The sequence below is a fragment of the Astatotilapia calliptera genome, chromosome 17 (genome assembly GCF_964374335.1).
Source record: "Astatotilapia calliptera chromosome 17, fAstCal68.1, whole genome shotgun sequence".
Lineage (NCBI taxonomy): Eukaryota > Metazoa > Chordata > Actinopteri > Cichliformes > Cichlidae > Astatotilapia > Astatotilapia calliptera.
In genome coordinates, this window is record NC_137438.1 from 257,896 (window position 1) to 329,984 (window position 72,089).

At 42.3% G+C, this 72,089-nt stretch overlaps 1 long non-coding RNA gene across 1 annotated transcript; it reads right to left on the reverse strand.

The window, feature by feature from the left end:
• Positions 1–13,191: 13,191 nt before the first annotated feature.
• On the reverse strand, positions 13,192–14,921 carry LOC145421508 (uncharacterized). Its single transcript, XR_013902887.1, has 2 exons — positions 14,458–14,921; positions 13,192–14,196 (listed from the first exon to the last, which is right to left on the reverse strand). It is a non-coding gene; the product is annotated as an uncharacterized LOC145421508 (long non-coding RNA).
• Between the last annotated feature and the right edge of the window lie 57,168 nt (positions 14,922–72,089).

The window sequence follows — 72,089 nt, forward strand, 5'->3', positions numbered from 1 at the left end:
ATGTACTTGTAATGTGCTCAGATAATTTCAATAAGTGCTTACAGAAAGACAATTAATGTAGCCTCTAACTGCAATTGATTTACATCGGACAAACAGACCAAGCACTATGGCTCATAATACAATTACACCTCACCTGTTTGGACTATATTTTTATATTTCATTTTTACTTGCTGCCAGGAACGTTTGGGGCCTGTTGGGTTGCACCTGCGCTCACATCACATCACAAAATAAAATGTATAAAATATAAAATAAAATATAATAAATAACGTGTTAAATGGGTGGAAATCCCTAGATCAATGTTTAAATTAACACTCACGCATTTAGTTTTTTAATGTTGGTTAAACAAAACTGAAAAAATAAAGAACTAAATAGAGACCTTTTGAACTCTTAGAATTTCTAATAGATATAAACATTCTTTTTTTGTCACTGAATTTATCTGAAGCTTATTTTATCAGCTGAATAACAAATTCTTTGCACCCACCTGTTCTGTTGATGAACAGCAATTTCATTCGAATGCTATTTTTGCAAAACTCACCACTTCTGAAAGGATGATATGTGTTGTTGAACTACCGGACAAATAAACTGAAATCTAATCAATTTCTAATTATTTTTGGACTATGTAGTACAGACAACTAAAAAATTGCAAATGACAAAAGCATATCGACAACATCTGTGTATTGACTGCCTGTGTTCCCAGGCACTTTAATTTCAGAGAAGGGTAGACAGAAGTGCATAATCTGTCAAAAATGTAGCAATACTTTATAATTAACCATATATACTATTTAATCTAATTAGAAATCCTGGCCTACAATCTTGTTTATCCTAGAAACTGTTAAATCTGATTATCATTGCTTGTTAATTTGTAATTATATAAGACAGTATAAAGAATTGTGAATCATCTGTATGTCACATTATGGCAAAGTCCTTTCAAAAAAAAACAAACTTGTGATGGCAATATGATTTTTAACAAAACAACTAGTAAACATTTTGGAAGCTAATCAAGGGAAAATAGGACTTATTGTTACAAGATGTTTATAGGCCACATCAGCTTTAAGAATTTGTAAACAGGGTCTTATCATTAACTTTCAATAACTTCTTTCGCAACCATAGTGACATTCTTTACTAATATTAATGGACTTTTCACCCTAAAATCAAATTTACAAATTTTTCTGTTCGCTAGCTGTAGTATTCCTTAATCCACACTGTTTTAGTGTGAGTTGCCCAATTTTAGAGATATTGACTGTACAAGCCTACCCCTCTCTTGTTTCACATGGTACTTAATGCTTAGTAGCAAAGTCCTTATGTAGCTTCATGTTGTTTTTCAACAAGGAAGAGATCTCTACAGCTAATATCTCCCAAAACTAGGCAACTCACGACAAAACATTCTAGATGGATAAACAGCAAGCCAATGTGTGTCACTGCGGGGTATGCAGGTGTGTTGAGAGAACGTACCCAAAAGCAGACAAGGAGAGAGAGAGGACAATCAACTTAAAACAAAAGCGAGCCTTCATTCTGGCTGATGGCTGGAGTAAAAGAAAATAATGACAATGTGTACAGCAAATTTTGATGTGATCTGTCCCTCTAACGCTAAACACAAACCTTGTTTTCAACAGAAGTTAAAGATGTGGTCATTTTCAAAGAATTTTAAACAATAAAGAGTCCTTGTGAAATCTGACCTAACATACAACTAAACCATCAGAAAATTAAATTTGTGACTGCTTGTTATACGGCTGAATATATCAAATGCTTCAATGACAAAATGAAACAAGACAGAATTTATGAACTCAAGGATAATCATACAAATAAAAATTACAGCTCTAACCATTAGTACACTCATCAAGTTCAAATGATGTCCATTTCAAAGTAATTGCTGGAAAGGACATTGTCGAACTCTGTGCGAAATTCAGGATAAGAACTGTAAGTGCATGGCACTTCAAGGGTAGCTCCACAGGTGTGAGCAACAGGCCTTCTGTTGAGCCCAGTTTCAGCATTAAAGCACACCAAAATTTTGTCAACACATATCACGGAAGATCCTGTGCAGAAGCGCAGGATTTTTTCAGCTTTGGTTTCATCAGCGTTTTTAACATAACGCTGAAGATGGTTAAACGTTGTTTGTTCTCCGTGAGACAGCATGATTTTTGTTGCTTCAAATAGCTGCACTAGTCTTTTGCCTGTGGCCTTCTTTGTCTCATACAGAGATAACACACTTTCCTTGTCTGCCAGTTTCAGCTGCAGATGTGCCATGGGTGTGGAGCAGCAATCCATTATATACTTTGGCTCTTGGAGAATGGCCTTATGAGCCATTGTTTCAATGGCAGGCTGCATGTTGTTCTTAGGTGGTAGGAAGTGGGAACCCATCCTTGTAAAAAGGTCAAGCAGGTCCTCTTCATCATTTTCATCCATTGTGCCTTGGAGAGCCTTCTCAACAGCTGATCTCTCAACAGGAGGCAGATAGTTGAGAAACGATGCAATCAGAATGTCTACATCAACTGAGTCCATTCCGTGGATGCAGGCTAAAATGAAAGCCCTTGACAGCCTCACTGGAAAGACACCATGGTCTAGTAAGCCTTTCACCCATATCTGCCCAACTGCTTGCCATTCAGCCTCACTAAAGTCTGGCCTCAGCCTTGGAACTCGTTCATTTTCACCTTCACACTGTTCCAAAAATTGCTCCCAAAATGCAGTGTAAACCTCCCTTGACACCCCAGCATCATCAACAGCATTTTCATTTACAAAGTTCATCTTTAAAGTCACATTCAGAATGCGACTGTCTATAAATACAGCCAAAAGATCATCAACAACTTTTATCCTGCGAATTGATACATGTAGGGGGCTCTGTGGGTCTCCTGAATTTGATGGGGAAAGTTGGTTGTTTGAATCTAAACGCAAACCTTGTGCAATGAAATTCAGTCCATGGTCCTGAGTAAAAGACAAAACATGCACATTCCATAAGAAATGCAAATGAATTGTACAGATTACACAATATCAATGTTCTGAAAAAGTTTGAAATTTATTTGTCTAATTTTAGTGGGCTGTACATTCCCAAACCATGGTTGCACTGACAATTTATATATAACATTAACATTGTGGCCTGATGGATGTCCTTGTATGCCTCACAGAAAATTATACAAGTGTTCTTTACATGTATGAGAAGACTCACTTATGTGCAAAATAGGAAGAGAACACAATAGTGACACCAAAACAATGTCTCACTGCTGTGTTATGTAAATAACTTGATTTCAAGACTAAATTTCCTGTTTAATCTTATGTTAATGTAAAACACTGGAATTGTCTCTCAACTGACAATATCCTTTTAATTCAAATAGACCCACAAACTGCCATATCCTCAGAAAATAGCATGACATTTTTGGCATCTCTACAGTATGTAAAGGTAGGTGTTTATGGTTGCCTGAATTGATCCATCTTACCTGTGCAATCTGGGGTGCTTCCTCTTGTATTGACTGCATATGGGGTGTGGGCAAGCCATTAGCTGAAGACAATGGTAGCAGGAAACCATCCATAGGTAATCCATTTGTGTCGGCATTCTGAGAAGGAAGTATTGCATTAATTGACAACAATTCAATTCAATTCAATTTTATTTATATAGCGCCAAATCACAACAAAAGTCGCCTCAAGGCGCTTCATAGATACAGAGAAAAACCCAACAATCATATGACCCCCTATGAGCAAGCACTTTGGCGACAGTGGGAAGGAAAAACTCCCTTTTAACAGGAAGAAACCTCCGGCAGAACCAGGCTCAGGGAGGGGCGGCCATCTGCTGCGACCGGTTGGGGTGAGAGAAGGAAGACAGGATAAAGACATGCTGTGGAAGAGAGACAGAGGTTAATAACAGATATGATTCAATGCAGAGAGGTCTATTAATACATAGTGAGTGAGAAAGGTGACTGGAAAGGAAAAACTCAATGCATCATGGGAATCCCCCGGCAGCCTACATCTATTGCAGCATAACAAAGGGAGGATTCAGGGTCACCTGGTCCAGCCCTAACTATATGCTTTAGAAAAAAGGAAAGTTTTAAGCCTAATCTTAAAAGTAGAGATAGTGTCTGTCTCCCGAATCCAAACTGGAAGCTGGTTCCACAGAAGAGGGGCCTGAAAACTGAAGGCTCTCCCTCCCATTCTACTTTTAAATACTCTAGGAACAACAAGTAGGCCTGCAGAGCGAGAGCGGAGCGCTCTAATAGGGTGATATGGTACTACAAGGTCATTAAGATAAGATGGGGCCTGATTATTTAAGACCTTGTATGTGAGGAGCAGGATTTTGAATTCTGGATTTAACAGGAAGCCAAAACAGGAGAAATATGCTCTCTCTTTCTAGTCCCTGTCAGGACTCTTGCTGCAGCATTTTGGATTAGCTGAAGGCTTTTCAGTGAGTTTTTAGGACTTCCTGATAATAATGAATTACAGTCGTCCAGCCTGGAAGTAATAAATGCATGAACTAGTTTTTCCGCGTCACTCTGAGACAGGATATTTCTAATTTTAGAGATGTTGCACAAATGGAAGAAAGCAGTCTTACATATTTGTTTAATATGTGCATTGAAGGACATGTCCTGGTCAAAAATGACTCCAAGGTTCCTCACCGCGTTACTGGAGGCCAAGGTAATGCCATCCAGAGTAAGAATCTGATTAGATACCATATTTCTAAGATTTTCAGGGCCGAGTACAATAACCTCAGTTTTATCTGAATTAAGAAGCAGAAAGTTAGCGGCCATCCAGGTCTTTATGTCTTTAAGACATTCCTGCAGTTTAACTAATTGGTGTGTGTTATCTGGCTTCATGGACAGATAGAGCTGGGTGTCATCTGCATAGCAGTGAAAATGTATGCTATGTCTTCTAATGATACTGCCTAAGGGAAGCATGTATAATGTAAACAGAATTGGTCCTAGCACTGAACCCTGTGGAACTCCATAATTAACCTCAGTGTGTGAAGAGGACTCTCCATTTACATGCACGAATTGGAGTCTATTAGATAGATATGATACAAACCACTGCAGCGCAGTACTTGTAATACCTACAGCAAGTTCTAATCGCTCTAATAGGATATTATGATCAACAGTATCGAACGCTGCACTGAGGTCTAGCAGGACAAGCACAGAGATGAGTCCACTGTCAGAGGCCATAAGAAGATCATTTGTAACCTTCACTAAAGCTGTTTCTGTGCTGTGCTGAGCTCTGAAACCTGACTGAAACTCTTCAAATAAACCATTCCTCTGCAGATGATCTGTTAGCTGTTTGACAACTACTCTTTCAAGGATTTTTGATATGAAAGGAAGGTTGGAGATTGGCCTATAATTAGCTAAGACTGCTGGGTCTAGAGATGGCTTTTTGAGTAAAGGTTTAACTACAGCCAGCTTGAAGGCCTGTGGTACAAAGCCGATTATTAGAGATAGGTTGATCATATTTAAGATCGAAGAATTAATTAATGGCAGGACTTCTTTGAGCAGTTTTGTAGGAATGGGGTCTAAAAGACACCTTAACCCTTCAAGATTAGAAGACTCTTCTTCAATCTTCTACCTTGGCCTATTCTAAGTCATGAATGTTCTTAAAAAGTCTGCAAAATATGTCAATAGGTATTAAGAAATAGAACAAAAATACACCACTTTATTTTCAGCCTACATGTCTCACTTACAAGAGTAAAAAGACATATTACAGTGGAATCCCACAGGTTTTTATCAGATCTTGATGTACTTATTGCTACTTAAAATGTTGTATTACTGCTGCAAAAAAAATCAAGTTTTAAACAAACAAGAGATGAATTCTGATTAATAGAAATTGAGCAATTCTTTCACAGTACTGTGAGTTATTTCTTTTAAGATCCAAAAGAATATTACAGAAAATAACACACATGCTTAAATTTTGTCCAAGCAGGAATGCATGATCAGCTTTTTTAAAATCAGAACTATGCAAGTTACTGAATTTGATTATTAATAAATTTCCATATTTTGTCACACTTGAACCATATCAACCCCAACTGTCCATGGTCTTACCTGTCTGAGATCCTCACTGTTGACATAATTCAGGGTTATCACGACTGTGTCATCACCATCTGCTCTGACAAGATCCTCTTCAGGATTCCATACAACCGTATCCGCTTCGTCTATGTGTGGAAAACGACATTCCAAATCTTCTGGAAGTTTGTCCCAGGACTCTAGTTTGAAGGATTTGTTAGGAACTATACTGGTCAGATCAATAATTTCAGAGCAGTGGTCAGGGAAATCATGATCACTTGAGTCAGTCTGCTGCCGCTGTCCCACGACAGTGTTTTTAATGTCTGTTGGGGTTGAATGCATATGATGGGATTTTTCTGGACTTTGTGTTGTCACTGCCTCACAGAGTGATTTCAGTTTTTTTGGATTGGGTTCCATCTGGAAATTGTGAATCTGTGAACCAGAAAACAAGCGCAAGACACAAACGAAAATAATTCAATTATTTTTTCAGCAGCCAGTCATTTTGTACATGTTAATGAATAAAAAGCTGTAAGTCTTTCACAGATGTATTAAATGTACCTTACCACACAAGTCAACAACAAATTCCTGGAATAATTTCATCCTTCAGAAGTGCAAATATTCGTAGATGTACATAAAGCACTTGAATAAGACAACTCTTTATTGCAGTTGCACAGTCAAACCTAGTACAATAGTACAATAGTACAACAAAATTAGAAAATGTCGCATGTTACCACCGAGCACTACTAAACACAACAAAATACAGTAACTTTAAAGTGATCATTATTTTTAATAATAACTTTCTTATTTTAACAAACCTGTTTGCCAGTGTCACTGTCAGATGAATCCCCATGTTCAAGTAGATCTGGGACAAAATCATCTGTCTCACTGTCAAATCCAAGTAATGTCACCGGTGAATCTTCTTCAGTTATGCTGACAGAAAAATCCTCTTCAGATGAGGACTGAACTGTTAACAATGTTTCATCTTTCGTGCAAATGTAAAATCTCAGGAGCTTCAATTTGGTTTGTTCATAAAGTTTGCCAACAGTGTCATCTAAAGCAATCGGATTTCTTTTAAAATCACAGATATCAATGACAAAGTCTTCAACTCTCCCTTTTGGCGAGTACCCATCTGGAAAAAACAGGTCCTTTCCCATTTCCAAAATCTTAGCTACAGTTGTAGTTTTTTCCACAGTTGCATGTCTTGTTCCTCCACCATTTCTGGTTCTCACTTGACGGTATTCATTACTGCTTAAATGAAGCCATCCGATTTCTATTTTTCTGCAGGTCTTCTCTGCTGCAGTATTTCTCTGTCTTGCCATCCCTTCACTTTGCTTTTGGAACACACCTGATGAACCACACAGCACTCCTTTGGTTTTTGATCTTACTTTCCGTGCCGCAATTTTATCTCTTAGGTTCTGCAGAACAGTCTCTTTATCCGTGCTTTACTTAGTTTGTTGACAGAAGGACTGGACAGCTAGTCTGTCACCATATGTCCTTATGTATTTTGCCATTTGTCCATCAGTCATGACGGACAGCACTGCCTTATCCACCTGCAGACATAAAACATTAGAGAAATGGTATTAATATACTTTTACTCTAGGAAGCCACACTAGCACACATGGAATACTAACTGTATTAGAATAGAGTTCTCAATCACTGTTCATGATCATTATCAAAAGTTACTCTGTCAACTTCTGTCTTATTACTTTACTGTTGCTGTGTTAGTATTAGTATAGTAATAGTAGTAGATATTTATATATGTTGGGAGAAAACCCTGCAAAATAAACCCAGGAGGAATAGAGACACAATGAGACAAAGTTACTTTTTTATGCTTAACGTGTACACGGGTGAGCTGCTGGAAACAACCCACAACCATGGACAGTGGCTTGGCATTTTTATTGGCACAAATCACAGAGACAGTGAGAACAGGATAAGAAAATAATAAACAGATAAAATAAACAACTCCATATATGGTGCTAGTCTCGTCAGCTGAGAGCTGGGAGAGATAAAACAATATGTCCCCGAAACAATATGTCTTTGCTGGGAAAGTCTAAAAAGACACTTCTAAACTAATCTAACCACAGACAAAGGACATCTTTGTACATTTAAAAGAAGGTAAAGAAACATAGAATCATTTTTCCTGTAGCAATATACTACGTTACTAAAAAATATTTTGCTAGTAAGGTATAAGTAAGGTAAGTTCCACCAAGTATTTTGTGCCATGCTGTCCATGTTACCATGGTAATGGCACAGCCAGATAACAACATCCAAATTCATGGGCTGCAACCTCTTTTTTTTTTTTTAAACTGTATTTATCACATTGTCCAAATTCATGGGCTGCATCCTCCTGAGGACGCTTTTGTAGACCGATTATGTCACAGCGATGCACCGAAGGCTATCCAATTTCGTAGACTCCTCTTTTTTTATTTGCACAGAAATGTACAACAATTCTGGCAATCTCTACAAAGATTCTATTTTAAATTCGTAAACTCCTCCGAATGCAGCAGACAAATGCGTCCTCCTTTTCACCTATTTTTTTTTTTAATTATTGAACTTTATTAAGAAACAGTATACAGAACATGTATACAACCAGAACAAAATTAACATATGCCAGGGGGTGTAATACAAAGAATTACATTCACTTTTCACCGAATTTGAAGGATGGGTCCGGTGTGTGCTTCGTGGCCCATATCCCAGAATTCAAAGTGCGGCCCAGCCAAACTCCAGTTTCCGGTAATGGCGGCCGTTAATAAGTTTTAAAATGACCGTTATTAATCTTTCTGGGTCACAAAATTTTTTTAAACATATTTCAGGGGAGAACGTGGGTGTATAAACTTGAAATATCTTCTCGGTTTATCAAGATATCGCATATTTGCAAAAGTGCTTCGACGTTTTCCTTGATGTCTGTTACCCACCAGCTCGATAGGTAGCCGAGAGCTCAAGGGTCACTAAAGCCGCCAAGAACGGCACAACTCCCAGCATATTATTTTCAGATCACCGCAGACTTTAGCTACTCAGACTAAACTTAATATATAAAACACTTAGACAACCTAAAAATGTTAATGTTTGGCTTTTTTCAGTGTTTCATTTGTTCGTGAGTAAAACGGTTTGGCTGAGATTAAAGTTATTAGATTAAATTCGATAAAATAAAACTTTATTAATCCCCCGGGTGGGTTCCACATTGGTTTTACAGCGCTTAATCAACGTCACACAGAAAACTGATTAAACAGAAGTGCGAGATGGTCGAGAATTTACTCCAGTGTCGTCTTATATTTTAGATAGAAAGGAGCAGACGGACGAGCTTATTACACTCCACCGAGACAGCGGTGACGCTAATCAGAAGGCTAGACGTCCAATTTCCCCAGCCGTTCTGAGAACCCGGCCCACGTAGACCATGAAGCCCGAGTCCTCGGGAGGATGCAGCCCATGAATTTGGACACGATTTGAAATTTCAAAACATATGTGCACTTAACGAGTTATGTTTAATGAACCTGAACATATTTACAAGAATTAACATTAAAGGCCTGCATATACGACCTCGGTTTTTCAACAAGTTACTCGCCTTTTGAACCGCGGTGTTTAATGCTTTGTTGTTTATACGTACTTTGTCTTGTTGCATGTGCATGATGTCGTCGTGTGGGACCTCTCTTGACCGCAAGAAATGTTCTAAATCCTCCTCCATGTCCGCACCGTATGGAGCCCCGTACCGTAGCACCGCACCCTTCAACTGAAACGCTATCAAAAAGCAGCGGGATCTTTTGCGAGATCTCGCAATACTTTTGCGAGCGCTCGCAATACTTTTGCGAGATCTCGCAAAAGTCCGTCTTAATTTTTTTTTTTCTCCCTAATTTTTTTTTTTCCCCTCCCTAATTTTTTTTTCTCCCATGTCCCCTGGGGGGCTCCGTAATAACTTAATAAATGTAGAATTTGAAAAATAACAAACCTAAAAAGAAACACTAGGTACGAGATACATGAGGACCTGTGATACGGTGATACTTCTGGTAAACAACCATTTGACTAACATGTGTGTCTCACCTGCTCTTGTTCATCTCTGTTCTGTCCTCATTCTCCATCTCCCTCTCTGTTCCTCTCTCTCCCTCTTTGTGCTGACAATCATTAAATATACAGTTGAAACCACATATTAATGTACTCTTCAGATCAAAACACAAACACTTTTTTAATTGTAACATCAAATCAGACTAAATGTTTATTTTTTAGATAAATATAAAAACATATTTGTTAACTTTAAAGTAAAGAGAGAAACTATCTGTATTTCTTAATTGTAAATGGCACCAAATTGTATTCAAACTGAGCCACACTTATGGAGCTCCACAGTTCTGTTCCTGGTGTTTTGGTTGACATCTCTTGATGTTCCCATGTCACAGAAACAGGCTCTGTGTTTTGTCTTATATGCATCCACAGCTGTGACATCAGTTTACTCACATGGACTCTACGAACCTATCAGAAGCTTCTTCAGCTCAGAATGGAATCGTCTGGAGTTTCTTATTAATTAACAAACTTAGTGTATATGTACTCCTAAATTTGATGAAAGTGATAAAAAATAGAAGCTCTGTCTCTCTTTATTCTGACATTTAACTAATTCAAAAGATATTTCAATATTCATCTAAAACAAAAGTTTACTCTAAATTGATGTTGTACAGTAAAAATGTTTTCTCCCTAAAGTGTAAATATCTGGTTACAAATGTGAATATCCTGCTGTGTACCCTCTTGTTTTGCATAGAAATATACTGAACAACATACAAAGCATAATATATAAAATAACATTTACCTGAGTTTTTTCTTTGAAAGAAGCCTCGAATGTCCATTCTTATATTTCAGTACATAACTGAAACCGATTTAGTCGGGGAGGGTAAGAACTGAAAATATGAAATAAACACACGTAAGCTAAGACTCTAAAAAAATAGCATTTGTTCGGCTTTTCATTTCGCCATTTGTTGATTCACTTGAAGAGCGAGTAAAATAATATTGGTCAAGTGATCAGTTTGATATCAATCTTTCATGATTCACCGTCATTTGTACGGTACGAATGATTTGCTTTGGTACCTGGTCAAACTTAAGCTCTCCTTAGTATGGCTGGCTACGTTTCTCCAACAGCGCACTCACAGGCACAAGAGCACCTGGCTGCAGCCCCGCCCCCTCGCTCAGTCGCTTAGTGCCGGAGCTTGGATCATACCAATATCAGGGGGGATTCACGCACAGTCGTAAATTCCCACAGTGTGCATTATGTGCTTCGAATATTGTGTGTAGTTTTTGTTTTATACAGTTGTCAGCCAGGCATCTAACTATGAAAAAATTACACTCCAAAAGACCCCGGGCTTCTGACAAAACAACCCGGGCTTAAGCCCAGTAAGCCACCCCCACGCTCCGCCCCTGGTTGACATTTTGTGAGGTTTAACCTGAGATTCTGGCGTTTTGGGCAAAATAAATTTATATTAAAAAATCGATTCAGGATTTTAATGAATCGATATCACGTTATCCAAGCCAGAATTGATTTTAATTGATAAATCGATAATCAAAACCCACCCCTAGTCACAACCTGTGGTGACTATGCTCATAGACGAAACCAGCATACCTCACGTTATTCTTCCAGAAGAAGAGTTACTCTTTCAAACAGCCCCAGCAACAAATGTCAACTCAGTCATTGTCTGGGATCAGCCTAAGCCAAACCCTTTGCTATTAGAATAACCTTTGGTTTTAAATGATTATTCTCCAGAGTCTTGGCAATCAGGGAACAAAGAAAATAATCATCCTTTGTCACACGCAGAGACGGATCACAGTGTGTGTGTGAACAGCGATGAGCTGTTTGGCTCAAAGAATGTGAGCAGATAGATAAAGAAAAGCAGCTGCTCCTTTCCTGATGGGAGCCCCAATGCCTTTTTTTTGATGCTCCTCAACAAAAACATTTAAATATTAATCACAGTTTGGCTAAATAGAAGGAGCCGCCTTGCATCAGTCACATGATGAGCATTAACCAATACTCACCCTTGACAGCAGAGAGCGCTGGTTACGAGCTTGCAAAGAGAACGCACATTTTTTGCCACCTGGGGAAAAAATGTGTGGGAAACACAAAAAGTAACTGGGAGATGCAGACTGATGCAAAGGAAACCAGTCAGTTTACAGCGTACACTGTACGCTACAGCACACTCTACACTCTAAGAACTAAAACTGATAATTACTTAAATATTTTGGTGCAACACTTTTACACTCAAAAATAATGAGTAAATGCAAAAACAATCACATCTCTTAAATACACCTTATTAATTGAGTAAATCCAACTAAAATGGAATAAGTTGTTATGAACAATTAAAGATGTTACAGTAACATACAAAATTGAGTAAGTACAATTGAAAATGTAAGTTAAAACTGTCATGGTCCTGGGCCATGTTGGCCCAGTATTCTTAGTTTTCTTGTATGTTTGTATTTTGTTCCCTATTTAGGCCATGTTTCCTGAGTTGCCCTGTTGTGTTGTTCCCTAAGTGTTTTCCCTTCGTGGCTTTTATCCCCTGTGTGCCCCTTTGTGTATCTGTGAACCCTCGTCTCTCCTTATGTTCTATTCCATGTTTCCCCAGCCCGTATGTCTGTGTTTTCCCCGTGCTCTCCCTCCTCCTGTCTGAACCTCTGTACTTCCTGTTTGACTCTGCCCGTCTCCCGTCAGTGTTATGTTCACCCCGCCCTGTCTCGTTATGGTTATCTGTGTCAGCTGTGTTCCCCGTGTGTTCCCACTTTCCTCGTTAACCCTCTGTGTATTTCTGTCTGCGTCTCCCTCTGTTCGGCGTCGCGTTCTCCCTCATGCTGTGTGTGGTTCTCCCCGTGTCTTCTGGTATATGTTACAATTAGCTTTTCCCAGTGTAGTTTAGTTTTGTATTGCTTTGGTATCACTGCTTTCGTTTGTCACCTGTCAGCAATAAAGCTGCATTTTGAGTTTATCCCCTGAGTCCGTGAGTTTGCATTTTGGGTCCTCATCCTGCCTGCCACACAGCGACCATGACAAAAACAACAGTAACCAAAAGTTCAAACTACATAAAATATTAATTAGGAAATGCTGAAATGCTTGGCACATTTAACCTACACCATTACAATTATTTGTTTTTAAATAATGGTTCAATTTACTTAATATTTTTAAGTTAACTTAAGCAAAAACGTTAATTACAATTAAGTGGTTATTTTATTTATACACACACACAGGAAAAAAGAACCACGTCAGTTCAACATTGTTCACAATGATTTATTTTAAACAGCTTTTTTGTGAATCACACATTTAGCAGATTCCTTCTCTGAACACAGTGAGCTGAAATCTGTTCTACATTCAGTGGATAAAACTTGGATAAAATTTCAGTCACAACAGCCTTATTTAATAAAATTGCATCCAAATTGGCATGCTTGATAAAACTCTGTAAAACTGGCATATTGATGCTAACAACAAGAAAAATGTACCTGCCATACAAAGAATAAAAGTGGCTCAAGTGAACGCAGTGCTTTACCTTTTCAGAAAAGGTCAAATGACAAAAATAAAATTAAGATCCCAAAAAAATATAAATCCTGAAAAAAAACAAAACATTTGCACTGTGACATAGTTTTTGAACATCTTATTTTGATTCCAAAAAATTGGGAAGATTATAACTAAAGAGTGACCAAAAAACATCCATAATTTAAATAAAAAGGTTTCAAAAAGGATTGCACTAAAAAAAAAAAAAAAAACCATACAGAAGATACTCTCCCATTTACACCTTAATGTGAATCTGGAAAGTTAATACAAAAACAGTTTATGGTACAAACATTATTTATGAACAGGAATGTCAACACAATGTAATGCCGCAACTGAACCTTTTGATGAGCATTACATGTCACTTAACAAGTCTAGCACTTTAAGAACAGCCCTGTGAAATTTTGTCTACAATGAACAGAGGTCATTTTTCAGTCTTTGAACCTTGACAGAAAGGTTTCCTGGATCCAGCTCCATGAACACTTTTTGAAATGCTTCAAATGTGCATTTGAAATTCTTGGGGTATTTCAGATCCAGAGCATAGCACAGTCCCAAAAGATAGCAACAGGCTTCGCTCAGATTCCCAAGTTTGCCCAGAACAGTAACGCCTTCAATAACAATACCCACATCAGTAGGTTCGCCTGACCTGTCTTGATTCTGCAGCAGGTAAATCTTCATCACCTCCTCAGCCAAAGCCTCTTCAACAAAGACAGCATCAGCACCGTCCTTTAAAAAGAGAAACAACTGTTTTAAGCGCACATATTTCCAAACATTGAAACAAAAAGTTTCATTTGTATGACATCACCGGTACTCATAATATGTGGACACTGTGCTCCAAAATCTTATAGCAATAGCAAATGCAAATGCTATTCTTTTGTATGCTTTGAAGTGTTTTTTTTTCTTTAGAACAGTATCTTAAAACTTTTCTATGATCTCACAAGCTAAAATAAACTACTAATATTCCTAAAACAGATTTATTGCACCAACCTCAAAGGTTTTGATTAAGGCACTTGGATCCTCTCCCAGATGGTCAATGAGACATCTGATGATGACTTCTCTTTTTTTCTCGATGGAATTTCCACTCTGTAAAACAGGAAGTCTCAACTGAGGCAAAATTTGCACATTTAAAACATGACTTACCATTTCTAGCTTAAACATAACTATTTTTTTTCTGTTGTTGACCTGTTTTCACACCCACCATCAAGGTAAGAACATCTGTGGAGCTAAGATATTGAACAGAAACCTAAGAAAAGCCGTTTTTAGTGGAAGGGCCTCTACAGAGGTGGAGGCGGAGCCAGGTTGCCCTCTGAACCATCGTCTGCCAGGCAGCGATGCGAGAGGAACACACTGCTGAAGTGGCGCACATTTTCAGAATCGCGTCAGCGGCTTTACAGAGAAAACCTTTCAGCTCCTCTGGCAGCTCTGCTTCCTCCACCTTCCTGGAGATGACAAACGCTAGCAAGGCAGTGTTGTTAGTCACTGCAGCTGACTGAACAGTGCATTGATGTGCGCGATCAGTGAACTCTTTTTTTTATTTTTTAAAATAGCTGGTGACCTGCAGAATCACCGCTCTCATAATCAAAGGCAATTACTTTTACACAGTGCACAGAAGCACTGTGACGTCAGACACATTCACACTCACTTTTTAATCTGTGTAAATAAATCACATGGCTGATGATATGTGCCATGGTGATCCATAGGCATGATCACAAGTTTATTTAACTATTTTTCAACCCAACAAAACAAATAACAAAAACATGATGCTGATGCTATGAACACTCTACACACATGAGTCAAGATGCAGGAAAACTGCTCACGGAAACTCTGCACACTCAGTTATCACAGTTATCATAGTTCTGTTTCCCTCTCTTTGAGGAGTTCTCAGCCAGATCTCGATCTGATGATGTGTAGCTTGCTCATCAGCTCAGAAGAGACCGCAACGCAACTTCACAGTGGTCGCATGCTTTGCCCCACAGTGGCAAAGTCTTGCACTTTCATATTCAATTCAGCTTCTCCATCATGTACCTTTAGATGTTTCATACAGGGTTCAACATATTAGTTGTTTTCACAGGTGTGCTCTATATCTCGACCATGGCTCATAATACGACGACAGTCTTTCAAACAGGTCAAATGCCTCTATGCACATCATTAGTTTAAATATTTACCTATTTTACTTCATCTCACATGTCATTATACTGAATTTGAGCAACCCTAAGCTCAATGCAGATTTCTATTTACAACTGGTTAAATTAATGGTCTGGAGCACCGGCTGTTGTTGATCAGGGCAATCTAAAGAATCTGCATTTTGTTGTTTTGTTTTGGGTTTTTTTTGTTGCTTTTTGTGGATTTCTCCACCTATTTGCACTTATTTTACCTGCTCCGGTTTGTTGTTTTTCTAACCATTCCTCATCAGCTGTTAATTTTACTTGTTTATCACCCAATTTCAAAGATTTTGCTGGGCCGTCGCTGGCACGCTTGACTTCAGAGTGGTTTACTGATACGGCCTTCAACTTCACCCTAACGGTGAAGTGGTATCAGTTTTATGAGATGAAACTCAACCGTTCTCCTTTGTCACCAGTACGTGAGCCTCAGCAAAGAAAACAAAAATGGAAGTAGTTCAGCAGCGTATTGTGCTGTAAAATCAACTTACTTCCAGACACACACACACATATAGACATTTGCGCGCTTTTACAATTTGTCACGAAGTAATTTCGGCTACCTCTAAAACCTAAGTCTAATTCAGCTCCTTTCGGCGAACCCAACCTAATTTATCACGTTACTTTAAACCTTTGCGGCCGTCTTATATACCAAAATAGTATTTCTCACTCTCCGACGTCTCACTGGTGGTTCAGATCATCGGACTGAATCCCACTGCCGTGGACCAGATTATAACACCGGCCCAGACCCGAATTTAACGTCCTGGGGCTCTCTCCTCGTCCAAGAGGGCTGTGCACAGGCTTCGGTGCTGGCTCCCCACGGCGTCAGGAATCAGTGCTGGATCCTGGAACAGAGTCACAGATAACAGTTCTGATATTTTCTGATCCAGCTACGAAGGACCAAATAATGTGAAGAAATATATTCTAAAACACTTCTTCAGTAAAGACTCAGAGAAGAGAAACACACAGAACTTCTTGCTAGCAAGGGCAGCCTCCAGACTGAGAGACTCGCACTGAGAAACTGCCCCGGTCTTTATTTATACTTCAGTGAGCGTTTGTTCCTTACATTGGAATGTGGAGGTGTGTGTGTGTGTGTGTGCGTGTGTGTGTGTGTGTGTGGGGTCAGAGTGTGGCCCCATAAACGACTTCCCTTAACCTGCTGGTCTGGAAAATCCAACAGTTCATCTATATGTAAAGAAGCACTTAAACTAAAACTGACATAGCTACGTTAATCCTACCGTAAAACAATAAGACAAGGTACGACCTCTCTCATGCTCTTAGGATGTGGGGGTGAACACCCTAGAATGTTACAGACCTCCTAGGATGAGACATTCTTTCAATATGCCACCAACTATATACTTCTACACACAAATAATTACATGCAGCATTCTACCATATGCAAACTTATATCATTAAAAGATTATACTGACTACTAAGTACAATTTTCCTATTAACATACCCTGTGACAAAATGGAAATATTTTAATTTCCCTGTTAATGGACAACCTTTCTTCACACCACAAAAATGAACCGAGGAGGAATTTTCCTTTATGGTTTGGACATGTAGATCATAGTTCTCTTTTGTTCTTGGTGGAAAAGCTCCTGAACGAACTTCTTTTTGCTGAAAGTCCGAATGGTCTCCAAGGCAAAATCTACAGATGTAATGTCCAGAAAAGCTTTCTACGAGTCCACTAAGAGAATGAGTGCCAAGATTGTCAGCACAAACACAAAAAACAGTGCCCCTGATATATCTACCAAGCTGTGAACAAAAAATCCCGTCTCTCTCTAATGTTATGAGATCCTTTAAAAGTGGCTCGAGAACAGTTTCATAGCTAAAAGTTTTAACATCACTTGCCTTACACAGGAGAGCCAATTGAATTGATGTTAGCTGTGATCTCAGTTCAGTTGGTATATCAGCAAGTACCCAGTACACAGCTGTGACTTTGTGTTTTTTTTCTTGAAGTCCCAAGTGGATTACAAATTTCAAAGTCATCCACATAGAGAACAAGGGAAATAGTTAAGTCCTCAATAGCACAAAGTTGGTTTTGCTTGAAATATTGTCCATCGTGGAAAGAGGATAACTGTGAAGTGTTCAAATGTCTAGTTAATATACTGTTAACATCTTCTTTACTCAGTAACAGCTGCAAGGACTGAAGAATAGGCACATACTGAAAAGTGGAATTCTTTTCTGGATCCAAACAGTATTCTACTGGTTCAATAACACAGAAGTTTTCCTTGAAATATTTCTGTCTCTTATATCTTGAAGCAAAGGGACCATCAGGACTAAGGGCTGCACATAAAGGACTACAGTGACATATTTTTTCAGTCAATTCACTGACAAAAGACTCATCAATATTACAGTTATTCTTAATAAGAATATCACTTATCGACTTTGGAATATACTGAAGTGATAATGTGCAGATATAACTGAGCTGTTCCACCAAGTCATCCACACATTTACCAGAAACATTATAGATGCTTTCCAGTTTTAACAAGAGCACACCAATATTTTTCAAAATTTCATTTGTTGTTTCCCTTTCACAACCAAGTTCAATGGTGACATCCAAATCCTCGTGATCTTTCAATTCCAGTGCTGGTAAGAAGATTTCATTAGATGTACTGACAGTTTGCTTTGAAATCAAGCTAGTTTTAAAGTGCTTCCATGAACAAAATCTGTGCTTTCGACTTCTGTGAGTCGCATAAGTCCCACAAATGTTTGTCTTAAACTCTCAACCATCAAAAACACACTCTATGGTTTCATGGCTTTTCAAATGGGAATTTATATGTTGAAAATAGTCTTTTGTGTTTGGGTAAAAAGAGTCACAGATTTTACATCTAATAGTTGGAAGGACCTCACACTCTTCCGTTTCATGCAAACTGTGAGACCTAGACAAGTGTGAGCGTAAGGCACCCCATGTCTTAAAAGATCAAGGACAATTCAAATGAAGACAGGGTATGGAATAGCCAGTGTTGGGACTAACGCGTTATTAAGTAACGCGTTACAGTAACTACGTTATTATTGTGGTAACGAGCACGGTAACTAGTTATTATGCCAAAATGAGGAACGCGTTAGTCGTTACTGGGATTTAGATAGGGTCGTTACTCGTTACTTCGTGTGGTGGCTATCGCGGAGCTTCCACAGATTCAGTAACATTAGCAAGTGGTGGAGGCCAGCAGGTGGAGGAGGGAAAGGGGCGCAGAAGGAAAAGAGACCCGAGGCAGCCGCCGGTCCAAGTGTGAACTGAACTTCAGGTAAGAAGTTATGACCTGCAGTCTATCTGGGTCAGATATGAACCAAGTTTAGGTGGAGTTTATTTTCGTTATGCTGACTTTTTCCGTACTGCGTGCTAGCTAGCATGACGGAGTTTCTATACAGCTGGGTGGGTGCTATGATGTTACTGATGTTGAACTTTATTTTGTTCATAAGTTATTAGAGTTGCCAACCGTCCCGTCTGGTATTCAGAGAAAATATTACGCGTTTCTTATTGAGCTGAAAAGGAACAGTTTGTCCCGTAATTCAGCTACAATGAAAAAGACACAAAGCTGGAGTTATTCTGTGTCTTTGCTGCACAGCTGCCTCTTCTTCTCTCATTCTCCCCCCCTCCCTCTCCCGTTTCTACTTCAATCATGAAACTGATCAATGATCAGCTGATCGTCTTTTCTCTCTTGTTTGTTTATCGTCCACTTTGTGCCAGAAAGAGGAAACCAGCGGATGTCGCGCTAAACAACAGCAGCAGGTTTAAGCTTGATCAGCTATTGTCAGAATTTATTTAACATTAATTTCTAGTATCAGCTGATGTTTGCTGGAGCCACAGCTGTAAAGCTGCTGGTCATGATGTCGGTTTGGTTATCTGGTGAGAGGGAAACATGAAGATGAAACCAGGAGATGTCCTTACTGAATCATCAGAGCTGAACAGGTGATGGAGAAACAGGTTTACCTTTTAGGTGACATGAATGAGTTGAAGTTATGAGCTGTTTCTGAGAGACAAATAACACCAGGATCCTTTTCTAAGTAGCTGACAGCTGGTAACTGTGCAGGGGCGGGTCTAGCAAAGTGTTGCCAGGGGGGCAGGTAGGGCATTAACAGGGAGAGGGGGGCACAAAGAAATACTTTTCTTTCTTATTCTCATTTAAAATGTCTCGCTTTTAAAAAATAATTATCTGAATCTTACAACAAACGATTGATAGATTGATGCATATATACCATCAGAACAGTGAACATCACTGTCACAACAGTGTTTATTTTCATTCAAAGGCTTTATGATTTTTCCTATAATGGTGGGCCAGTCTCTAGTCAAAATACCCGGGCCAATTTTCTGTCCCAGTCCAGCCCTGTATGCAGCTCATCTGCAGTGTGGTGTTACCTACATCTTCCTATTCAGAAGGCAGAATTTCTGAGTTCTGAGTACAATCGAAAGCACCACGACTGCAGTTTTTGTGTTGGATGTAAAAGGCGCACATGACGCTGTGACGTAGGCTAGAATCATGGCAGCAGTCAATGACGGTCCAGGCGTGGGATTTCTCTCGTGGAAATATGCACATTATCTTTTCCTTTCTATTGGTAGGTGGCACAGTGCACTGTGGCAAGTAAGCAAGCTAGAAGACTGGCAAAGTTATGGAAGAAACACATTAACAAGAGAATTCTGAGTAAAACCAAAGTTACACTCCCTAGTAACTAGTTACTTTGAAAGTAACGAGTAACTTGAAGTAACTGAGTTACTTTTGAGAGAAGTAACTAGTAATGTAACTAAGTTACTATTTTAAAGTAACTTACCCAACACTGGGAATAGCCATGACCAAATGTACCATGTTTCACTCGATAATGTTTGAGTAGTGACACTTTTGATGACTCCTCATGTTTGCAGAGTTTACACTGCCATCTCATCACCTGTGACCATAAAAAATTGTGAGAAAATATGTCTCACAGTATGAAGATCACAGAATGGTGTATAACCATATTTACACAGTTTTTGTATGATTAACTGATTGAATAACCAATACTCACTACCAATTCAGGTGGAGGATACAACTTACAAATAAGTCAACATGGAACAAAGTACAATACTTAACCACATTGAAATAATCTGAATCACATCACCATGCTGTATAAATAAAAAGATTGTATGGTGACACTGGATGACAGACCATGAACTCATCAATATATTTACCGAACTGAAAAATTCTCAAAATTTAGATTTGGCATTTGTATGACTAAAATAACCCACCACAAAACCAGTATAAATATTTAGGTGGTATCACCATCCACTACTCAGCTTGTATAAAACAATATCATATCATTCCAAAATTTAACACATCAAGTCCTCTGTGTAAAATTACCTGCTTTACTTTGTAGTTGATGCAGATTTTTTTCTCCTGGTGGTGAAGATGGTGCTGAAAAAATACAAATCAAAACTTTATCATTACAAAACATGTCACTGAGTAATCTGCCACAACATCTCTTATAATAAATTTTAGCTTGGATTGAAATAAACATTTATTTATGTAAATTGGGAGTAACTAGGCAAGGCAAGGCAAATTTATTTGTATAGCACAATTCAACAACAAGGTGATTCAAAGTGCTTCACAGAGACATTAGAAACAAAGACAAATAAAAAGCACGATTTAAAATTGATTAAAGCAAGCAAAAAAACAAACTAACAAACAAACAAAACAGTATATAAAATCAAAATAGATAAAATCAGTAGTTAAATGTAAGTTTTGAAATTTAAGCTTAAAAGTGTGGATTTGGTGCTTTATTCAAATGCAGCTGAGAACAGGTGAGTCTTCAACCTGGATTTAAATAAACTGAGTGTTTCTGGAACTATACTATACTAACTAACTATATACTAACTATACTGGAAATGATGGTACTTTTGGCTTGACCCAAAGGACCAAAGCTTTTTTTTTTTCATTATTTTCTGGGATCTGAAAGGAAGTAGGGCCCCGAGTCTAAATTTAGACTTAAGGCCCCATAGTACTTTGGACCGGCCCTGGATGAGGTAATCTGACCCGGTCGGTCCTCTCAGCGTTCTCTCAAAAACTGGCCCTGTTCGGGACAAAGCTGAAAGCAGCGTCTTATATGCTCTGAAAGACCCCACATAGAACAAGAAAGCTAAGCAGCATGGTTGCTGCTATGAACTGTTCCGCGGGCAGATCTTCTTAGTTACCAAAGCCATTGATGACGTCTGTTCATCTCCTGACAGAGTGAGTCAGGCCGCGTGACTACCGCAGCTCCCGCACCGCGACTCAACAGGGCCATTTTCTAGAAATGTCTGAGCACACCTGCTTTCACGTGGTTCCTAAAATGCCCCCGATTAAACGGTCAGGTCGCTGGTACCGGGACATTCCGGTCAAATTACCCGGAACGCAGATAGCGACTCAGAACGTAAAAGGATAAAAGGGCGCGGTTTCTCGCCGCCTTGACTGGAAGACGGGTTGAAAACTTAAATTAACATGCACAAACACGCTGCGAAAAGTGAGCCACCATGACAAACGCTTTCTTCAGAACATGTTATAAAAGAACGGTGTGGATAAAGACAGCTAATGTAAGAATTGGTCACTTACCTGAAAACGTTACCAAGTCTGCAGTGGATGTGTGTCTGTCTCGTTCAACGTGCAGAAAATCTCCCATGAGGCCATGCTCCTCGCGCGCGGTACATGCCAAAGGTCATTAGTCTTACTCGAAGTTTTAAGTTAGTATTGGGGGACAAAATTATATTGATTTTGAACCATTAATAATTAAAAGACAATGATAAGTATGAATACCAGTGTCTCAGTTATTATGAGTACTTTCTATGAGATATATTGAGTAGATTTAAATAATGCACCCTGTGTTTCAAATACAGAATTTTTTCTTTTAAATAAACTTGAACAAAAGAGCTCAGTTCAACTCAAAAACGGGTGTTGAAAATTTAAGCATTCTTTTCAGTATTTTCAACTCAAGATAACACTTTTGTGATTTTCAAAGATTTAATCAAGGTCATCTAACTTAGAATTATAATGATATTTACTAAGCCCCTGAATAATTTTTTAGGGTGTATAGACAATATAGTCTATCTTGTCTTACTTCTCTCACCCCAACCAATCACAGCAGATGGCCCCGCCCCTCCCTGAGCCTGGTTCTGCTGGAGGTTTCTTCCTGTTAAAAGGGAGTTTTTCCTCCCCACTGTCACCAAAGTGCTTGCTCATAGGGGGTCATATAATTGTTGGGTTTTTCTCTGCATGTATTATTGTAGGGTCTACTGTACAATATAAAGTGCCTTGAGGTGACTGTTGTTGTGATTAGGCGCTATATAAAATAAAATTGAATTGAAAGTTACTCAGGACAGAAACAAAGATGGATGTACTTGAAAAGCTTTTTGGGCTGCTCAGAATTTCAGAAGCAGAATGCAGAACTGGAGCTAACAGAACTTTCTGAAGTGGTAAACTCCTATAAGGAAGAGTTTCAAATGAATCTCTAACCATGAGATAAACGAGTCTGCTTATTTGATCTTTAAGTCTTACAAACTGGTTTTAGAGTGCATTCTCAAACATAGCAGTAGCTTTATCTATCGATCTAGGTTTTTAAACTATAAAACCTTTTGAAAGTGTTTTTGTCTGCCATTAGTCTGTTGACGTCTCTCTTTCCTCTCTGCTCTCTGATAAATGTTTGTGCTTGGACCAGAGGGTAGTGTCCTCAAACTGGATGGCAATCTCATTAATCTGCTGGGCCACTTTGCCCTCCCCTGTCATTCCTCTCTGGCCCTCTGATAATGGGTTTCTATTATGTGGACCAGTGTGTAATCGCCCAGACTCACAGAATTGCTTTGGGTCCATCATGGTTTGTGTAATGCTCTGGGCAGTGCACATGCCTCACATTTGTCTCCTGCATTAGTGAGAATATAGGTCGCCTGTGATGCATGCTGTGAGATGGCACAGAAAGTAAACTTCATGGTTTCCATTTCCAGTGTGTCTGACCTATAAAATGATGACTTTTTATTGGTGTTGTCTCTTTTTTCCCAGTAATGTTTGTTTGTAAGGTGGCAGCATTAAAAGACCACAGAGGGATCACTTTGCTTTTAAATCCACAGCCGAAGAAGACTAACTGAAATTTTATCTGGTCTGGCTCCAGACAAACAAGAACCACCCATAGTTTAGCTGTTAAGTTCAAAGCTGGTTTTGTATTCACTAATGGCACGTTTATGCGGTATGAAAAGATGACATGATGATGATGATTTTTTTTCCCTTTGAGTTTTGTAGATTTTTTTTTCTATGCCTACCAGGGTCCATCTGTCTTATCTGACCGTTTTTACCTATGTGGTGAGTTTCCTTTCAAGATCACTTCCTTCATTTAGCATGATCGGGGACCAAATTCCAAGTGATTAACAAATATGTGAAAGGACACTGTCCACCTCCTCAGGTAAGCTCTGCAAGAGGCTTTCAAAAGCACACGTGTGCATGAAAAGAGACAGAGGGGGACAGCACACGAGAAACAAGTTGAGTCGGTCAGACAAAAGCATATAGTCATAAATAAAAGCTGGAACTAGCAACTCTGATGTGACACTGAATTCTAACTAGTCAACGTCACTGAGACAAAAACATGCAAACTGATTCCTTAAAAACGTGGAATATGAACTGTATGTTATACTAACAAAGGATTTTTTGTGGGTTTTTTGTAAACACAAGTTTAAGTACAAGATAAAACTGTATAGAGGACTTATTTTAAGTTAGATGTACTACTGTCTTAGTTAAGACTGCTCAGAATGACAGTTTTATATGGCTTACATGAAAGCTCCAGAAACATAATTTCTTAGTTGCATTTTTATTTACTTATCACATCCATCCACTTTCTTCTACTTATCAGAGTTGCAGCCTATCTCAGCTATCACAGGGCAAGAAGCACAAGTCAAATGGATAACCATTCATATTCACACCTAGGGGCAACTACCCTAACCCCACTGACTTCATGTCTTTAGACTGTGGGAGGAAGCCAGAGTACCCAGAGAGAACCCACCCTGGTGGTGAAACTCAACTCAGGACCTTCTTCCTGTGAGGCAGCTGCGCCAACCACTGTTGCACCATACCACCCTTAAGCATGGTGCCCTCACTAGTAGTAATAAGCACATTTTAGTTCTCTCTTTTTTAAAACAACTAAAATTGCTCACCTGAAACTGTAATTTACACCAGTGGATGTATCAGTAGGAGGCCAGTGTGCAATTTGCAGATGACATCCAAATAACAGAAAACGGGTTTAAGTCTGCAAAGCTGGCACTGTTTATTAGGGCTGCCACGATTAGTCGACTAGTCACGATTACGTCGACTATCAAAATTGTCGATGACTGATTTAATAGTCGACGCCTCGTTTGAAGCTTTGTAAGATCACAAAAGACGCAGGAATAAGTAGTAGGATTTAAGAGTGTAACTTGGCAGTGTTGTAACTCTTGTTATGTTGTCATCATATTTTTTTCTTTCATATATATATATATATATATATTAGGGATGGACCGATCCGATATTACGTATCGGTCCGATACTGACGTAAATTACTGGATCGGAGAGAAATAAAAAATGTAATCCGATCCATTAAATATCAAAAAAGCACCTCACAAAACTTGCAACACGGCGTAACTCGGCTCATAACCGTAGCACGTGGGAGCAGTGTGGTCACGTGATAGAGCGGCTGTGTGTATTTGTAGCCTCACCAGCATTTCATCTCTGAGGAAGTGATCCCAGAGAGAAGTAAAGCAAGTGTGTAAGTTCATCTCTGAATGTTTGTAAATCATTCCAGCGTTAAGCCTAACAACCGATATATGGAGCGACTGCGTCTCTCTCTCTCTCTCTCCTGCTGCTACTTCAATCATGAAACTGATCAATGATCAGCTGATCGGCTTTTCTGTCGCGAGTCCGTCTGTCTTGTTTGTTTTTGGCCCACTTTGCACCAGAAAGAGGAAACCAGCGGCTGAACAACAGCAGCACGTTTAAGCTTGATCATATATATATATATATAGACAGTGGGGCAAAAAAGTATTTAGTCAGCCACCGATTGTGCAAGTTCCCCCACTTAAAATGATGACAGAGGTCAGTAATTTGCACCAGAGGTACACTTCAACTGTGAGAGACAGAATGTGAAAAAATAATCCATGAATCCACATGGTAGGATTTGTAAAGAATTTATTGGTAAATCAGGGTGGAAAATAAGTATTTGGTCAATAACAAAAATACAACTCAATACTTTGTAACATAACCTTTGTTGGCAATAACAGAGGTCAAACGTTTACTATAGGTCTTTACCAGGTTTGCACACACAGTAGCTGGTATTTTGGCCCATTCCTCCATGCAGATCTTCTCGAGAGCAGTGATGTTTTGGGGCTGTCGCCGAGCAACACGGACTTTCAACTCCCGCCACAGATTTTCTATGGGGTTGAGGTCTGGAGACTGGCTAGGCCACTCCAGGACTTTCAAATGCTTCTTACGGAGCCACTCCTTTGTTGCCCAGGCGGTGTGTTTTGGATCATTGTCATGTTGGAAGACCCAGCCTCGTTTCATCTTCAAAGTTCTCACTGATGGAAGGAGGTTTTGGCTCAGAATCTCACGATACATGGCCCCATTCATTCTGTTCTTAACACGGATCAGTCGTCCTGTCCCCTTGGCAGAAAAACAGCCCCATAGCATGATGTTTCCACCCCCATGCTTCACAGTAGGTATGGTGTTCTTGGGATGCAACTCAGTATTCTTCTTCCTCCAAACACGACGAGTTGAGTTTATACCAAAAAGTTCTACTTTGGTTTCATCTGACCACATGACATTCTCCCAATCCTCTGCTGTATCATCCATGTGCTCTCTGGCAAACTTCAGACGGGCCTGGACATGCACTGGCTTCAGCAGCGGAACACGTCTGGCACTTTGGAACAGAGGAATCGCAAGTTCGATTCCTGCCTGGGGCGTCTGTATCCATTAAGGGTCCTAAGGCTAGACCCCCTATGCTAAGTGAGCCTACCGCAGACATGAGCGAGACAGATAAATATGAAGGCATGCCGGCTCGGACGTCGCCCGGATCAACAAGGTCCGCGTCAGGTGTTGAGGAACCAGGGCACCCTGACGAAAGTGGGCTACTGGAACAAGAAGTCATCGGTGGGCAAGAGACGAAAACAGGGTGTTGTTGGAATGCTACTACGCAAGTAACCCCGGCAGCAGGGGCTACATGAATAGGATGCGGGACCTATGGATTCTTCGATATCCAACATCCACAATGACGGCGAAACAACTAGTAGCTCAGTGTTCCAACATTCGAAAGAAGGGACTGCTCTCACAGCTAGAGATTGACGAGGTACAACACAAATGCTATGGCAAGGAGGAGTCAGGACGCCAGGTCAGGGGGGAGATATCATCACCCCCACCCGAGATTGGGTACATAGCCCCAAGTGCGATAGGAGAAGGATCGTTGAGTGCGAGAGGAACTGACCTGAAAAATAGGATCATGGCCAAGCTTGAAACCTGTATCCCCCGTAGCCGGTTACCAAGATTACGTGAAGTACCCTCAAAAGGTCTGCTAGATGATGTTAATGCAGCACTACGGACAATACCTACAACCACGATTACCGACACTAACAATAAATCTTTACAGGTCCTCTGGGTCTGGGATTCGGTTCCCTCTGGCACAGCTGGCTGCCGGCAGAGCCCGCGGGCACGCCACTGCAGCCCCCTCTGGCTTCTGCTCCATGGCTGCTGGGTGACCCTTCGTCTGGGGCTCACCTCAGCCCTTCCCAGGAGGGTGGCACGGATGCCCCTCCAGTGGTCCTCCTTGGGCTCTCGCACTCTGGGGCCTCTGGATGTCCTCCATGCCTGCTTCATGCCCTGGGGGACGGGGCTATGGCTCTCTACACCCTCTAGCAGATCGTTACATGGAGAAACCTTTGGAATACAAGCGCGCTGATGCACACAGGTGTGCACACAAGAGTTCACAGACCCAAACTACACCTTTCTTAGTTGCTACCTCAAAGCGCTGTCGGTCCTGCGTGCTGCACAACAACATTCAATATTTAGTATTTACTGTTAGTTACATTTATTTAGGTTATTGCAATGATTTTGTGTGTAATATGTTGCTCTCTTTTTTTGATTTTTTTTTCTCTCAACAGGTGATCGCGCAGATTTGTTTTTTAAATTCTCTCGCTCCCTCTCCCCCCCCTTTCCGATACCCCAGTCATGTCTGTCCCGTCTGTAATACCTTAAAATAAATAAATAATAATAACAAAGGTGAATCAAATGGACCGATACGGCAAGGCCGTGATGATCCACTTGGTAAAGTGAATCCGTTGGGTATCTTTGTTGGCCTTCATTAAACAATTCTGACGGCTAAAGAACCAAACGGTACAGGCAAAAGAATTACAACGTCCAAATCTTTTTCTCTAAATATAAATATATTATTTATGGAATTCATTTTGTACTCACATTTTTGTACAGGGCTCTGGACTAACTTTTTGCCACGCACCCATATTTTTCTACCGCATTGCTTAAAAACGCAGGTTTACCTGTGCACTTTTTGGGGTGGAAGATTGCTGTCCATAAAGACAATATTGATTTGTAAATGATTAACTAACAATCTTGTGAACACAAAGTTTTTTATTTGGAGCACATTTCTACAAGGAAGTCAAGTTACTGAAAAAGTGCTTGTGCTAAAAGTGCTTTGCACTCTTTGGTAATATTGTAGACAATGTTAAACTTAATCATTACATCAGCCTCCTCTGACGACCTGTTTGCTGCTGCCTGCTGCTGAAAGGCAGTGGGGAGAGGGGACACTTGGGCAGTGCATTTATAGCAGCATATAATAATAATAATAATGGATTGGATTTATATAGCGCTTTTCTAGGCACCCAAAGCGCTTTACAATGCCACTATTCATTCACTCTCACAAACTGGTGGAGGCAGCTACAGTTGTAGCCACAGCTTCCCTGGGGCAGACTGACAGAAGCCAGGCTGCCATATTGCGCCATCGGCTCCTCTGACCAACACCAGTAGGCAAAGTGTCTTGCCCAAGGACACAACGACCAGGACAGAGAGCCCAGGGATTGAACCGGCGACCTTCCGGTTACAGATGCGATTCCCAGGCCCCTGAGCCACGGTCGCCCCGTAATGCGTTTTCTGGATACACTGCTGCTTTTTCAGCGTTCAGCGATTGATGGCACCATGTCAGAGCTGGCTATGAATTTCAGACAGATCAGGCCTTAACTTAACAAATAATGTATCAATCGTTCTTTTCATCTTTTCTCATTACCCACAGCTACATCCACTTCTGTCAAGTGGACCCGAGCTTGAAGGATAAACCGCCCGCAGGGGCGTGCTGGGTGTTTTTTATACATATGTGTGTATATATATATATATATATATATATATATATATATATATATATATATATATATACATACATACAGTGGGGCAAAAAAGTATTTAGTCAGCCACCGATTGTGCAAGTTCCCCCACCTAAAATGATGACAGAGGTCAGTAATTTGCACCAGAGGTACACTTCAACTGTGAGAGACAGAATGTGAAAAAATAATCCATGAATCCACATGGTAGGATTTGTAAAGAATTTATTCGTAAATCAGGGTGGAAAATAAGTATTTGGTCAATAACAAAAATACAACTCAATACTTTGTAACATAACCTTTGTTGGCAATAACAGAGGTCAAACGTTTACTATAGGTCTGTACCAGGTTTGCACACACAGTAGCTGGTATTTTGGCCCATTCCTCCATGCAGATCTTCTCGAGAGCAGTGATGTTTTGGGGCTGTCGCCGAGCAACACGGACTTTCAACTCCCGCCACAGATTTTCTATGGGGTTGAGGTCTGGAGACTGGCTAGGCCACTCCAGGACTTTCAAATGCTTCTTACGGAGCCACTCCTTTGTTGCCCGGGCGGTGTGTTTTTGATCATTGTCATGTTGGAAGACCCAGCCTCGTTTCATCTTCAAAGTTCTCACTGATGGAAGGAGGTTTTGGCTCAAAATCTCACCATACATGGCCCCATTCATTCTGTCCTTAACACGGATCAGTCGTCCTGTCCCCTTGGCAGAAAAACAGCCCCATAGCATGATGTTTCCACCCCCATGCTTCACAGTAGGTATGGTGTTCTTGGGATGCAACTCAGTATTCTTCTTCCTCCAAACACGACGAGTTGAGTTTATACCAAAAAGTTCTACTTTGGTTTCATCTGACCACATGACATTCTCCCAATCCTCTGCTGTATCATCCATGTGCTCTCTGGCAAACTTCAGACGGGCCTGGACATGCACTGGCTTCAGCAGCGGAACACGTCTGGCACTGCGGGATTTGATTCCCTGCCGTTGTAGTGTGTTACTGATGGTGACCTTTGTTACTTTGGTCCCAGCTCTCTGCAGGTCATTCACCAGGTCCCCCCGTGTGGTTCTGGGATCTTTGCTCACCGTTCTCATGATCATTTTGACCCCACGGGATGAGATCTTGCGTGGAGCCCCAGATCGAGGGCGATTATCAGTGGTCTTGTATGTCTTCCATTTTCTGATGATTGCTCCCACAGCTGATTTTTTCACACCAAGCTGCTTGCCTATTGTAGATTCACTCTTCCCAGTCTGGTGCAGGTCTACAATACTTTTCCTGGTGTCCTTCGAAAGCTCTTTGGTCTTAGCCATGGCGGAGTTTGGAGTCTGACTGTTTGAGGCTGTGGACAGGTGTCTTTTATACAGATGATGAGTTCAAACAGGTGCCATTCATACAGGTAACGAGTGGGGGACAGAAAAGCTTCTTACAGAAGACGTTACAGGTCTGTGAGAGCCAGAGATTTTCCATGTTTGAGGTGACCAAATACTTATTTTCCACCCTAATTTACGAATAAATTCTTTACAAATCCTACCATGTGAATTCATGGATTTTTTTTTCACATTCTGTCTCTCACAGTTGAAGTGTACCTCTGGTGCAAATTACTGACCTCTGTCATCATTTTAAGTGGGGGAACTTGCACAATCGGTGGCTGACTAAATACTTTTTTGCCCCACTGTATATATATATGTACTACGGGCAATACCTACAACCACGATTACCGACACTAACAAGCTGATCTACAATACGGCAGCAGTGATCAGTGAGATGCTTGGCTACAAGTTGAACAGCCACAAGGGGCAGTACCCTCCATGGAGAAGGAGGCTAGAGGGCAAGATCAAAGTAGCACGGAGGGAGGTTAGCCAACTAACGGAGTTGCAGCAAGGTGCGACAAAGAAGGTGCATAAGAAATACAGCAAGCTGTCCATACCTGAGGCCTTGGAAACTGCCAAGCAAAGACTCACAGCCTTGGCCAGCCGCTTGAGGAGGTAAACCAGAGAGATAGAAGGCAGGAGAATAAACCAGCTGTTCTCCACAGAACCAGCAAAGGTGTACTCTCAGTGGCAAGGGAACAATAAGAGAACAGCACCACCAAGGCTGGAGACGGAGCAATACTGGAAGCGCATATGGGAGAAGGATGCAACCCATAACGGCAATGCTCAGTGGCTAGAGGATCTGAGGGCAGACCACAGCAACCTCCCTGAACAGGGTCCAGTAACCATCACAGTGGCAGATATCCAAGAAAGGGTCTCCAGTATGAAGAGTTGGACAGCACCAGGGTCCGACATGGTTCACGCCTACTGGCTGAAGAAGCTGACTGCACTCCACGAGCGTCTGGCAGCACAAATGAACCAGCTGCTAGTTAACGAGAGACACCCGGAATGGCTAACCGAAGCTCGGTTCTGATCCCCAAGGACCCCAAGAAGGGACCGGTCCCTTGCTGTCATTCGGAACCGCTACATCGATCACTACGGCCGTCTTCTTCTGTTTGTCTACCACCACTATGTCCGGTTGGTTAGCCACCACCATTTTGTCCGTCTGTATCTGGAAGTCCCACAGGATCTTAGCTCGGTCATTCTCCACCACCCTTGGGGGCATCTCCCACTTTGACCTCGGGACTTCCAGGTTATACTCGGCACAGATGTTCCTGTACACTATGCCGGCCACTTGGTTATGGCGTTCCATGTATGCCTTGCCTGCTAGCATCTTGCACCCTGCTGTTATGTGCTGGATTGTCTCTGGGGCATCTTTACACAGCCTGCACCTGGGGTCTTGCCTGGTGTGATAGACCCCAGCCTCTATGGATCTTGTATTCAGAGCTTGTTCTTGTGCTGCCATGATTAGTGCCTCTGTGCTGTCTTTCAGTCCAGCTTTGTCCAGCCACTGGTAGGATTTCTGAATATCAGCCACCTCCTCTATCTGCCGGTGGTACATACCGTGCAGGGGCCTGTCCTTCCATGATGGTTCCTCGTCTTCCTCCTCTTTCTTGGGTTTCTGCTGCCTGAGGTATTCACTGAGCACTCGGTCAGTTGGGGCCATCTTCCCAATGTATTCTTGGATGTTCGTTGTCTCATCCTGGACTGTGGTGCTGACACTCACCAGTCCCCGGCCCCCTTCCTTCCGCTTAGCGTACAGCCTCAGGGTGCTGGACTTGGGGTGAAACCCTCCATGCATGGTAAGGAGCTTTCTTGTCTTTATGTCAGTGGCTTCTATCTGCTCCTTTGGCCAGCCTATTACCCCAGCAGGGTACCTGATCACGGGCAGGGCGTACGTGTTGATGGCCCGGATCTTGTTCTTACCATTCAGCTGACTCCTCAGGACTTGCCTGACCCTCTGCAGGTACTTGGTGGTTGCAGCTTTTCTAGCGGCCTCTTCATGGTTCCCATTGGCCTGCGGGATCCCCAGGTACTTGTAACTGTCCTCTATGTCTGCAATGTTGCCTTCTGGTAGTTCAATCCCCTCAGTTCTGACTACACTTCTCCAGTCCGAACGACATTCCAATGTCATTGCTGTATAGCCTGGTAGTGTGGATCAGTGAATCGATGTCTCGTTCACTCTTGGCATACAGCTTGATGTCATCCATGTACAGGAGGTGGCTGACAACTGCTCTGTTCCGCAGTCGGTATCCGTAGCCAGTCTTGTTAATGATCTCACTGAGGGGGTTCAGGCCTATGCAGAACAGCAGTGGGGACAGAGCATCTCCTTGGTAGATCCCGCACTTGATGGTGACTTGTGCTATGGGCTTGGAGTTGGCCTCTAGTGTTGTATGCCACATCCCCATTGAGTTCCTGATGAAGGCTCTTAGGGTCCCATTGATCTTGTACAATTCTAGGCATTCCAGTATCCAGCTGTGTGGCATTGAGTCATAGGCCTTCTTGTAATCAATCCAGGCAGTGCACAGGTTGGTCAGTCTGGTCTTGCAGTCTCGGCTGATTGTTCTGTCTACCAGTAGCTGGTGTTTTGCGCCTCTGGTATTCTTGCCAATTCCTTTCTGTGTCCCGCTCATGTATTGACCCATGTGCCTGTTCATCTTAGCCGATATGATGCCTGACAGGAGCTTCCATGTAGTACTGAGGCAGGTTATTGGTTGGTAGTTGGAGGGGACCGGTCCCTTCTTGGGGTCCTTGGGGATCAGGACCGTCCGACCTTCGGTTAGCCATTCCGGGTGTCTCTCGTTAACTAGCAGCTGGTTCATTTGTGCTGCCAGACGCTCGTGGAGTGCAGTCAGCTTCTTTAGCCAGTAGGCGTGAACCATGTCGGGCCCTGGTGCTGTCCAACTCTTCATACTGGAGACCCTTTCTTGGATATCTGCCACTGTGATGGTTACTGGACCCTGTTCAGGGAGGTTGCTGTGGTCTGCCCTCAGATCCTCTAGCCACTGAGCATTGCCATTATGGGTTGCATCCTTCTCCCATATGCGCTTCCAGTATTGCTCCGTCTCCAGCCTTGGTGGTGCTGTTCTCTTATTGTTCCCTTGCCACTGAGAGTACACCTTTGCTGGTTCTGTGGAGAACAGCTGGTTTATTCTCCTGCCTTCTATCTCTCTGGTTTACCTCCTCAAGCGGCTGGCCAAGGCTGTGAGTCTTTGCTTGGCAGTTTCCAAGGCCTCAGGTATGGACAGCTTGCTGTATTTCTTATGCACCTTCTTTGTCGCACCTTGCTGCAACTCCGTTAGTTGGCTAACCTCCCTCCGTGCTACTTTGATCTTGCCCTCTAGCCTCCTTCTCCATGGAGGGTACTGCCCCTTGTGGCTGTTCAACTTGTAGCCAAGCATCTCACTGATCACTGCTGCCGTATTGTAGATCAGCTTGTTAGTGTCGGTAATCGTGGTTGTAGGTATTGCCCGTAGTACATATATATATATATATATATATATATATATATATATATATATATATATATATATACACATATGTATAAAAAACACCCAGCACGCCCCTGCGGGCGGTTTATCCTTCAAGCTCGGGTCCACTTGACAGAAGTGGATGTAGCTGTGGGTAATGAGAAAAGATGAAAAGAACGATTGATACATTATTTGTTAAGTTAAGGCCTGATCTGTCTGAAATTCATAGCCAGCTCTGACATGGTGCCATCAATCGCTGAACGCTGAAAAAGCAGCAGTGTATCCAGAAAACGCATTACAGGGCGACCGTGGCTCAGGGGCCTGGGAATCGCATCTGTAACCGGAAGGTCGCCGGTTCAATCCCTGGGCTCTCTGTCCTGGTCGTTGTGTCCTTGGGCAAGACACTTTGCCTACTGGTGTTGGTCAGAGGAGCCGATGGCGCAATATGGCAGCCTGGCTTCTGTCAGTCTGCCCCAGGGAAGCTGTGGCTACAACTGTAGCTGCCTCCACCAGTTTGTGAGAGTGAATGAATAGTGGCATTGTAAAGCGCTTTGGGTGCCTAGAAAAGCGCTATATAAATCCAATCCATTATTATTATTATTATATGCTGCTATAAATGCACTGCCCAAGTGTCCCCTCTCCCCACTGCCTTTCAGCAGCAGGCAGCAGCAAACAGGTCGTCAGAGGAGGCTGATGTAATGATTAAGTTTAACATTGTCTACAATATTACCAAAGAGTGCAAAGCACTTTTAGCACAAGCACTTTTTCAGTAACTTGACTTCCTTGTAGAAATGTGCTCCAAATAAAAAACTTTGTGTTCACAAGATTGTTAGTTAATCATTTACAAATCAATATTGTCTTTATGGACAGCAATCTTCCACCCCAAAAAGTGCACAGGTAAACCTGCGTTTTTAAGCAATGCGGTAGAAAAATATGGGTGCGTGGCAAAAAGTTAGTCCAGAGCCCTGTACAAAAATGTGAGTACAAAATGAATTCCATAAATAATATATTTATATTTAGAGAAAAAGATTTGGACGTTGTAATTCTTTTGCCTGTACCGTTTGGTTCTTTAGCCGTCAGAATTGTTTAATGAAGGCCAACAAAGATACCCAACGGATTCACTTTACCAAGTGGATCATCACGGCCTTGCCGTATCGGTCCATTTGATTCACCTTTGTTATTATTATTTATTTATTTTAAGGTATTACAGACGGGACAGACATGACTGGGGTATCGGAAAGGGGGGGGGAGAGGGAGCGAGAGAATTTAAAAAACAAATCTGCGCGATCACCTGTTGAGAGAAAAAAAAATCAAAAAAAGAGAGCAACATATTACACACAAAATCATTGCAATAACCTAAATAAATGTAACTAACAGTAAATACTAAATATTGAATGTTGTTGTGCAGCACGCAGGACCGACAGCGCTTTGAGGTAGCAACTAAGAAAGGTGTAGTTTGGGTCTGTGAACTCTTGTGTGCACACCTGTGTGCATCAGCGCGCTTGTATTCCAAAGGTTTCTCCATGTAACGATCTGCTAGAGGGTGTAGAGAGCCATAGCCCCGTCCCCCAGGGCATGAAGCAGGCATGGAGGACATCCAGAGGCCCCAGAGTGCGAGAGCCCAAGGAGGACCACTGGAGGGGCATCCGTGCCACCCTCCTGGGAAGGGCTGAGGTGAGCCCCAGACGAAGGGTCACCCAGCAGCCATGGAGCAGAAGCCAGAGGGGGCTGCAGTGGCGTGCCCGCGGGCTCTGCCGGCAGCCAGCTGTGCCAGAGGGAACCGAATCCCAGACCCAGAGGACCTGTAAAGATTTATTTTCTGCTCTCTGTATTAAGCCTTTAGTTATATTTGCAAACCGAGTTTTGCATTTCTTGGTTTAAATTTGTCTTTTTTTCCCCATCTTATATCATTAAGCTCCTTGTAATATACACTATGTGTTAAAACAAGAGCTACATTTTCTTTTATCACAATCTGTTGATGTTCCGTTTCTTAGTAACAATATTCCAACATTGGGATTTCAGCAACTTTGACCAGTAGCTGAGACATCCCATAAGCTCAGTCAGCATGTTTTTCTTACTTATGTAGAAGCACTGCCAGGAAATATAATCTTTTCCTCGTTTAGAGCATAAACCTTTATATCGAAAAGATATAAAACATCCAAAGAAGTTTGACTGTAATGGAAGAATGGAGCGTGTACAGGATATCTACATGTTCAACACAATTAAGGAATCATTTATATGAATTGCCCCTAATCTGTTCGAGTTCTCTGTTTAACATTAATTGGCTCATTAAGTCAGTGCCAGCAGTACCAGTGTGAGATTAATAAGCTGTGATGTGAAGAAATCCTCACGGCTTCAATGGAGCTGCAGTTTGGCCGTTGATGAAGAATGCAGGTAAGAACGCCTCCCAATTAAACTTTACAGCGCACTCATCCTCAGTTAATCTGAATTAGAAGTGTGAGGTCAAAGAAATATTGAGAAATATTATTCTTTTATTCACCAATGAATCATTGTGCTGGGCTAAAAATAGTCTGTAGAGCAAGCATATTAGTCTGGAAGAAAGACGGATTATGTGCTATATTAGTCATTGGTTCCCACTACAGTCCCACAAGTACCGCTGATTGCTTTTGTTTCCTCCCCCAGAAAATTACTAAAAGCCCAAAACACTGAGTGGGAATACTGTAAGACTTTACAGAGCTGCACAACGTGACTTGGAGAGGACGCTGAGCTTCACTGTATTAAACTGTCATTCTTTTCATGCAAAGGATAAAATACTAATTTCATGACATTAAGTTTTACAGCTCTGTCAGACAGCACTGGGAAACATGGGAATTATAATATCAGGTCAGATACTAATGTTGGACACAAGGCCAGTCAGGTTCTTCCATACTTGCTCATCCATGTCTTTATGGACCTTGTGTTGTGCAGTTGTGACCAAGTGGTCGGTGGGGTTGGATAAAAACTAATAAAAATGGCAACGCCACCTAGGGGAATTTCACCCCCAGGAAATATATATTTAAGAAAAATAGATAAACGCAAATAAAAGAGGCCGCACAGATTCAAGGATGCACACCGAGGCAGGCTGGCTCCAATATTAATACAGTTTTATTTATAGCTGAAGAAATAACGAGTAAAATATTAAGAAAAAGAAATGTAGTGTTGTTGTTGACAGTGTCCGAAAGGTACAATAAAACAATCATGGAACTTTGGCTTACCAGCAGCCATGGACCCAAAAGAAAAACCACAGAAAAAGAAAATCACTACAGCCGGCACCCAGTGCTGTAAACTGGGTGCCGGCTGTAGTGTGAAAACGACCCACCACCTGAGGTTCCAGGGCTGCTGGCACGTCTTCCGTTCACTGAAATAAAACACAGAACAACACGTTAAAAGAATAAAAGGTCACTGAGCGTCAAGCTTGCTACATAAAAAAAAAAAAAAAAAAACTAAATAAAAACCTAACACTTCAATCTTTAATAGCTTGTCATGGATTGCTGTGTGGCAGGCAGGAGGAGGACCCAAAATGCAAAAACTCACAGACACGGGGATGAACTCAAAAATCACAGCTTTAATGCTGGAACGGCAGAACGTAGGAAATACAAAACTAAACTGGGAAAAGTAAACTAACACTCGCAGAGACACAGGGAAATCCACGCAGCATGAGGGAGAACGCGACACAGAACTGAGGGAGACGCAGACATAAATACACAGAGGGTTAACGAGGGAAGTGGGAGCACACGGGGAACACACGTGACACTGATAATCATAACAAGACATGGCAGGAGTGAACACAACACTAACGGGAGACGGGCAAAGTAAAACAGGAAGTACAGAGGTTCAGACAGGAGGAGAGAGAGCACGGGGAGAACACAGACATAACGGGCTGGGGAAAACATAGAATAAAACACAAAGAGAGACGAGGGCTCATAAATACACAGAGGGGCACACAGGGGGTAAAAGCCACGAAGGGAAAACACTTAGGGAACAACACAACAGGGCAACTCAGGAAACATGGCCTAAATAGGGAACAAAATGCAAACATACAAGAAAACTAAGAACACTGGGCCAACATGGCCCAGGACCATGACAGTACCCCCCCCCCCCCCCCCCCCACAAGGGCTGGCTCCCGACAGCCAAAACCCGAGAACCAAGACAAACAGAAAACAACCCACCCAGGGCGGGAGGCGGGGGACCAGGACGGAGGGACCAGAACAGGAAACAAAAAACGAACAACAGAAAACACAGGAGCACAAGACCATAGTTCAAATAAAGTTCAGGGGGCCGACCCAGAGCCCACCGCCACAAAAGTTCACGGGTCACACGGTCGGGGGGCCGACCAGGCGGGTGGCACAGGTGACAGAGCTGGTCCGGAGGCCGACCGCGCGGAAGGCAGCGGCGGCGACGACGGAGCAGTTCAGGGGGCCGGCCGCGCGGAAGGCAGCGGCGGCTCTCCAGTGTCAGGCGTACTGGCCGAGGCCCGGTGGGCACAGGACCAGTCGAGGCGGGGCCAGATGAGGACGAAGACTCTGAGGCGGGGCCAGACGAGGACGAAGACTCGGAGGCTGGGCCAGACGAGGACGAAGACTCGGAGGCTGAAGAGGCTGAGGCTGGGCCAGACGAGGACGAAGACTCGGAGGCTGCAGAGGCTGAGGCTGGACCAGACGAGGACGAAGACTCGGATGCTGCAGAGGCTGAGGCTGGACCAGGCGGAGCTGCAGAGGCTGAGGCTGGACCAGGCGGAGCTGCAGAAGCTGATGGAGGCTGAACGGGCCCCTCGGACCCTCCAGCGGAGACAGGAGGCTGAACGGGCCCCTCGGACCCTCCAGCGGAGACGAGGAGGTGCTGGCCGGGCTGAGCAGAGCCGCCAGCGGAGACGAGGAGGTGCTGGCCGGGCTGAGCAGAGCCGCCAGCGGAGACGAGGAGGTGCTGGCCGGGCTGGGCAGAGCCGCCAGCGGAGACGAGGAGGTGCTGGCCGGGCTGGGCAGAGCCGCCAGCGGAGACGAGGAGCTGCTGGAGGGGTCCTCCTGAACCCCCAACTGAGACGGATGCAGAGCCAGCGGGTGCGGGGTCCTCTGGCACTGCGGGCGCTGACTGTAGCGGCACAGGGCACGCAGCCGGCTTAGGATGCGACGGCTGGGGCTGTGTAGGGCAAACAGTCAGTTTAAAGTGTGTCAGCACCGCGTAATCCTCAGCTGGTGAAGAAAGCTCACAAAGGCTTCCAGCTGAGGTGGGCAGTGACTGAACGGGTTGCTGGGCTAAGCACTGAGCTGGTGACAGAGACAATAACTGAGCTGAGAAACTAACAGGCAATGAGGCAAAGGACTGAGGCGGTAACGGAGCGGATGACTGAGCAGACTGTGGAGCTGATGGCTGCGCTAAAGACAGGGGTGCATGTCGCAGTGATGGCGAAACAGCAGGTAGAGGAACCGATGACTGAACAGGAGATGGAGCTGCTAACTGTGCTAAAGCCTGGACTGGTGACAAAACAAGAAACTGCGTAAACAACTGAGCTACAGACTGTGTTATGGATAGTAAAGCCAGTTGAAGTGGTAGTTGCGCTTGTGGTTGAGCAGGTGTCTGACTCTGGGTTGCTCTCCTTCTGGGAACAGGAACAGGTGCTAGGCCTGGCCGAACACCAGCCATCCCCACCCGAGGAACAGATACGGGTGTAGGGACGAGCTGGGCTCTGGCTGCCTTTACCCTGGGGGCCGGTGTAGGTGCAGGAGCTAGCTGGACCTCTGTCGCTCCCACCCGAGGAACTGAGACGGGTGCAGGAGTCGGCAGGGTCACGGCTGACCTCACCCGGGGAACCGGAACAGGAGCAGGCAAAGGCAGGGTGTCCATCAACCCCACCTGAGGAACAGGTACGGGTGCCGGGATGAACGGCGCCTCTGCCAGGCTGGGGACAGAAGCAGGGACCAGCTGGACCTCAGCCACCCTCTCTCGAGGAACTGGTACGGGAGCAAGGGAAAGCTGGGCCCGCGCTGCCCTGGTTACAGGAACTGGAGGCGGAGAGCGAAGCACAGGAACAGAAACAGACACAGGGAAAATCGAGTTAGTGGTAAAATGGTAAATGGCCTGTATTTATATAGCGCTTTACTAGTCCCTAAGGACCTCAAAGCGCTTTACATATCCAGTCATCCACCCATTCACGCACACATTCACACACTGGTGATGGCAGCTACATTGTAGCCACAGCCACCCTGGGGCGCACTGACAGAGGCGAGGCTGCCGGACACTGGCGCCACCGGGCCCTCTGACCACCACCAGTAGGCAACGGGTGAGGTGTCTTGCCCAAGGACACAACGACCGAGACTGTCCAAGCCGGGGCTCGAACCGGCAACCTTCCGATTACAAGGCGAACTCCCAACTCTTGAGCCACGATCGCCCCGATGTGGAGCTAAAAGCAGTGTTAGCGAACAGAGAGTCATGGCGAGTCACTCCTGGCAACTCTGTAGGCCTTAAGCTGTCCATGTTAGGAGTAGCAGTCTCTAAAACAGTCATAGCACAGGAAGATCCAGGTTTAGCAGAGTCAGAGTCAGTAATACAGAGCACAAAGGGATCCGTTGCGGACACAGGAGCATTCACACAGACCGTTTCTAAATATACAGGTTGGAGAGCAGCATAGTTCAGGACTGAAGAAACACCATCCACAGTCTTATACATAGGAGGTACAGGAGTTGGGGAGTTAACGCAGGCGGTGTCCGAGGCAACTTGGTGAGAAACTAACTCAGGAATAGTCAACCTGAGCTCCCCTAGCAGTTTACACATGACGGACGGTAACTTGTTGCACTTAACCTTAACAGTTGTGATTGAATGCACAGTCTTAGTGTTCTCAAAACCTGAGTTAACAGACTTCGCATCAGCTAGTGTTAACACGAGAGGAGCAACATTCTTTATCCCTGGAGAAACAGAGTCAGAGCTAACAGACAAGGCAGGAAAAGCTAAATGTGGCAGAGGGTCACAAGCAACCTGAGAAACAGAAAGTGTAGCCTTTGGAGGTTGGCAGACACACTGTTCATTTTCCAGGGGGTCCCCTCTGGTTTCAGCAGGAAGAGGAACCTCAGGACAGTTTGTTTTAACACTTAGTTCACAAGTATGCAACTCAAAAATAGTCTTTTTCTTTTCTAAAGTGGGATTATCAGTCTGTGTGTCAATTACTGCTGACCCGGGAGGAGCAAAGGAAAAACAGTCATTCTCAAACATGGGTGTGAGGGTAGGTAATGCAGACTCTGGATTAACTGACCCAGAATTACCAGACACAGAGTTAACGGTCTCTGGGATGACGCACACAGAGTCTACAGTGCCAGAGTTTTTTAAGTCAGCCTGAACAGCAGTCTCTAGGGGGGCAATGAACTCAGTCTCATGCTTAATAGGTGCAGAGGTGAACTTAGAAATGTTATGAGGCCTGGAAACACAGTCATTTTCAAACTTACTGTTCATCTCTGATGAGTTACAGACGTGAAAAACTGCGGACTCAGGAACAGAATATTGTCCGAGTTGGTCCGACTTGGAAGTGGCATGGAAGAAACAGTTAGTGTCACTCACCACCGGAGTTTGCTCAGAAACTTTAGGGCGGCGGCGGCGTGAGCGCCGTTTTCGCCGAGAGGGGGGAGGAGATGAGCCGGGCCGCGAATCCTCCAGCGGACCGGGCTGAACGTCCTCCGACCCCTCACACTGGAGAGGCAGCTCCGGGCGGACGCCTACGGTGGAAACAAGGAAGTCCCGGATGTGGGGGTGCAGCGCGCCGAACAGCTACGGGAGTCCGGACACCATCCGCTGTAGACGGACGGCTACGACCTCCCGGTGTTCGTCTCCTGGCAGCGCCTCCCACTCCTGACAGTGGTACTCCACCGTATAGATCAAATCCTCCCGGAGCTCAGCGGAGGGGTTGTGAGTTGCTGGGTCCATGTCGTGGTCGCGTTCTTCTGTCATGGATCGCTGTGTGGCAGGCAGGAGGAGGACCCAAAATGCAAAAACTCACAGACACGGGGATGAACTCAAAAATCACAGCTTTAATGCTGGAACGGCAGAACGTAGGAAATACAAAACTAAACTGGGAAAAGTAAACTAACACTCGCAGAGACACAGGGAAATCCACGCAGCATGAGGGAGAACGCGACACAGAACGCAGACATAAATACACAGAGGGTTAACGAGGGAAGTGGGAGCACACGGGGAACACACGTGACACTGATAATCATAACAAGACATGGCAGGAGTGAACACAACACTAACGGGAGACGGGCAAAGTAAAACAGGAAGTACAGAGGTTCAGACAGGAGGAGAGAGAGCACGGGGAGAACACAGACATAACGGGCTGGGGAAAACATAGAATAAAACACAAAGAGAGACGAGGGCTCATAAATACACAGAGGGGCACACAGGGGGTAAAAGCCACGAAGGGAAAACACTTAAAGAACAACACAACAGGGCAACTCAGGAAACATGGCCTAAATAGGGAACAAAATACAAACATACAAGAAAACTAAGAACACTGGGCCAACATGGCCCAGGACCATGACATAGCTTTAATAAAAGAAACTACGCACACACACATAACGCAAACTGGAGACTGGCACCCCTTAAATCAAACCTAGAGCTGGGCGATATGAGATTTTTTCATATCACGATATGTTTTTTTCATTTCAGGCGATAACGATATCTATCACGATATCAGCCAAATAACTATATTTGTAAGATTTAAATGTGCCGTTGCTCACAAGTAAAATGTGAAATAATCAGCAGCTTGTTTTTAAATATTTATTTCCCATAATAAGTTCAACAGGGTAGATGTACTTAAGGAACACAAGACTTTTTCAGATAAATAAAGGCAAATATTGCAAACTACACAAAAGGCAGCCGCTAAAGCGTTTAAGTTTCAAAATAGAACAAATGAAACAGACTAAACTGTCAATTCCACTTAGAAACAAAATATTAATTCTAAAAATAAATCTTAGTTTGTTTTACAGAAGAACAGACAAAACTGACTAACTTTTGTCAATATCAAATAAACTGAGAACTAAAAGGAAATTCTCAATCTCTCCTTGTTGTATAGCTGAGCTTTTCAAACAGTTTTAACAGTTACTTTAGTCTGACAAAAGCCGAATGACGAATTAGCGCTTCCAGTCAGAGACTGAGGCTACGTCCACACGTACACGGGTATTTTTGAAAACACAGATTTTCCGTTTTCGTTTTGAAAAATAATCCCGTCCACACATAAAGGCAGAAATGAAGGCAAACGCTGCTATGAACATGCCAAAGCAGCAGGTGGCGCTAGATTCCTAACCGTGCAGAAATGTTGGCCAATCAGAAGTCTAGAAGCCTCGGTGGGAAAAAGTAAACAAAGCTGGGGCATAGAAGCAGAACCGAGTCGTATGTGTGGAGGGACAGTAACTGTGTGTATATGTAAGCATTTAAACACTGCAGAGAGTAGAATTAACAGTATTGTAGAAATTCATTTCACCGAAACAATAACGTGGCGCACAGTGTGACGCATGCACCAGTTTATTGTATTTCCAGACTTGCTTTTGGCACAATTTACAGTGCACGCTACTCTGTTTTTTGTCAGACTTGAAATAGCCGAAATACCTTCACACTACGGAACTTCTATGGCTCTTCCGTTCGACAATCTCTCCGGCGTTGGAACCATCATCTGTTTTCTCTTCGGTCACGCTCGGTTGATTTTTCTAGTCGGCACACTCATTTCCTCCATTACCCGCTGGCTGCTTCCCAAACAAACACACGTGCGGCTTGGCACTTGTGCTGTACGTAACAAGTCACGCGACGTGACGCGGCGGCTGTGATTGGTTCGGCTCTGCGCTACTTAATTTAGATTGGTTGACCTTTTTTTTTTTTTTTTTTTTTTTTTTTAAGAGGACAAGAGCGGCGAGGTCTAAGATAAGATAAGATAAGATAAGATAAGATAGAACTTTATTAATCCCTCGGGTGGGTTCCTCTGGGAAATTCGACTTCCAAAAAAAAGCACAGCAACGACCAAAGTTACAGTTACAGAATTGTTATATATATATATATATATATATACACACACACACACACATATAAATACAGAGACAAATATAAATAAAATATACAAAGGGGATAAATAGAATAAATAGGAATAAAAAATAAAAATACAAGTGAATTGCACATTTCAAGTATTGAGTCTATTGCACTGTTGACTATTTACAAAAAGTATTGCACAAGGTATTGCACAGTGAGGTGAAGAGGCACTACAGCTTAGTTGTTCCCCCCTCCTTTGTCCTCCTGTTTCCCCTCCCTCTCCCCTCCAGAGAGGAGTTAAACAGTCTGATGGCGTGTGGGACAAAGGAGTTTTTAAGTCTGTTAGTTCTTGTCTTGGGGAGAAGCAACCTGTCACTGAACAGACTCTTCTGGTTGTTTATGGCCGTGTGCAGAGGATGCCTGGCATTGTCCATAATGTCCATCAGTTTCTTTAATGTCCTTTTCTCTGCCACTGTCACCAGAGTGTCCAGCTTCATGCCGACCACAGAGCTAGCCTTCCTGATCAGTTTCTCCAGCCTGCATGAGTCCTTCTTTGCTGTGCTGCTCCCCCAGCACACCACAGCATAGAAAAGTACTCCAGCAACCACCGACTGGTAAAACATCCTCAGGAGCTTCCTGCAGATGTTAAAAGACCTCAGCCTCCTGAGGAAGTACAGTCGGCTTTGTGCTTTTTTATACAGGTGCTCTGTGTTGCATGACCAGTCCAGTTTATTGTCCACCCACAGCCCGAGGTACTTGTACTTGTTGACCACCTCCACCTCCTCCCCCTCTATCTGAACCGGCAGTGGACCTTCTCTGGACCTCCCGAAGTCCACAACCAGTTCCTTAGTCTTTGAGGTGTTGAGTTGCAGGTGGTTTGTGTGACTCCATGCGACAAAGTTCCTCACCAGACTTCTGTACTCCTCTTCCTGATCATCCCAGATACACCCCACGATGGCCGTGTCATCTGCAAACTTCTGAATGTGGCATAATTCAGAGTTGTAGCAGAAGTCAGAGGTGTACAGGGTGAAGAGAAGAGGGGACAGCACAGTTCCCTGTGGTGCTCCTGTGCTGCTGACCACTGTGTCAGACGTGATGTCCTTCAGCCTGACGTACTGTGGTCTGTCGGTGAGGTAGTCGGAGATCCAAGCCACCAGGCAGGGGTCCACCTCCATCCTGTTCAGTTTTTCCTGAAGCATACAGGGCCGGATGGTATTAAAGGCACTGGAAAAGTCAAGAAACAGGATCCTGACCGTGCCTTTTCCCCCATCCAGGTGTGAGTGGGCTCTGTGTAGGAGGTACAGGATGGCATCCTCCACTCCGACACCCGCCTTGTATGCAAACTGTAGTGGGTCCTGGGCATGTTGTACCTGTGGTCGGAGGAGGTTGAGGAAGAGCCGCTCTAGAGTCTTCATAAGATGTGACGTCAGTGCCACCGGTCAGAAGTCATTCAGCTCATTGGGCCGGTTCCTTTTAGGGACCGGGACGATGCAGGATGTCTTCCATAGGGCGGGCACTCTCCCCAGTCGCAGACTGAGGTTGAAGATTCGTTGTAGCGGCTCCCCAAGTTCAGCAGCACACGCCTTTAGCATCCTAGGACACACCTTGTCTGGGCCTGCTGCCTTTCTGGGGCGAAGCTTCCTCAGTTGCCTCCTGACCTGATCCACTGTGACACTGGGAGGTGTTTGGGAGGAGGGGAGGGGGGGAGATGTCTTGCTGCTGAGAGAGGGATTGGAGGAGGGGGGTGTCATGGTGTCAGGAAGGGGGGGAAGCGAGGGAGGCAGGAGAGTGGGGAGAGGACTCTGTAGTGAAGGTGAGGGTGAGGGTGGGGGGGTTGTGGGCTGGTTAAACCTGTTGAAGAAGTTGTTGAGTTCGTTTGCCTTCTCCACAGTCCCCCCCACTGTGCTTTTCTTGGTGTTGTGGCCTGTGATGGTTTTCACACCATTCCAGACCTCCCTCATATTGTTCCTCTCCAACTTCTGCTCCACCTTCCTCCTGTAGGTGTCCTTTGCTTCCCTCAGGCAGCGTTTCACCTCCCGCTGTGCTGCTTTCATCTCCTATCGCGATAGTTTAATTTCTCTATCGAGTAAAAGTTATATCGCGATACATATCGTTATCGTTCTATCGCCCAGCTCTAATCAAACCACAGCTTTTGCTGGCTATAATTGTCCAAGCCTGGATGAGTCCGGTGTAGTTCCCCGCAAACTGGGAGAAGCCAGCGGAGGCAATATTTGAAGATCACTCTAGCCAGCCACAGAAGCAGGGGTGCAGACAATAGTCCAGAATGGACTAAATAAAACCAGGCAAACGAAGAAAGGTAAGCCCTAAACAACAATTAAAAAAAAAAAAATCCAACGAGGCAAGGCAAAAACAGCAGGAGCAAAATAACACAACAGTTCACCCGGCAATTAACAAAACTGGAAACAAGACAAGACAGCAGCTCCACTGAGGAGGAGCCCTCAAACAGTGACTAGGCAGGCGTCTCAATTCTCCAATAAAAGGTCGGGCGATTCGCCACGGAGAGGTGAAGGTGGCAATCAAACCCTAAAACAAAGGATAAATATAACCTCAGCCTCCTCTAATTGTGAGTGCTAATAAAAATAGTTTGAACAGCTTACCCCAGGACCGGAGGCGCTATACTGCACCGGCGGAAATCATTCGAGCAGCTCTCTCTGCGACAGTGGAGTGAAAAAGAAACGGCCGCGCTACAATGGGGCCGGTTTTCTGACAAACCATCCTACTTTGGCAAAACGTCCTACCATAGGTAGTTTCTGCACATTTCTGCTGTCACAGAGTAATTCCAGCACAAATTAAAGTAGGTATGATGGTTTGCCACTTAACGTTGCCCATCAGAGTATGCTTGTAGCTCATATTCTTAAAGCCAGGATGGTTTGGCACTTAATTTCACCCGTCAGAGTATGCTTCTAGCTCAGATTAACAAAGGTAGGACAATTTGCCACTAAATTTTAGCTGTTAAAGTATGCTTGTAGGTCACATTCACAAAGGTAGGACGGTTCGCCACTATATTACTATAAACTCCGACACTCTGAGGTCAAGCGAGAGCCTACCCGTTAGTGATGTGCGGATCGATCCTGAAATATCGATTCCTCCGATACCACTCATTTATGTTCTAGAATCGATTCTCACATTAAAATATCGATATTTTAGTAATTTAGAGTAAATCTGTAGTTAATCATTAACAGGAACACAGTGGAAAGAAACTATAACATTCGGATTGTTTACATTCAAAGGAACTACTTCCTCTTCCGCCTTTCATAGTCATGTGCGAAATACAGCTGTATAAATGTGTCGCAGCTGCTGGCGTGCGCACTCACAACAATGGCTGAGCGTAATTGGAGTCATGTGCGGACGTATTTTACCTCCACAAACAGCTGAGACATGGTTTGCGATACATGTGGCAAAAAAGTGCTCCAAGAGTGAGGTGTTGTGGCCATACTAAATTCAAATTCAAATTTTATTTGTCACACACACACAACCATACACAGTATGACATGGGGGTGAAATGCTTGTAGCTGTACAATGCCCGACCATTAAATGACAGAAGAAAAGTTTTACAATATTTACAATTTACAGTTTACTACAAAAATTTACAAATTAACTTAGGAATTTACAGTAAAGAATGTGCAAATAGCAGAAGAGATTATAAAGATAAGGATTATAAATTATAGGAATTATAGGATTATAGGAAATGTGTGGTGGTGACGTGTGTGAGAGTCCAGTCTTATAGTGACGTGTTTGGGAGAGTCCAGTCCTACACCTGGTTCAGGCCCCGAATAGCCTGGGGGAAGAAGCTCCTCCTCATTCTCTCTGTTTTGGCCTTAAGGGAGCGGAAGCGCTTCCCAGACCTCAACAGTGAGAAGAGTCCATTGTTGGGATGGGAGAGGTCCATCATAATCTTCCTAGCTTTGGACTTGCACCGCTTGGTGTAGATGGACAGCAGGTCAGGGAGCTCTGATTGAATGATGCGTTAGGGAGACATTCAAAAGGGCTGTTGGGGGCGGGGGGCGGGGGGTAAATACATTTTACAGGGTTTATTTATCGGATAAAATACGTTAAATGTCACCGTTATTATTGGCCGGCCCGGAAACAGCGGGGGTGTCCAAATTCAGAGGCTGCTTCCACCTGAGGACGCGGCCTTCGCGGTCTAAAGCCGGGTGGTACGTCATGTGCTTCCTCGGTGGAGTCAAACTCTGCCGTCTGCTCATTGCTATCTAAAATATAACCGGGCGCTGACGTAAACTCTTCTGTTTAATCATTTTCTGTTTGATGTTTATTCAGCTGTGTGACAACCCGGAGGAACCCTCCTGAGGGATTAATAAAGTTTAATTTGATCTAATCTAATAACTTTAATCTCAGCCAAACCGATTTACTCATGAACAAATAAAACACTGAAAAAGCCAAACAATAACATTTTTAAGTTATCAAAGTGACTTATATATCATGTTTAACCCGAGTAGTGAAAGACCGTGGGGGTTTGAAGACGATGTGTCGGCTCAGATGTTTGAAGTTCACACAGCTACATTCTCACCTAAAAATATGTTAAAAGTTTTTTTGTGACCCAGGAAGAGAAATAAGAGTGATATTAAAACTAAGTAGCTGCCGCCGTTGTTGGAAACTGGAATTGGCTGGGCTGAGCCGCGCTATGAATTCTGCAACATGGTTTTTCAATTTTGTTGTCCTGGAAAATCGGGAGAAATTCGGGAGAATGGTGGCTCCGGGAGATTTTCAGGAGGGGCACTGAAATTCGGGATTCTCCCGGAAAATCGGGAGGGTTGGCATGTATGGTTGTGGCAACATCACTAACCTTGTCAAACACCTCAGAGTAAATCATATCACAGAATATGACGAGCGTATGTATTGTATTGTATTGTATTGTATTGTATCTTTATTTGTTTCAGGCATATAAAACAAAAACCAATATATACACACTACATATATTTTCATTTACAGATACGAATATATATGTAGATATACACACACACACACGTATGTGTTCAGATAAACAAAAAATATATAATGAAATAAAACAAAATCGTCTGACATAATGTAACAATGTTTGGTCTGAAAAGGAGTAGGAAGAAGTATGAACATACTTATTAATTCCTACCCCTGCTCAACATCTTATTGATCCCACATAATTCACCTAATTCCCATCATCACATACTCCACACGATACACGAGGAGAACCTATATAAACTTGGCTACCGTGATTGATATAATTTGGATATAATTTGATATTTTTATACATACAATGGGTGATCATCTTTATCGGTATCATATTCTTCCAAAATCAGTTTTCGAAGTATTTTCATGAACTTACTAATTCCTGAGCATTGCTGTAGATCTATAGTAAAACTATTCCACAGTTTTACCCCATAAATAGTGACACAAAAGGTTTTAACCTTTGACCGTGCTTTAAGAATCCTTAGATTCAATTTCCCCCTCAATTCATAGTCTCCTTCTCTGTCATAGAACATCCTCTGTATATTTCCTGGTAACATATTGTATCTGGCCTTGTACATAATTTTTGCAGTTTTATATTTTATAAGATCCATAAACTTCAGTATTTTTAATTTCAAAAACATGATGTTAGTATGGTCTCTAAATCCTGCTTTATTAACCATCCTGATTGCTTTTTTTTTAATTTTACATATTGGTTGAAGTGCAGTTTTATATGTGTTTCCCCAAATTTCCACACAGTATTCCAAATATGGCAATATAAGTGAACAATAAAGTACCCGGAGTGATTTGGAAGGCAAAAAATATTTAACTTTACTTAGTACGGAGATGCTTCTTGACAGTTTGGCTTGTATATGCTTTATGTGAGGTTTCCAGCAGATTTTGTTATCTATTATCACACCCAGAAATTTTGTATCCGAAACTTGCTCTATTTCAACATTGTTTACTAATCATTTTGCTCCTGCATCTTTTTTACAATTTCCGAATAACATAAATGTAGTTTTTTCCAAATTTAATGATAGCTTATTTCTATCAAACCATGTTTTCAGTTTAATCATTTCTTGTGTGACAATTTCCAAAAGCTGCTGTAAGTTCTCTCCAGTACAAAAAATATTTGTATCATCTGCAAATAGAATAAACTGTAGTATATCTGATGTTCTGCATATATCATTGATATAGAGGATAAACAGCTTTGGTCCCAATACTGACCCCTGTGGAACTCCACAAACAATGTCCATACACTCTGATTGATATTCCCCAATTTTCACAAATTGCTGCCTGTCTCTCAAATAACTCTTTACCCATTCTAACACCACTCCTCTAATGCCGTAGTACTCCAGTTTATCAACTAATATGTCATGATTAATTGTGTCAAAAGCTTTTTTTAGGTCAATGAATACACTAACTATACATTGTCTTTTATCTATATTGTTGGTGATATTTTCGATCAGTTCCATTAATGCCAATGATGTTGATCTATTTGATCTGAAACCATACTGACTATCCATTATTATTTTGTGTTTATCTATAAATTTGTCAAGTCTATTACTAAAGACTTTTTCCAGTATTTTTGAAAATTGAGAAAGTAGAGAGACAGGCCTATAATTTGTGAATTGGTGTCTGTCACCATTTTTAAACAGTGGTGTTACTTTAGCTGTTTTCATTTGTTTTGGGAATGTACCAGTTTGTAAGGACAAATTGCAAATGTGTGTTAAGGGTTTGGAAATGCCCTCTATCACTTTCTTGACTATTTCCATATCTATGTCATCAGAGTCTGTAGAGTTTTTTGTTTGTGATTTCCCAACAATATCAATGATTTCCATTTCTTCCACCACCTTTAAGAACATTGAATGAGGATTGCGATCAATGAGTCTAGTTTCTTTCTCTACAGAATCTGTTATATCAGGAATTGTTTCAGCCAAGTCTGGCCCAACACTTACAAAGAATTTATTGAACTCATTTACCACATCTCTCATATTAGTAATATTTCTATCATTATTTGCAAAATACGAAGGATAGTCTGCCTGCCCCGAGCCCTTTTTGATGATGGTATTTAATGTTTTCCAGATCCCTTTAATATTATTTTTATTCATAATCAGTAATTTTTCATAGTATTCCTTTTTACATGACCTTAAAATACTCGTTAATTTATTTTTATATTTCTTGTATTTATTTTCAGCTTCTGTACTTCTGTTCATTATAAATTCTCTGTATAAGGTATTTTTCTTCTTACATGCATTTTGCAATCCTTTTGTAATCCATGGGCACTCTGCATATTTTTGTTTTTTACTATATTTCTTTACTGGGCAATGACTATTATATAACAGTTTAAATTTTCCTAAAAAAATCTCATAAGCTTTATCAATATTTTTTTCCTTATACAGCATCTCCCATTCTTGCTTGAGTAAATCACTTTTGAATGCGTTTATTGACTCTTCTGTTCTCACTCGTTTGTATTTTATTGTGTTTTGCTGTTTAACCTTCCTGTAATTGCTGTTATGCACTATAAAAACAGGTAGATGATCACTGATGTCATTAATTAGGAGACCACTTATGGTTCTATTTTCTATTTCATTAGTAAATATATTGTCTATTAGGGTTGCCGACTGTGCTGTAATCCTGCTGGGCTTATGTTGAGACGAACTGAAGAGGAGGAGAGGGACAGGTGCTGCTAGGGCGAGACAGACGTCTCTCACGGAGTCCTTTAGTGCTGCAGGCAGGCAACGTGTTCAAATAGCACAACTTCAGTTTTTTATTTCTATATGATGAACTCTGCATTATTAAGTGATAAGAACAAGTAATCTGATGTCCTGTATCAGTATGGGATCAGTATCGTCGATACCACCCTAAATATTACTTGGTATCGGATCGGAAAGAAAATCAGTGGTATCGCACATCACTACTACCCGTAGCTGTCATGCAATCTGCTCACTTACTGATCGATCTGCAGCCATGTGCTAGCATTAACTGCTACTTTTCGCCAGACGCACGGGAGGAATAATCCAAGAGAACGCCAGCTTCTTTTTATACGGACTGACCCTGCAATCAATGGTCGTGTCCAAATTCATGGGCTGCATCCTCCTGAGGACCCGGCCTTCGCGGTCTACGTGGGCCGGGTCCTCAGAAGGTTGGGTAGGCTGGGGAAATTGGACGATCCAGCCTTCAGATTTGCGTCACCGCTGTCTCGGTGGAGTTTAATAAACTCAGCCGTCTGCTCCTTGCTATCTAAAATATAACAGGACACTGGAGTAAACTTTCGACCGTCTCACACTTCTGTTTAATCAGTTTTCTGTTTGACGTTTATTCAGCTGTGTGAAAATCCCGGAGGAACACACCCGGGGGATTAATAAAGTTTTATTTAATCTAATCTAATCTAATCTAATAACTTTAATCTCAGCCAAACCTAGGGGCCACCGTACATATTTATAGGATCATTATTAGGCCAAATGTAAATAACAAAATAACTTAAAGCAAAATTGGGAAACGTAAAGTCCGAAATCTTTATATTAAGGCCATCAGTCAAACAACACTGTTTGCTCTGGGTCTAAACAGAGCGCGTTGTGTGTGACGTCTTCTTTTGCGCATGCGGCCGCTTTGAGCGTTCACACTAGAGCGCGTTTGCTGTCGCATTTTATTTGTAGTGTGAACAAGCAGACAAAAAATCGGATTTGATCAAAAAATCTGAATTGAGCATCAAGACCTGCAGAGTGAACGCAGCCTTAGTGACATGTCATCTATGTAGATGAAAATAGTAGCATTGGCATGAAAATCGTCACAGTGATGTGGTGATGATGATGATGATGATGAGATGATGAGATGGCCTTTATTTGTCAGTTTTAGGTCTTTTGCCCACAACTGAGATGACAGACCTTGCCGACCGTACATACAATACACAAACATCACATTGGGGAGACGGGTCAGGCTAGGTAGCGAGGAAAAGAAAAACATCGAAATGTGTAACACAACAGGATAATACAGGAATGCACAGATATCAACACACCATAGCACAATAAACACAGACAGCAACATGGGAAAGAGCTCCAGTCCTGCAATCTTTCGACTGCGCCTCCAACTGACCCGATGTCCACATCATGGGGGAGGTAAGCGTTGGAGGTGGCGTTGGATCCGGGGTAGGGAGGGTGATGTGTCAGTGAGTGCTTATCAGTATGTGTATGTGTGTGCGTGTCCATAGTTCAGCTGAGACAGTGTCCTTCGCCCTGCCAGGCTAAGTAAACAGTCTTCCAGCCAACCCAGGTGGCCTTGCATGGGATGGGAAGAATAGTCTAAACACAGTCGTTATCAGGGAGTTTTTGTTCAGCTCCAGCCTTGAGCCCACAGCTGGCGCCGAAGGGGTAGCCGGATTATGATGGTAATTTTTCTTTCTTTGCGACAACTCATGAGAATTTCAAGCTGTTCCTTAACACTCCGACACTGGTCTCTCAATCTCCTGTTGGAGAACCGTGAGCTTCCCGATGATGGTATCAAACTTGCTGGTGTTTTCATTCTTTTGCCCAAACAGCCAATTCTGAGAACTCAAAAGACCACAGACCCATCCTGGATGGATTTGAAACATTTAAATACTTTGAAGGAATTTTTAGTGTTTTTAAAGTAAAAACTATAAAGACTAAAATTTGTCTTGTGACTCAAAGAATAATCAGGCTGTGATTGTGAAAGTCATGGTCGCTCCTACAGCAAAGACTAGCAGCATCATTCTCTCTCCACGTATGACCTGAATGGTAACAGCTTGCATGTTGCCTCTGGACACACAAAGTTGCTCAAGCAGTTAAATCCTCTTGATATTAAATGAAGTAAGGGAAATGAAAGTGTAAATATCAAAAACAGTCTGTTTGATAGAATGACTGAACACGTGGAGGCAGGCAAACTTACAAGATTCACAACAAACAAAGCCGTGAAGAACAGCTGTTTCTCTGTTTGAGGCCTCTCCATCTTACAAGTAAAATGCAGATGTGGTCAACTCGAACTCAGAAGTGAATAAATTGTGACCGCCTGCCCCAAATCGTACATCATGTAGCCATACGGTAACTTTTGACCTGTGGTTTCTGAGGTGGGTACGATGTGATTTCAGAGCGCTATGTCTCCAGTCATCACCTACAAACAGAATGAAGATGAAAAGGCTCCTCAGGAGGTAGAGCTGGTCACCTACTGATCGGAAGGTTGGTGGTTCGATCCTTGGCTTCTCCAGTCTGCATGTCAAGTATCCTTGGGCAAGATACTAACCCCAACTTGCTCTCTGATGCATCCATCGGAGTATGAATGTGTGTGTACTTAGAAAGCACTACGTATAGATAATGGGTGTGATTGTGTGAATGAGGCACGTTGTATGCAGCGCTTTGAGTACTCCGGGAGAGTAGAAAAGCGCTGTATAAGAATCAGTGCATTTACCATTCCTGTGGAGATGACACGGCTGCTGACGCTGGAGCCGCTGGCATCGTGGTTGCTGCAATTGGACGTGCCTCCTTAAACCTGCTTCGGTAACGTAGCTCCTTAGTCTCAAGGAGCAGGGTGGAAAACCCAAAGTGACTGGAATTATGTAAAATAACTACTGGCTTTTTATAGAAAAGCACCGCCTCCGGTTGGCATGGTAACGGGGCGCCATCATTGGCCCCCAGATTCTCCCTTCATTGTCTTGCATGTGCTGTTGGTGGGGACAGAGAGGTGAGTGGATTGAGCAGGCTAATCACACACACACACACAGCTGCCCTTATCCTGTCTATCAGCAGCACTACGAGCCTGTTTTCATGCTGCTTTAGCATTTGCCTGCTTGTCTGATGGCATCAGCTGCCTTGAAATTCACTTTCTTATCTTCCGCTGACATGTTTGTTTTTTTCATCACATCTCCAACCAGCACACATGCAGAGAGTGCAAACAGTCTGAGTTTTTCCATCATGTGTGACTCAGGTCTGTGGTGTTTTTTCTAAGCAGCACGAGCTGCTCAGGAAAGCGTCTGTGTGTCGACGTGGGCCACTGGGATCTGGGAAATCCTCGTGTCGAAGCATGTGACCTACATGCAACTTGTATTTTTAACACTCTGTTGCGATTTGTCAGCGTTGCCATGGTGATAAGTAAATCATTATTCACCTGAGACAGTTGTAGTAATTTTGCCTCATGGAAGAAAATGAGGAACAAGAATGGCGTGAAAGACAAATTCTGATTCAGCTGGTGTTTAGGGAGGTGCAGTAAAATGACATGAATGAGATGTGATGTATTTGTTAAAGCCACCTCTATCCTCTTATTCTGCTGTCGCATAAAACAGGAAGTATTTATGAATAGAGTATGAAAGCAGTTGTATCCATGTTTATCCCACCTTCCATCTGTGTCTGATTAAAACGCTTTAAAATAAGGTGCAAAATCTGGGACAAGGGCATAAAGGGCTTCAGTCAGCCCTCTCCTGGTCTGCCTGCTTCTGGCAGACTTGCACATACTGTCTTTATAGCCAGCCTGTCACATGACCTTGCTGTTCATTGTCAGTGGTCCTGATGTTATGTGGTCTGAGATTTAATTATGGTCAATAATGTGGTGATGGCAAATAATGTTTGATTAGTATTTGTTATTACAAATCCTTTAAACAGTGATGTTTGATTATTAATCACTTGACCAAGATGAATAACAGGCATCTGTTCTCAGTGAGAAGCTCTGTGTTTCTGTGATTACCGTTCAGGACTTCTTCAGTGTTAATGCAGCTGCTGCTGCGTTTTAGATGAAGCTCAGCGATCGCCAGAGTCATTTAGAGGTTAGCAGAGACGGGGTCATCGCAGCCGACGAGCGCGCCGCTCATCAACTGGGAGACATCAAAGGCAGAAATGAAGAGTGTTGACAAGCTGCTCGTGTTCCTTTAGACTCGCGTTCCTGATTTGGAGGAGAGTTAAGAACACTGACTGGGATTTTTATCAGCATGTCTGCTCGTACAGACTATAAATTATTCCCACTCCAGCTCCAACTAAACAGACAGAGCTCTTGGAAATTCTTTTAGCTTTTAGCAGCTAGATAAGATTTTAAAGCATTTTTATTATTTATTTAGCCTAATGGTAACTCTTGTATGTTTTTTTTTTTACATGGCAGCCCAGTTGCTAGGGAACATCTAAATAGATTTTTGACCTTGTGCATGACTCTCTTGCTACAGGCATGGCTTATATGAATTATCCAAAATGTCTGCTTATGTTATGCTATTCTAAAAGGCAACTGCCCCGGGTTCACTATGGGAGAGGTGGTCATTATATCTGTGGCAAAATATGAATCATTAAAATGTAATATCACTCGAAATGGCCAAAAGCAGGCCTCGTGGGGCTTGTTCTGTCCTGCCCAACCTGCTACCAGGTAGGGGTGGGGGAAAAAATCGATACTGTGTAGTATCGTGATATTTTGTTTGCTAATAATGTATCGATACAGGGACAGCAGAAATCGATATTTTGTTACAAACAATTTTTTCGTGGACTGGAACATGCTCTGACTTCAGAGCATGTTGATCCTTTTTCTGAGCAAGAATCCTGACATTCCTTCACTGTCCAAATGTGTTTAACGGTTTTTTTGGCAGCAATAAACATGACAGTTTACTTATTTTAATATAAGACATGTTTTATTTTAATTAAGTTTAAAACTTTTTTATTTATTGTAAAATTATTTTGTTTTAATTTACTTTCAAATTCTTCAGTTGCTGAATGGGCTGCATAGTTTTCATAAATTGCATAGTTCAGAATAGCTGTAATTGTACCAGATGGTTGCATTCAGTTAAGTTGGACTAGACTGTAATACAAACCGTTCAGTTTGTCAACAATAAAACTGACTGACATGAGAGAAAGACTGAGTGTGAGACTTTGATATTAGATAAAATGAATATTGATCAAGTTTACCTTTATGTACAGAATCTGAATATCGCAAAATATTTTTAAATATTGCAATAATATCGTATTGTGCGTTAGAGGTGGGCGATATAAACGATATACAATAGAAATGTTATAAATTTGGCCAACAATAGAGATTTAGACTATATCGCTCTATCGCGATAGTGCATGATGTCATCAAGCTGCGCCTGTTTTGGTCGAAAGCATTGCAGCGGCTAAAACCATTATCATCTGCAAATTATGGCGACAGTCATAGCAAAGAGATGAAGCACTTTTGAAATATGGGGGAAGCCAAAAACTGCGCTTCCTCCACCTCGGTAACATTGATTCATTAATGTTTAATTCTCTCGCAGCTGCTCTATTCCCATGTTGTTGCAGTATATGAATGACTAACCTCATATTGTGGATGAATAATCTCAGTTGTTCTCCTGACTGACGTTTGGCCCGTGTACAGCATCCTGCTATGCGACTGCATTTGTCCCTGACCACCAGAATCCCTCACGTTAACTTTTATCGAGTGGAAAAAAAGTTGGCGTTCATCCTCCAGGTTCACTGTGCTAATGTTATGTTAACATAGCTGTGTCGCTAGCAATCACGTAGCACATCATTATATGCCAGGTAGTCCAACTTCAGTAACCCTGCAAACGCCACTGCTGTTTAGTTTTCTGTCTTCATTTATGTTGGAAGTGGCAGCAGAGCTGTACGTTTGAATTAGTTTCAAAAATCTCTGTCAGAACATGCTATGAAATGTTTAGGTGGAAACTAGCGAGCTAACTTCCTGCTAACTTCTAACTCCGTTAAATGTAATAAATTCTGTTTTCATGGATGCCTGGATGTTAAACTTAATTGTTACACCTGGTAGAGCAGAACGCTGATGATTTAATTAAAGATGAAATAATTTGGACCGTTTTTAACTCTCAGTGTTCGTTTGACTTTGGGACCTGAAACGGACGAAGTTTTGGACCCAGATTACTCCGCGAAGTTCCTCACCACAGCAGCCGTAATGCTCTGACAATCCATCAAGCAGTGTGGCTTACCAAAGTTGTACTAAAACATTTTTAACAAATTTCTGCACGCCAAAATCGGTTCGAGGTCAGTAAGCACAACCAGAATTCATACATAAGGCACACTCTCGATTTTTGAGAATATTAGAGGATTTTAAGTGCGCCTTATAGTGTGGAAAATACGTTATACAGAAGAAAAGAATATATCGTGATATATATCGTTACCGCACATGCTTCAAATTATATCGCGATATGAATTTTAGGCCATATCGCCCAGCCCTATCGTGCGTTAATGTAACAGAGTCATAAATCACATTCTTACAATTACACAAAATGTGTTCTAAACCCCCAAACTGCTCCTTTTATACCTGACTTTTAGGACCTCCAAGCCTGTAGTTGTGTTCATTATCAGTTAGAGCCCCTCCTCATTCTTTTCTTCTTCTTCTTTGGTGCAATACTATAAATACAGTGTAGCCCTTTTGCCTCTCCCCTTTTCCTACAATTCCCCTGTGGGAGAGGTGGGTGTCATTTCTTTCCAACACCCTGAAACACACATAATTCATATTTAGCCACCCTGATGTTTATGATTGCGATGTTAGTTCAGTTATTGTCATTATTAAGCCTGTTTTTGTAAGATGTTATAAGTGTGTAGTATGTGTGTATCATAAATGTGTTTTAGGCGCCATAAATACTGGCATGAATATATACTCCTTGCTAGCTTGGGAGCTGTGGTGGGTTGAGCTAACCCTCTTCCCCACTGTTTGTATTTGGTCGTAGGAGCTGGAGTGGGCAAATTATTTACTTGGAGGTCTTTCTTTCTTTTACCTTTTTTATCAGACACAACGCAGAATCACACCGGTTACATTAAGTATTGTGATAATATCGTATCGTGGGATGTATGGTGATTCCCACCTCTACTACCAGGCAGAACAAGACTACCAGTCAGCGGGGCCTGTACATATTCTGTAATACGTTCATTATAGGTATTATTAAGTAATAAAGGATCCACCTATTTGTCAAGTTTGTTTGTATTTTTGATTAGGAAAATATCCAAAGCTGTTATGAAAGCAAAAAATGGCGGTGCTTCAAACTGCAGTCATGGTAAACAGAAAGGACACCGTATTCTCTTGTACGTAGTATCAGAATATACCCTTACAGGTGTTATAGACAGTGTTATTGTTAATGTATGTTTGGGGGCGTTGCACCCCGGAACCTTCAGAGGATTTTCAGGGTTCTCCCTGCCGGAATGTTATGTGTGGAACAGTTTTCCTGTATGTGTGCGACTAGCTGTGGTTGTTTCTAAAAGTGGTCAGTAAACGTCCTAAAACTGGCACGTGAGTTTCCGAGCATTTTTATCCTGAGGTTATAACAACAGGGATAATCAGTAAATCGGACTCTCTCTGTAACAACAGTTTTCTGATCTGGACGTGTTTTGACGTGTTAACACAATCCCAAGGACAAAACATTAGCAGTGATTTCAGAAAATCAATTTGGGCCATTTCCAAACAATTTAAAGTCCATCTTCCAATAATGAGAAGGATTATTCACAAGTGGGAAACAATCTTTCCAGGGGTTCCAACAAATTCACCCCAAGGACAGAACATGTAATGTCCAGGGAAACAGGAAAAACCCAGCGACCAGGTCATATGTCAACCCATAGCTGGACTGGCCATTGGGCATACCGGGCATTTGCCTGGTGGGTCGATGGGTTTCTTTTGTTTTTTTGTAACGGTATAAACAGTGAAAGGTTGTGCATTGGCCAGATGCTGGCAGATGTGTAAAAATAACTCATTTGTTTGGTGGAGGCTATGGCGGAGCTTCCACAGATTCAGTAACATTAGCAAGTGGTGGAGGCCAGCAGGTGGATGAGGGAAAGGTGAGGCAGGAGGAGAGACCCGAGGCGGCCGCCGGTCCGAGTGTCAGGTGAACTGAACTTCAGGTAAGAAGTTATGACCTGCAGTCTATCTGGGTCAGATATGAACCAAGTTTAGGTGGAGTTTATTTTCATTGTGCTGACTTTTTACTGTCAGTTACAATAACTCGTACTGCGTGCTAGCTAGCATGACTGGGTGGGTGCTATGATGTTGCTGATAGTGAACTTGATTTATTCATAAGGTTAGTTAGTAGAGTTGCCAACCGTCCTGTAAAAAATGGAATCGTCTGGTATTCAGAGAAAATATTACGCGTTGCGTATTGAGCTGAAAAGGAACAGTTTGTCCCGGACTTCAGCTACAATGAAAAAGACACAAAGCTGGAGTTATTCTGTGTCTTTGCTGCACAGCTGCCTCTTCTCTCATTCTCTCCCCCTCCCTCTCCTGTTTCTACTTCAATCATGAAACTGATCAATGATCAGCTGATCGGCTTTTCTCTCTTGTTTGTTTATCGCCACTTTGCGCCAGAAAGAGGAAACCAGTGGTTGTCGCGTTAAACAACAGCAGCACGTTTAAGCTTGATCAGCTATTGTCAGAATTTATTTAACATTAATTTCTACTATCAGCTGATGTTTGCTGGAGCCACAGCTGTAAAGCTGCTGGTCATGATGTCGGTTTGGTTATGTGGTGAGAGGGAAACATGAAGATGAAACCAGGAGATGTCCTTACTGGATCATCAGAGCTGAACAGGTGATGGAGAAACAGGTTTACCTTTTAGGTGACATGAATGAGTTGAAGTTATGAACTGTTTCTGAGAGACAAATAACACCAGGATCCTTTTCTAAGTAGCTGACAGCTGGTAACTGTGCAGGGGCGGGTCTAGCAAAGTGTTGCCAGGGGGGCAGGTAGGGCATTAACAGGGAAAGGGGGGGACAAGGAAATACTTTTCTTTATTCTCATTTAAAATATCTAGCTTTTATTAAATAATTATCTGAATCTTACAACCAAGTTTTTATCTGATGTAAAATGTATAGAGTTCATACATGTACCAACAAGACAGTACATCACTGTCACAACAGCGTTTGTTTTCATTCAAAGGCTTTATGGCTTTTCCTGTAATACCTGGTGGGCTGGTCTCTAGTCAAAATGCCCGGGCCCATTTTTTGTCCCAGTCCAGTGTCAACCACGCTCACACTGCTAGCAAAAGTCACTCACCTGCAAGCGAAGAAAACTTTATTTTGGGTCCCACACACCGCACTATAGCCTATCAGCACAAATCCATCATACCAACTGCCAAACATGGGGGAGGAGGGGTGATGAGTTGGGCTTGTTTCACAGTTATTTAATGATATACTGGAGTAATGTTTATAGAGGATGCAGTTGTCAATTGAACTTGATCTAATCCAATCTGGTCTAATCTAATCTGATCTGATCTATAAGGAAAGATTTTGGAAGCCCATTTCCACCACAAAAGAAAGGATCCATTGGCGCTGCCAATCAGTATTCTACGTGAATGATGTAATTTCTTTGTTACCCAGAAGCTGAAGCCCTCAGCTACAAATGCTACAGCTAAGCTACCAGTAATACAGCCAGTCATGAATGCACAAATTGCTGAGTATTTTCAGCATGGCTTCACAAATGCTGAAATCCATGTGTTGCTAGCTGAATCACATGGCGTTACTTTCAACAAACGTACTCTCCATTTTGTTGCTGTACATTGGTAGCTCGCGATCCGGTTTTGAGTGTGCATTCCCCTGCGCCATATCCTTCCAGTAACAAGTAAATTACGTCATTCACATAGATTACTGATTAGCAGCGCTAACTCGAAATTTCAAGTTACTTTTCTCGAAATTTTGAGTTAATAAGTTGAAATTTCGAGAAAAATAACTTTAAATTTTGAATTATGGATACTTTTTTTTTTAAAATAGTGGAAACGGGCTTCTAAAAAAGACTGTTCCAGAGTTTCAGAGCTGCAATGACGCAACCTCGTCAGCTGTTTAATTCGGAAATACTAAAAGTTATTGGCTGACTGACTGAAGATGCTGATATGCTAAGCTTTGTTTATATGCATCAGTGTGCCTGTGCAGTGTTCTACCTTGGGAAAAGAAAGAAATATTACTCACTTTTATCTTTAGCATTGGCTGTGGCTCAGGAGGTAGAGCAGGTCATCTTCTAATCAGAAATTTGGTGGTTTAATCATTTAGAGGTAGAAACAAAAGTGAATGTGGCATGTTGTATAAAGCGCTTTGAGTGGTTGAATACAAAAAGTGCTACTTGAGAACCAATTCTTTAAATATTACTTTATGCATCTGATAAAAATAATCAGACTTTTAGACTCATTGTTTTATTAAACTCCACCCAGAACAGAAACAATTATCTGAGCATACATGAGCACATGGTAGGATGATGACCTTGACTCCCCGTCCCTCCTCCTCAGTCCTCTTCCCTTCACATTGTTTACGTCCTATCAGCACCTTGCAAAACTCTGTAGCAATCTCTGCTCCCTTCATTTTCTATTGAGCTTGAAGGCTGCTGTGGCATGACTGATGAATGCTGACTGGAAGCAAACAATAGAGATGCATGATGCAAATGACACTGCTCCCGTGTAGTGCAGTGATGTCTTTACCTCACGGCACTTTCCATCCTGTCATTTATCCTTCCTGTGTGCAGTAGCTTATTCACAGGGTTTTAAAATGATGATCAGGAAAATAGCCATCATTTGTATGATTATATAGTCGACCTTGTAGAAAATAGTAAATCCACCACAGGGTTCACAGGCAGCTGCCTCATAGACATAGTCACGATTACTGTGATGCTGTCCCAATATGACAGTTAGTCACAATAGTGCTAGATCTATTATCTCTGTATATTTATATACTGCAAATATCCACATAACCATGTTGGAGGTGCTTGTGTGCCTTAGTGATTCAAATCAGTTCAATCTTATTTATTTATGGAGTTAAGTAGAATCTCAAAGGCCATTTATTTCTGGAAGAGGCCATATGAGGAGCAAAAGAAGGGTTAGGGAAAGAAGGTTACTGAGGCCCCACTGGTGGCTGGTCCTTAGTTCATGGGGCCTTGGTGGGAGCAAACTGAGAGGCAACAGAGTCCCGTCCTGTTGTGGACCCACCACGTGCAGCAGGTGTCCTAAGGGTTCAATTCTCTGTGGGAGCGAAGCCAAGTGGACAGTGCTGTGGATTTGTGCACTTGTGAGCGGTGATGCACTGCACAAATGCTGGTCTGTTATGGTAAAGATAACACAGAATGTAAATGGGGTGGTCTCTCTGTGACAGACAGGGTGACGGTGTCCTCCCCGTGTGGTCCTCCAGATCATTTCTTCAATATTCTAAGCTACTTCATTTGAGTTTTAAGTTTTAAGACCTTTTTCTTCAATGCCTATGTTCTTTTGTTTTTTGAAGTGAATAAACCTAGACTGGATTCCACTGCACACAACCACAACCTGAGGCAAACTCCAGGTGGAAAACCACATCAGGCAAGTGCAAAAGCCAGAATATTAAGGATGGTGGTGCACACTATTAAACACTCTTTATATAAAAGCTTTTATATCATTTTGTACTCAATAGAGTGTCTCTTTCCCATTTATTTAGTCAGGTAGACTTCTGTGGATGGAAAGAAATGCTTATTCCAAGGTTACAAAATTTTATAACTGACTACAACAAAATCAGACAGCAAACAAATAAGTTCCTGTTAAAAGGGAGTTTTTCCTTCTCACTGTCGCCAAAGTCCTTGTTCATGGGGGTCATATGATTGTTGGGCTTTCTCTGTATGTATTATTGTAGGGTCTACCTTACAATATACAGTGCCTTGAGGCACCTGTTGTTGTGATTTGGCGATGTATAAATACAGGGAGTGCAGAGTTATTAGGCAAGTTGTATTTTTGAGGAATAATGTTATTATTGAACAACGACCATGTTCTCAATGAACCCAAAAAACTCATTAATATCAAAGCTGAATGTTTTTGGAAGTAGTTTTTAGTTTGTTTTTAGTTTGAGCTATTTTAGGGGGATATCTGTGTGTGCAGGTGACTATTACTGTGCATAATTATTAGGCAACTTAACAAAAAACAAATATATACCCATTTCAATTATTTATTTTTACCAGTGAAACCAATATAACATCTCCACATTCACAAATATACATTTCTGACATTCAAAAACAAAACAAAAACAAATCAGCGACCAATATAGCCACCTTTCTTTGCAAGGACACTCAAAAGCCTGCCATCCATGGATTCTGTCAGTGTTTTGATCTGTTCACCATCAACATTGCGTGCAGCAGCAACCACAGCCTCCCAGACACTGTTCAGAGAGGTGTACTGTTTTCCCTCCTTGTAAATCTCACATTTGATGATGAGCCACAGGTTCTCAATGGGGTTCAGATCAGGTGAACAAGGAGGCCATGTCATTAGTTTTTCTTCTTTTATAGCCTTTCTTGCAGCCACGCTGTGGAGTACTTGGACGCGTGTGATGGAGCATTGTCCTGCATGAAAATCATGTTTTTCTTGAAGGATGCAGACTTCTTCCTGTACCACTGCTTGAAGAAGGTGTCTTCCAGAAACTGGCAGTAGGACTGGGAGTTGAGCTTGACTCCATCCTCGACCCGAAAAGGCCCCACAAGCTCATCTTTGATGATACCAGCCCAAACCAGTACTCCACCTCCACCTTGCTGGCGTCTGAGTGGGACTGGAGCTCTCTGCCCTTTACCAATCCAGCCACGGGCCCATCCATCTGGCCCATCAAGACTCACTCTCATTTCATCAGTCCATAAAACCTTAGAAAAACCAGTCTTGAGATATTTCTTGGCCCAGTCTTGACGTTTCAGCTTGTGTGTCTTGTTCAGTGGTGGTCGTCTTTCAGCCTTTCTTACCTTGGCCATGTCTCTGAGTATTGCACACCTTGTGCTTTTGGGCACTCCAGTGATGTTGCAGCTCTGAAATATGGCCAAACTGGTGGCAAGTGGCATCTTGGCAGCTGCACGCTTGACTTTTCTCAGTTCATGGGCAGTTATTTTGCGCCTTGGTTTTTCCACACGCTTCTTGCGACCCTGTTGACTATTTTGAATGAAACGCTCGATTGTTCGATGATCACGCTTCAGAAGCTTTGCAATTTTGAGACTGCTGCATCCCTCTGCAAGATATCTCACTATTTTTGACTTTTCTGAGCCTGTCAAGTCCTTCTTTTGACCCATTTTGCCAAAGGAAAGGACGTTGGCTAATAATTATGCACACCTGATATAGGGTGTTGATGTTATTAGACCACACCCCTTCTCATTACAGAGATGCACATCACCTAATATACTTAATTGGTAGTAGGCTTTCGAGCCTATACAGCTTGGAGTAGGACAACATGCATGAAGAGGATGATGTGGACAAAATACTCATTTGCCTAATAATTCTGCACTCCCTGTAAAATTAAATTGAATTGAACTGAAGCTGTCACAGCAATAAAACCCCATATTGCTCTCCGATCCATCGGAGTGTGAATATGTATGAATGTTAGACAATAAGCACTTAATAGTTTAGAAAAAGTGATTAGGTGAATGATTAGTTGTATAAAGCGCTTTGAGTGCTCAGATAGAGAAGAAACGCCCTATAAAAGAACCAGTCCATTTCACTATGAAAAATGTGTTCCAGTCTTTTTGGAATATTACATGTTATATTTACCAGACCTGCAGCATAACAAGAGTCCTGCTGTCCTCCCGCTGCAGTGCTCCAGCTGTAATGACAAAAACATAAGAGGCGTAATAGCAGAATCAGCCACTGGAACACAGCGGCTGTTAAATGTTGTGAAACGAACTGTTGGGGACTTGACTCGGGTCTTCACATGGACGCTACAATTAATGAAGGGGAAAAATTTAAAGAAGACCTTGAGATGACTTCCACAGCAGGAGACTGTAATGGAGCTAGATTACACAATCAAACTAAAGGCTATGCAGTGACAGGGAGGGTGTGGATAAATGTGTGTGTGTGTTTATTGTTCTTCATGATAATAGCAGCTACAACATCCATCAAAATGTTGATATTTATCACGAGGGTTACAATTGTTGTTAAACTATGCACAAAAAAATTGAAGGTGTCTCTTAATGTGCGTTCATATGCAGGCAATAAAGATAAGCAGTGATGAGATATTTATAATATCATGTGCATATTCATCAAAGCACTGGAATATATATTAGGAAGCAGTGGGTGTTAAGATGAAAGTTACTTACAGGTGAAATTTCCTCATAATTTTTGGTGATTCAAATTAATGAGCCATAATGTGATAAACCAAGTGCTCCCCAATGCTCTGGGGTTGCAAACACTTTTGAGTCTAAATTCAGAAAAGTATAATTTCCAAAACCCCAGAGCAGCAATTTTAATCATGATTAGCAGTGTAAAAGTTTATTTTTTGATCCTTAATTTCACTGACTATAATTACAGCTGTTGCAGGCGAATTTACCCAGCTGCAGCTCACTAACAATCCTGTGAGTTGGCAAAACAGAAAAATCTCTGTTGCTTTGTTATTTTCCCAAGTGCTTTTTTTTTTAACAGAGAAAGGGATTTTCAATATATAATTTCTAAACACAGTTTAGAAGTTAGTTTTATTTAGAAAGCATAAATTATTGTTTTGCACAGAATAAAAAAAATTTGCCTATGATGATTAGCCTCCCGAATAACTGACCTTTTTCTTGAGCCATATCACAAATCTTCGAATTTCCATTATAAAAGCTTCAGCAAGGGTTTGAATTGCCACTTGAAAAAGCATCACGCCAAAAAAAATCAGTTTAGACTTCTTTAAAAGAAGCATAAGATGGATAACAAACGATTTATATATAAAATGTTCACAGGGTTTTCAAGTGTTCCAGGGTTTAAGAACAGGAGTAAGAAGTGGAAAGAACTCGTGGTTACCGTGGTTGACACCCGGTTACGCCAATCGGAGGTCACTAAAATCAATATTGAATCGGTGTGCAACTTTGCCAAAACAATGTGGGACTCTGTAGTTTTCTCTGGTCCCCTCCCCAATCAGACCAGGAGTGACATGTTTAGCCGCATGTTCTCCTTAAATTGCTGGCTGTCTGAGTGGTGTCCCAGAAACGATGTGGGCTTCATAGATAATTGGCAAACCTTCTGGAGGAAACCTGGTCTTGTTAGGAGAGACGGCATCCATCCCACTTTGGATGGAGCAGCTCTCATTTCTAGAAATATGGACAAATTTATTAAACCCCCCAAAATATGACTATCCAGAGTTGGGACCAGGAAGCAGAGTTGCAGTCTTACACGCCTGTCTGCAGCTTCTCTCCTCCTGCTACCCCCCAAAAACCCATCTCCATAGAGGCCCTGAAAATCTTAGAAATATGGTATCTAAGCAGATTCTTACTCTGGGTGGCATTACCTTGGCCTCCAGTAACGCTGTGAGCAACCTTGGAGTCATTTGACCAGGACATGTCCTTCAACGCACATATTAAACAAATATGTAAGACCGCTTTCTTCCATTTGCGCAACATCTCTAAAATAAATGGTCTGTATTTGTATAGCGCTTTTCTAGTCCCTAAGGACCCCAAAGCGCTTTACACAACCAGTCATCCACCCATTCACACACTGGTGATGCTGATTTCAAATATATCAAAATTCCATCGAGCTGAGCTCAAGTGGAAAAAGGACAAACTACAAGTGTCCTTCCTTCCTTGCTAAAGAACTGTTGGCGTCAATATCAAAAAACTGTAAAAGATGCCAAAAGAAAACACTTACCTGACATTATTCTGTCAAACTGTCACAACCCGCGTGTTTTATTTAAAACTATTAAACTGTTTTTTAGTGCACTGCACACTGACTGTATCGAGCCCTCGTCTGAAGCCTGTGAAAACTTTTTACACTTTTTTTATTTATTGAGAAGGTCTCCTCCACAAGGGCTCAGATCTCTCCTCGTGCTCACAGAGGTGATGGTTTTTGGTAGCCCCGCTGAGACCCCCAATATTTAGATTCCTTTGCCCAGCATGTTAAACCAGCTGTCACAAACCTGGGGTCAAAGTGGACTGTGAACTGAAGTTTGACAGTCAGATTAGGGCAGTGGTAAAATCTAGCTTCTTTCAGCTCAGGCAGCTGCAAAAATAAAGCCAATTCTTTCACGGCAGCACTTTGAGACAGCGATCCACGCCTTTGTTAGCACTCGGCTGGATTACTGTAATGACCTTTATATAGGGATCAGTGCTTCATACATTACTAATTTACTGAGGGTGCAAAATGCCGCAACTCGTCTTTTAAGTGGCACTTGAAAGTTTGAGCACATTTCCCCTATTTTAGCTTCACATCACTGGCTGCCCATTTCTTTTAGGATTCATTTTAAAATTCTTTTATTTGCTTTTAAAGCTCTCCATGGCCTAGCTCCATCTTATCTCTCTGAGCTGCTACAGCCTTATACACCCACCCGCTCTCTCAGGTCAGCTGATCAGCTGCTCCCGAAGATACCCAGGACTGGGCGTAAACTTAGAGGAGATCGTGCTTTTGCTCTAGCAGCTTCGAAACTGTGGAACGAGCTTCCTTTAGAGATCAGACAGGCCAGTTCTTTACCTGTTTTTAAGTCACTCCTGAAAACCCACCTCTTTACCCTGGCCTTTGACACCACGTGAGATGATGGTTTTTATTTTTTTGTTTTATTTTAGTTGTTTTTAGTTCTATGCTGTTTTATCTTGTTTTGTTTTTTTAAATATAGGGCTGTTTTAATTTTTATGTACTGTGTGTTTTATTTATTTATTTTTGCTGGGTTTTTTAAAATTCTATTGTTTTTAACTTATTTTCGGCACAGCACTTTGGGCCTGTGCTGGGTATTTTGAAGTGCTTTACAAATAAAATTGGATTGTCTACCCTGTGTGGTATGTTAACACTATTGGAAGTAAAAATAACAACCTCTGACTTGTATTATGAGTCTGTGGTCTGGGAGCGAGTCCTGTAACTCTGTCAGCAAAATACAGTATATGATGACCAACAGTGTTGGGGAGTAACGGAATACATGTACCGCCATTACGTATTTAAAATACAAAATATGAGTAACTGTATTCCGTTACAGTTACCGTTTAAAAAGGTGGTATTTAGAATACAGTTACTTTGTTGAAATAAATGGATTACACTGCGGTACTTTCCTGTTTCATTTTGTCGCGGGTCAGGACTGTTTGGGTTTTGTTTGACAGCTACGTTCTGTTGTTCCAGGCGGCAGCGTTACGGTTGCCATGGTTACAGGGCGATGCTCTCTCTCTCTCTGTGTTTCCTGGGTGAGAGAGCGCCTTTTCGTTGTTGTTGTTGTTGTTGTGCTAAGCTAACAGGCAGAATGCTACAAGCATAGCTCTAAAGAATGTAGCATCATGGGTAGTGTAGTCCGTGCTGCAGGGAGAATGGACTGCCATACACGTTATGGGTCTGTGAGCGAGGAGGGAGAAAAAGGGGAGTGGAAAGGTACGAGTTGTCATCGAGGAAAAACGGGAGCTGGAAGCATGTAAATATAATAATAACCACTGCAGCCAAGAAGAGTGCCTGACGAGCCCAGTTGTAAGTAAGCTATTAAGACTCGACTGTACACCGTGTTCCTGTTTTCGTCTGAAAACAATAAGTTCCGTTGGAGCAGTCTTTCAACGCCTCTCTCTGTCTCTCGCAAGAAAAGTTGACCCACACAACAAAGTAAAGCTATTTTTCGGCTACGAGCCGACAGGGACCCCGCCGTGTTAGTCAGAGGTCCCTTTACTACAGTTCGGAGTCGCGGACCTTCAGTAATAGTAATAAATCACACAGCAATAGTACATTCATGTTGTTGTAAAAAGCATGATAATATATTAAGTAATCCAAAGTATTCAGAATACGTTACTGTTATTGAGTAACGTAATGGAATACGTTACAGAATACATTTTGGGGCATGTATTCTGTAATCTGTAATGGAATACATTTTAAAAGTAACCTTCCCAACACTGATGACCAATGTTGGGCAATTAATTATATAGTTACTTCTTCAGAAAAGTTTTTTGCCGCTATTTACCTAAAAATGCAGCCAAGGCGGTTTTATAAAGAAACATTTAAAACTATTTACAGAACAATCAGCTGTTCTGAATCAAATTTCAAAACTACTGACTACACTACACAAGATTTGCGCTAAACGTCGCAAATCTCTCACATCTCAAAACATCGCCGTCACTCCTAAAACTTCCCCCTCCCTAAACAACTAAATGCCATGTTGCCATATCATTAGTTGGGGGGGCTGTCCTGGAGGTTGACAGCACAGCAGTTCATAGTTCAATGGGTCAGGGGGCTGACCACGTGGAAGGTGGCGAAGCAGGTATGGCTGGCCACACTCGGGCGGCTTGGCAAGCGGCTGGCGACGATGTGGGCGAGACCCATCGGGCCACTGCTTAACAGATGCAAAATTCAGATTCTACCTATAAATTTATCAAAGGCTAACTTCATGCATTCAAAACACCAAAGTCTTCTGGTGCCACGATTACATACAAAGATGTCATTTCACACAATGTGAATACAAGAGCTGACAATACTTCAGTTTCAGCAAAAAAATCCACTTGACTCTGTGTCATAAAACCTCTTGCTGTCGATTGGCTCACACTTTTTTTGATGCCATTGGCAAATCAGAAATAAAGGTGCTTATTGCTGCTGTCTGTGAGTAATTTCAGTTCAATTAATTTTTTTTAATATATTGCCCATTCACAAAAACAGTTGCCTCAAGGCACTTTTTATTGTAAAGACCTTACAATAATGCAGAGAAAATCGCAACAGTCAAACGACCCCCTATGAGCAAGCACTCAGTGACAGCGGGAAAGAAAAACTCCCTTTTAACAGGAAGAAATCTCCGGTAGAACTAGCCTGACGGAGGGGGGAGCCATCTCACCGGTTAGTGGTGAGGGGAGGGAGACAAGAAAAAAGACACAGTGGACGAGAGGCCGAGATTAATAAAACCAATGATTAAACGTGGAGTGTACAAACACACCGTAAGAGAAAAAAGGGGAGCGAAGTAAAAACAGTCAGTGTACCATGGGAGCCCCCAGCAGCCTTGACCTACCACAGTGAAACTAAGGAAAGGATGAGGATCACGTGATCCAGCCCTAACCATAAGCTTTATCAAAAGGACAAAGTCTACCAAGCATTCAGTCTATGTGTCATGAAACGCTGTGTGGCAGGCAGGAGATGAGGACTCAAAGTGCAGGACTCACAGACTCAAGGGATGAACTCAAAACCACAGCTTTATTTGCTGGTCACAGAAAAACTGGCATACAAAGTAAACTAAACTGGGACACAACAAACTAAAACTCACAGGGAGCTCCACACAGCAAGAGGGACAACGCAACGCTGACTGAGAGAAACACAGGGTTTAAATACACTGGGAAGTAACGAGGGGAATGAGACACAGAAGGAGAGCACAGCTGGGGGAAATCAGAACTGACGAGACAAGGAAGCGTAAACTGAACACACTGAGATCAGACACAGAACTTCAAAATAAAACAGGAAACACACACGCAAAGACACAGACTCAGAGACGCGGGCTTAACACAGAGACCTGACTACAGTAGAGGAGATGCACAGGCAGGGACGACGGAAAACAGAGGGAGCACAGAATAAACACTGGGAAACCAAAACACAAACTGTCATAATTCATAATATCAAAAATAAGAGTACAAAGATCAAAAACACTGGGTCACCGACCCAGAACCATGACACTATGTGACCATTTGGTTCCTTGAACTAACAACATCAGCCTTAAAAATATAAAATTCAAGTCTAATATATCTGCATTTACCAGACAAACTTTATCAAGATCATTACTAAATACAAAAAGCTGTTTTACTCTCCTCCTCAAATTTTATTATAAGTTCATTTCATGGTGCGTTTTGTTAGGAGTAGGTGTTGCTTTTAAAAATTGTTCTACTAACCTTGTAGAGTACTCATCTCGCTGACTGGAGCAGAGTGGAAAGCAGCTTTCATTATCACGACCCACACATGCATCTGGCATCACTGTCTCCATAAACTGAGTCATCAACAAAAGCAATTATGCAGCATCTTTTTCTTGATCCCTGTCCTTTCTTTGTACAACAGAACTTAGACTTCCATGCTTATTGGCTTTGCTCCATCCACTTATTTACTTCTTTCATCCCTTTCATCCCACCTCAGTTTCTCAGTTTCAGCTATCCACTCATCATGACTTGGTCATTCATTCTCTGCCCCCTCCCGTCCTCCTCCATCACCAACAACACTGATTTATCCTCTTCCTTCCTGCTCATATCTTCATGCAGGTGTTGTTGCTTTGACCTTGACAAAAATCAGTATTCATCATAAGCGGAGACCTATCAAAATGTAAATGATGACAGGTAGAGAAGAGTCGGTAGGTGCATCATGTGCCAAATGAGCTGTGCCTCTAGGGGCCAGCCAAATCGATCTGATGAAAGGACTACAAAAGCCTTCGAGAAGGCAATTGGTTGATTGGTCCTATAATGTCTCTCCTATCTTCTCTCTGTGGCTGGCGTGGTTACCAGCTCACACACAGTGGATCACACTGGGAGGATTTAATGGAGATAATGGTTTTGTAGCTCTGA